This window comes from Papio anubis, chromosome 1, assembly GCF_008728515.1.
Source record: "Papio anubis isolate 15944 chromosome 1, Panubis1.0, whole genome shotgun sequence".
Classification (NCBI taxonomy): Eukaryota; Metazoa; Chordata; class Mammalia; order Primates; family Cercopithecidae; genus Papio; species Papio anubis.
The window spans coordinates 110,013,406-110,085,494 of record NC_044976.1 but is presented as its reverse complement, the minus strand read 5'-3'; the positions used below and the strand labels follow the sequence as shown (position 1 = coordinate 110,085,494).

Below are 72,089 nucleotides of genomic sequence, written 5' to 3'. Positions count from 1 at the left end.
CAGTCTGTTCCCCCTCTGGTCAACCTTCTCTTGGCAGCAGCACCAAATTTCCATCCCATAGGAGTGTCTGTGGAAGGGATTTAGCTCCCCTGCCCAGGACACAGCCACATCAAAGCTGTGCTCAGCAGGGGCCAGAGCGAGTGGAACCGGATGACTGGACCTCCACGTTGATGTCCCGGGGCCGGAATCGACAGCCTCTGGTGTTAGGGGACAACGTTTTTGCTGACCTGGTGGGCAATTGGCTAGACTTGCCAGAACTGGAGAAGGGTGGGGAGAAGGGTGAGACTGGGGGGGCACGTGAACCCAAAGGAGAGAAAGGCCAGCCCCAGGAGCTGGGCCGCAGGTTTGCCCTGACAGCAAACATCTTTAAGAAGTTCTTGCGTAGTGTGCGGCCTGACCGTGACCGGCTGCTGAAGGAGAAACCAGGCTGGGTGACACCCATGGTCCCTGAGCCCCGAACCGGCCGCTTACAGAAAGTCAAGAAGCGGAGCCTTTCCAAGGGCTCTGGACATTTCCCCTTCCCAGGCACCGGGGAGCACAGGCGAGGGGAGAATCCCCCCACAAGCTGCCCCAAGGCCCTGGAGCCCTCACCCTCAGGCTTTGATATTAACACAGCTGTTTGGGTCTGAATCCTAGAGACAGAAAGTTGACTGAACCTGAAAGGGCCAGGTCCCAGTGCTGGGCCCCTGGGGAGGAGGGAGGGTGGGCGGTATGGCTCCCGAAAGCCCAACTCCAAGTTCCTTTCCCCCAGAAAGCAGGGAGAAGCCAGAGCTCTTGGCTCTGGGCTGAAGGGAATGTGGTTGGGAGAGGCTGTCTTGCGGGCTGGCTGGTGGAGCAGGTAAAAGTAGCTGGAGAGCGAGCTGTGTGTGTGTGTGTGTGTGTGTGTGTGTGTGTGTGTGTGTGTCTGTCTGGCATGCACACACTCACTTTGGGGCTGGAGGTGACAGTAGGTGAGGGCAGGGGAGGAGATCAGAAAATCCCTCTGACATCTCCACTGCCCCCGAAGACCTCCGTTGAACATTCTGTATGGAAAAGAGCCCTGAAGCATCAGGTTTCCCAGATAGGCCCCCGAATAAAGACCTGTCTATGGCTCTCCCAACCTTCTGTCGGCTTCTTTGGCAAGACATTGCTCTAGGCACAGGGACTGAACCCCAGGCCTCCTGGGACTGGAGCAGCAGTGAGGCAAAACCTGACCAGTCATCCCTTCCTGCCTTGGAGGTTTCAGTCCATACCTGGACCCTGAGAAAATTAGCTAAATGAGTACAGTGTGTAAGGAACAGCCGGGGAAGCCCTAGACACTCCCCCATGCACACGGGAGGAAGGATGTAGACATAGCATTGGACCGTTTGAATGCCTTTTCATCTCCATGGTCCCATTTGAAAGTGAGTGAGGCAGGCAGGCATGATCCCATTTTCCAGATAAGGAAACAAGCCTAGATACGCTACCTGTCCAGGAACAACTGCAGCCAGGAGGCAGAAGAGCCTAGGCCTGACTGCAGAGTAGAAGCTGGACCCTGGAGTTACACACTCCTCCCCAACTGTTCGTAGCGCCCTGCAGGCCAGGCGCAGTGGCTCACGCCTGTACTCCCAGCACTTTGGGAGGCCGAGGCAGGCGGATTACCTGAGGTCAGGAGTTCAAGATCAGCCTGGCCAACATGGTGAAACCCCGTCTTTACTTTAAAAAATATAAAAATTAGCCAGGCGTGGTGGCACACGCCTGTAAACCCAGCTACTCGGGAGGCTGAGGCAGGAGAATTGCTTGAGCCCGGGAGAGGGAGGTTGCAATGAGCCAAGATCGTGCCACTGCACTCCAGCCTGGCTAACAGAGCAAAACTGTCTAAACAACAACAACAACAGCAAAAACAGTTCTTAGCACCCCGCACCCCATAGCCCCTGTCTCCTGCACTTAACTCCCACCTGGGTCAAAGAACAGTCAATTCACCAGTGAGGTAAAGGTGAACCCAGAAGAAACAGCCACTTGATTATAAAATTCCTAGCTCCATTCCGTGGCCACCTCCTCACTAGACGCAGCAGCCCCAGGCCTCCTGTTCCCTCCTCACCCAGAGGCAGCCGGACGGAGCGGGGAAGGGCAAGGTGGCAGCTCAGCTCCAGTTTTTCTAAAGCCGCTCTGGGCACGTGGCCCAGGAGGGCCGCCTAGGACCACCCTGGGAAGCCACTGTCCCACTCCAGCAGGGAACACTCACTGGCTGGGAAAAGACAATGTGGATCTTCTCTTGGGCTGAGCAAGCCAGGAGGGCATACCCTCCCACTGCCCCCCTCTGCCTCCCGCCAATTGTCCCACAGCCTGATGGGGTGTGACAGCTGCAATTAGGGGCAGGATGCCTTCCCACCCTCAAAGCATTAATAGCCAGTTGGAGAGGCAAAATAGTAAGAAAAGCCTCTTCTGCTTGCTTCCTAGATCCCTGGGGAGAGTGGAGAGAGGGGCAGAGCTCAAGATGGGGTTATGGGGGCGCAGCCGCGGTGGTTAGGGTCACCCTCAAATCCTACGCAAATGGTAAGATGTTTCATTTTTGGTGGGGGAGCTACAGGAGGGGGAAGGCGCTCATGCTTTTTGGGTTTTGTTGAGCACTTACTATCTATCTGTCAGGCAGTGTGCACATCTCTCAAACTTAGAATGACCCTAGAAGGCACTGTTCTCCAGACACATCTATGGAGGTTATTAGGGGTCATGTAAACTGCCCAGATTAGGCTGCTAGCAAAGGAAAGGACAGAGATTTAAACAGAGAGTTGGGTTATCTGGCTCCAAAACCCCTGTCCTTTTCTTGCTAATTCTCTACCTGGAGTTTGCCAACTGAGCAAGCCCATTCTGGTGGAGCCAGCCCTTGCAAATCCTTTGTGTCTTCCCAGAGAATACTAACATTTCAGTTTTGAGTGAGGGAACGTTTGCTGTGGCTGCCTTTGGAGGTGGAGATGGTGGAGGTGGTGGTGGTAGTGTGTGTGTGTGTGTGCGCGCGCACACACACAAAGTGCATGTGAAGATTCCACCTACTGAATCATGAGAGGAGGAGGTCATGGGCTGCTGGCTGGTGGAGAAGCCAACTAGCATATTATTCAAGATGCCACCAGCTCCAAGTCTGGAATGAGTCTATGGGAAACCAAGGTACTTCTTGGACATTCGTCTACAATTCACCTGTTTCGTGGACTGGTCACAGTGGTTTGGATAAATTGAACAAAACTTTATGAACACCTCCCAACACCAGGCGTTGTTATAGAAAGCTAAGAACAGAGCAATGAAAAGGACCCAACTCCTGCTCTCAAACGGATGCAGTGGAAAATAAGCAGACTTTGAACCATTGGTTAGTCAGAAGAGACTCGGGGGACTGAAAACTTATTTCAACTTGGGCCAGAACAAAAAATTCGGAAGCAACACTTGCTGTCAACTTGATTTACAGGTGCCAGCACCTTCCCCTCTGTTATTTCCTTCTCACTACACACTGAAAGCGGTTGCTCTTGTTTTACATGGACAGGCTCAGAGAAGTTAAGCAGCTTGTCCAGGGTCACATAGTGGTGGAACTGGGATTGAATCTGTTCCAACTGACTTGCAATCTTGTGCTTTTCAGACGATCCCACTAATTGTCCATATCTGTTCCAAAGCCAAATCAAGAGGAACAAGAGCAAAATCTGTCCTCCCATATTATCCATGGTCCTGCATGAATCATAAATGGCATGCTGATTGTCCAATGGAGGAGACTTACTTTTCCCTTCCCCCTGGACACCTGCCACGGCAATGACAGAGGCTGTATTTTACTGTAGTGGAGGGAAGAGGTGAATGTGAATGCCTAGGGCCTAAGTATACAGGAAGGTGTACGGAGAGGGAAGCAGTGTGTATGTGGAGGAGATAGTGGAAGTAAGCAGAGAGAAATCAGACAGCTTAATTCTTCCTTTGGGGGGGCACTTTGTGGTTAATTAGGACATGCAAATGAGCTAGAAGCTCATTTAATACCCTCCCTGACATGTAGCCCCACCCCGCACCTGGCCCACTTCCCCGGCAGGTACAAGGGCCACCTGATTGGCCCAGGTATCTGTGGAGGGTTCCACCTGCTTCTTTGTGGCCCAGGGAACAGAAAAGAGTCCCTGCTGGGCATGGCTAGTGGGGCCTGCCTGGTCTCCCTCCTCCCTTTCTCTTCCCAACCTTTCAGACCTGGGACCTCTCTTTTCCGTCCCCCTCAGACACTTCCCCTGTGCCCCACCCCTTAGGGTGATCTCTGAACCCAAACTTGTCCCAAGGAAGGTTGCTGTGTCCTCTCCACATCCCCACCTCCTCCCTGGGGCCTTGGGACTTTCCCAAGTCACACCATCATTTCCTTTGTGCCCTGGACAAGAGCAAGACACAGCCTGTCCCCACCTTCTCCAGAGCAGCCAGAACCCACCTCAGGTGCCTTCCCCATGCAGTGCAGTTAAGGCACTTCTGCCAGCACCATGGTATGAGCACTAGACTTGGAGTTAAGATTGGAGAGCCCTCTCTGTCACTGCGGAAGCTTGAGCATGTTGCTTGACCTCTCTGAACCTCATGTTTCTCATCTGTGAAAGGTGATAATGTGGGGCTGCTGTGAGATTTAAAGGACATAATGCACCTAGGGTCCAAGCACTGCATGGACCAAAGTGGAAGCTCAGCAGATACTGGACTACCCATCCCCTTAGTAGAGGCACTAACCATGTCACCCAAGGCAAAAGTGCTTTTAAAAAAAAAATGCTTTCTCTGAGCGTTGGTCTCCTCTGTCAAAATATTTATATTGATTTAATATCCCACAGGATTGTAGCAAGGATCGGAGAAGACAATAGGTGACATGTTTTTGTACACTGTAAAAATACTACCCACCCAGATGGGCTATTTGCTAAATGGCAAATTTACAGTGTTCCCCAAACGATGACATGTACTGGGGAGGCGGGGGGTGTGGAGGTGGGGAAGGGCTGAGCTGGAGAAAAGGTGCTTGAGGACCCGACGGCCTAAGGACCTGCTCTAGGAAACATTCCCACCCACTACACCCTAGCTGCCCCTCACAGTCAACCCTTAAGGACCTCAAATTCTTGGCAAGGGGTAAAGAGTTGAAGGTGCCAAGTCCTAGTGGTTTTGAGAAGCCTCTGGTCTGCTCTTTCTGCTCTCTAAAGCCCTAGTTGCCAGAGTCCCCTACAGCCCCCACATCGCTCCCTTCCTCCTGCCCTCCAGCCACCCTGGAAACTAATGGCCTAAAGGTGCTGTGGCTGTCCTCCTAAAATCCATTCCCTCCTGATGAGATGGAGGAATCTGTGAAGCCCGCCTTCATGAAAGGTCTCAGGGCTCAGGCTGGTGCTGCCAGAGAAAGGGTGACTGAGCCAGAAAGGCCTAGGGGTAAGAAGCTCAAACTGCAGTCATCCCCTTAGCACGATTATTAGGATGTCCCTTGCCTTCCTTCTGCCTCCTCCACCCAACCCCTAAAATAAACAGTATGATGAAGCCTCTCTTCCAGATTCCCTCTGGATTTGACAGAGGACTTACTTCCTGGCTCTCTACCCTTCAGTGAGTCCTGACATATCACTCTGTCCACCCCCTCTAAGCCCCAGATCTACATACCACAGCTCTGGAGCACACATGTACATGCACGGGCACCACAATGAAGTCGGCCTTGCCAATGTCCCCGAAACAAAGTCCCTGCCTTCTTACACTCTTCTCTCCCACTGGAGTCCTCCTCGTCCCCGCCACCAAACACACACACCGTCCCCTGAAAGTGCCTCTGTGTTCCTGGTCAGAGAGGACACTGAAGAGCAGTGTGTCCCTGAACACAGTTTGGGGCAATACTCATTTGACAAGGGAACCATAACAATCACCGCATGCTTTCCCTTTTCCTTGCATCTTTGTCTGAGGAGAAAGAGCAGAATTCTATGCCTGGCTTCAGGCCACAGCTGCGCACAGTTCCTGGCTTCTACTCACAGAACCTATTCACCTATATGCCCCTCTGGGCCTGTGCCTCAAGATACTGGCCCTTTACAGGGACATACCAGAAACACTGCCAAAAACCAGCTCCTGTGAACTCTACACCCCCACTCTCTCTGGTTCTACCCACCACGACCTGGCTCTGGGCTGTCTGCCTTGCCCCTTTTTGAGTCTTCTCCACTCTGAATGTGATAACCCCAGCTTCCTTCAACTGGCCAGGGAAGGGCGGCTCAGGAGCCCATCTGAGGCTGCCTGGGGGCTGCTAGTTTGCAGGAGAAGCTGTCCTCATCCAAAGGAAGAATCAAGTTTTGTTTTCCTGTGGTTCCCTTGCTTTCCCCCTGCCTCGCCTTGAGCTTTCACTTGGGCCCCTTCCCATGCTTCTACTTGAGCCCCGTCTGCCCCACCGCCGCCTCCTGCTCAGGGTCTGAAGGACAGACGATTGAATGCGGGATCTGTCTGCGAGCTCCTGTCACTTCATCCTGTTTCCTGTCTTCCCTGGTGTCTAGCCCAGTCCTGCCCAATTAGATCCCACCCACTTTACCCTCCAAGGTGATGGGCTGAGTGTGCCAAGCTTGGGTTCTTTTCATGCCACTCGGTCTTTGCATATGCTGTTTCCTGAGGAATCCACTTCCCCCACTGCCAGTACCTATTTTGTAAGTTACTTCTGTGCATGTTTGTCTTCCCCTCTACGTTGCTGTACCTCCTGGGTGGCAAATACTCATTATTCATTTCTGTACCTCTAGTACTGAGCACAGGGTTCCCATGTGACCTCCACTTCTCAAACTGAGCCCTGGGCTGAGCCCATCCCCTGCTTCAGGGAAGACCAGCAGTCAAGGCCTCCTTAGCTGCCTCCTAAAGCCTGTTTTTCACTCTTGTCCTCAGCCCATTCTCCCGAAGAGGGGGAGCTGTGGTCACTTTCAAGAGAGCAGGAAAACTCTCTGTCCCCAGCACCCTCTCCAAGCTGTTGGGCAGTCCCCTTTGTCCCTGGCCTGGTGCTCTGGCTTCTCCACCCTAGCTTCCCAGGCCAATTCTATTTTAATGTAGGCCGTCTGGTGAGCCTTCATCCTCACCCCTCCCACTCAGCTCTCTGATCCCATTGTCATGCTATTATTGGCTATCCAGAACTCAGGCCCTTCAGATGATCACAGCCACTTCCCACATCTACTCAATCCCAAGTGGGTCCCAATTTCCATTCCAGAGGAAGTCACCTTTACCCTATCCTCCATGTTTTTTCCCTTTCTTCCTCGATCCCTTGCCAGTCGTCTTCCTGGCCGGGTTCATCTCCTTGTCCTTTTAGCAACATCATCTGGTCCCAGATTTACCCTACCCAAAGATTTTTTCTAACTTGCTATGCTGGTGGCCCCACTGGGGACATTGAGTCTGCTACATTCTCCTCCCATCATTGTGATTATGGAGGGAGGGTCAGGGCAGGGCAATGGGGAAGGAAGTTGAGAGCTGGGTGTTCAGCGCCTTCCATGCCTCCGGCTCCACTACTGGCCACACTCCAGGCATTGTCTCCCTACCAGGGATTGAGCTGCCAGTAAGGCAGCAGGAGTATGGTCATTTGTGTAGAAGAGGTAGGAAAGCGGGGGGTGGGGGATGGGCAGATAGGCATTAAAAAAGCAGCAACAGAAGTTCTTCCAAATGGAGTAACGGCAACTGAAATCCCTGCATAGCCTCAGCTCCCTGAGCAGAGGTGCCAAAGCTAGTATCATCCCCCAGATCACCTCCCTGTCCTGGCCCAGGGCCTCCACTTGCACTCCCACACCATACAACTGGCCTAGGGAGCTGAGTTATCATAGTAAGCAATGGGCCAGATTGACTTAAGCAGGTGTTAGAATTCTTGCTCTGAAGTTCCAAGCATCTGTTAAGTCAATTCATATTCCAGAAAATAAAATTCGTATCCCAGTTAGGCTTCATGTCAGTGATTTCAAGGGCCCAAATAATTCCAAAGCTTCTGACCTAGGCTTCAGGACCCTGCTGGGAGTATAAGGATCAAATATCTTCTGTAAATTTCTCCATGTACATGTATCCCCTCTCCAAGGAAGACAGGTAGGTCCCAATGCCTAGTACACTATTCCAAGTCCTACTTTCCATTGAGAAGGCTGCATGCTTAGAGTTCCCTTGATCCTGGTGGCTGCGTCAAACTCCCCAACCTGTGCAACTGGAGACATTAGTGATGCTAAGGGTTACAGAAGTGTGGCCTGTGCCCTTCCTCTCACCCACAAGAGGTCTGATGATGGGATCCTGGTGGGAACATTGGCAGCTAACAGATGGGGGTGGATTAAGGAAGAGTCCCCACTAAGCCTTCTCAATACGATATGGTAGATCACTAGGATGGGATAGAGGGGCTGCTGTTTCATGCTGTTCCTGAAGAGTAGAGAGGAAAACAGGGAGGATACCAACAGTCTGCCTGCCCAGTAGGAGCCAGGTCCTCTGCTAAAGAGTCTGAGAAGAGCAGAATCATGTCAGGTGAAGCAGAGGAATACAGGGGCAAGAAAAAGAGATTTTTCTCCTCAATTTTCTTTAACATCTTTGAGGGCCAAACAATTAATGCTGGTTCCCTTCTAAGTGGAACATTTGTCTGGGAGTCATGGCCTTAGAGGTCATCTTCATTAGAGAAAGGGGGGAAATGAAGTGAGAAATGAAGAGTGAGAGAACCATCGGAATTCATACACAGTAACCCTTACAACTGTGATTTTCATCCTACTCAGGTCTGAAATTTCTCCATCCCTGCCCTCACCAAGCCTCACTGAGGTGGTTCCTATGCCCTAGATATTTAATTCAACCTACTAGTTAACTTCTTGTTTCAAGGCCAGCCATGACATGGCCCCAATGTATTCTTCCAGCCTAATTCCTTCCACATTTCCCAACGCCAGATGGAACTAGATAACTTCTTGTTCATTTCTGTTTTCTGCACTTGCTTTTTTCCTGAAATCTGCCTGTAATATTCTTCCTTACTCTCACCTGTTGAAAATCTCACCCTTTCTTAAAGGCCTACTTCAAACGCCCTCTGAGGAATTTCTCCCAGAACAGAAAACATCTGTCCCATCTCATACTACTTTCCTTGAGACCTTCTCTATACCTACATACCATTTTCCCTCCTGCAACTATGCCCACCTACACTCCTGAGTCAGCGTCTTTACTTTGATACTAGACTCCACCCATTTAGCTTACTGTTTTCCTTCTCAATGGGTCATCCCCCTTAGCACAGAAATAAGCACTGTTTCACCCATCTTAATAGGGCAATCCATGGTTGATGTCTCCAATGTTTTTCTTCCCTTTTCCTGTGTCTACTCCAGACACTGTCCCCAACCATTCCACTGACAGTCCATCAAAGTCACCAGTGCCCTCCATGTCTTTCTCTGCTAATTCCTCTTCATCTCTCAACCTCTTGATAGAATTCCTCAGGGACCTCTTTTCTATCCACACTCAACCCTAGTGATCCTATATAGCTTCATGTTTTAAAATACTGAATGTTCTCTCCAGACTGCTTCTGCTGAATTCGACTCGTATCCAACTGCCTATTATAAATCTCTAGAACATGACACACTTCTTACACATAGTAGGTTCAAATGGAACTCCTGCCCATTCGTCATTCTCCTTCCAATCTGCTCCTGTCATAATCTTCACTTGATTATTGGCCCAAATCTTAGATTCTTCCTTGTCTCCTATTATACTCTTATGTGTCAGTAAATCCTGTTGGCTCCACTTGCAAAATACACCTAGAATATAGCCACTCCACTGCTATCCCTATGGTCCAAATCACCGTTCCTCACATGATTCCGTCTTCTAAGTGGTATCAGGCTTCATGTTTGTCCTCATACAGGCTATTCTCAGCTCAACAGAGCACTCCTGATGGCATATTATAGTTGATCACATTATACCCTTTGCTGAAATCCTTTCCATGAACTCAACACAGAGTAAATGCTGTGGGAAATTTCCCCCTACTCAATCCCATTACCTATCTTTTACTACTCTTCTCCCACTTGCTCACTCTGCTCCATCCATACTGACCTCCGTGCTAGTCTTCAACACACCAGGCACATGTCCACCTCATGGCATTGGCACAGATCCTTTCCCCAAGGAATGGAAAATCCTTCTTTCCCGCAGGCAGTTGCATGGGCTGCTCACTTTGAACACTTAAATATCAACTTCAATGAGCTATTAAACTACTACCACCACATTCCCTCTGCCTAGTACTCTTGCTCCTTTACACCACTTAATTCTTCAAAGCACTTATCATTACACAACAGTTGTCTTTGACCCTTTTCTAAAGATAAAAACTCCATGAGGAAAGGGATCCAAGTCTGTACTGTTCACTGTTGTTTCCCCAGCATGCAGATCAGCACTTGCCATACAGCAGAAGTGCAATGAATATTTGTTGGTAGGGCCCATAAGATCATGTCTTGTTCTGATTTGCACGTCCTACAACATTTAGCACAAAAATCTGAACATGGTTAAGCTTTAAAAAAATTCATTGAAAACAACAGCTCAAAATAAGAGTCACACCACTGTTTAAAATGGGAAGGTTTATTAAGGTTTTTCCTCAAGAGGAACAGCCAATCTCTTGCTTCTTGAGAGAAGCAATTAGTGGGAAATGTATGTCACACCTTGGGCCCAGAACCACAGGAGGCTGCTTCGCAGCATGCCCAAAGAACATACATCCCCCAATTCCCGTTTAAAGCTCATTAATGTCTACAAAACAGAACCCATGTTGCCTTCCCAGAAAACAGAACTAGGAACCCAGTCAAAGCCTCCAGCTGTTCTCAACAAGAATATTTAAGCAAGACAGGGCAATAAATGGACTCCACATTCAACAAACCCAAGATGAAATTGCAGTAAAATCCATGATCAAAGTAATGTCTGGACTACATTTTCAAGAATAACTTACAGTTTTTACATTTTGGGGAACATAAATACTAAAAGCTGGGTGGTTAGACTGCCTCAAAGCTCACATTCATTTCCCTCTCGGCAAGATGAGCTCTTTCCAGACCCTGGACAAGAATCCAAACCACTCTGCCCTTTTAAGCCTGGAGCTGATTCAAGAGGGGATATTTTAACACATATTTAGCACCTTAAATAAGTACAAAATCCAAATTCTTAAAAAGCTTATTTTACAAATTATTTTCCTCCTCCAAATACCTGACAATTTCTTTACACTTTGGTTTCAACACACATACAATTTATAAGAGTATATTTTATGTTTTCTAGCATTCTGCTGTGATTGCTTACAAAGGAAAACACCAAGGTATTCCTTATTTCTCTTTCTGTCCCTCAGTCCCTAAGACAAAACTGAGGCACATAAACTGACAAATACATGTGTATCTACGACGGTAAGGGGGCAAAATATTTTAAACTGGCCATGTCCAGGAAATGTAGAATGTCTTATTACTATTCTTCTATGGAGAAAAATGTTCCAAGCCTGTTTTAATAAAGTTGGTAATAAAGATCAGTATTTTCTCTAAGTATTAACTTTCCAAGTATATTATAACCTCAAAGAAGAGGATTACTTCAGTGAGGAGTAAATGGTGGCCATTTATGATGGCAAATCAAGGTGCCAAACACAGATTAGTTCATAATTGTAGGGAGAAGAGAGTAACACACACATCCATATTTCACCAAAAGTTCTTAATTACCCATGTAGCCACAGTTCGGAAAACTATGGTGTTATTCATATCTTTGATGAACTGTAGTATGTTCCCTGCCCAATTAGATTGTAAACTCTTGAGAGAGTGTCTCTATGCCTCTTTGTGAACCACGCAGTGTTTATGTACTAGGACTTAGTTACTTCAATGCTTATGAAAGTATTAACTGGGCCAGGCGCGGTGGCTCACGCCTGTCATCCCAACACTTTGGGAGGCTGAAGGGGGGGCGGATCACGAAGTCAGGAGTTCAAGGCTGGCCAATATGATGAAACCCTGTCTCTACCAAAAATACAAAAATTAGCTGGGCGTGGTGGTGGGCGCCTGTAATCCCAGCTACTTGGAAGACTGAGGCTGGAGTATAGTTTGAACCCAGGAGGCAGAGGTTGCAATGAGCCGAGACTGAGCCATTGCACTCTAGCCTGGGCAACAAGGCAAGACTCTGTCTCAAAAAAAAAAAAAAAAAAAAAAGTATTAACCAATATTGATGCTCCCCCTGGTGGAGGGTAAGATTACAGCTGGATTGTGTATTTACTGTTAATTTCTAAAAGACAGTTCAGGGATACCAAGCAAACTATGAACTATGGCATCAAGCCTCCTTAATTCTGTGTCACTCATATAACCAAAGTCATTATACTTTAAATAGTCACACATACTAATATGAAATCAGTTTCTAGATATTTATCATTTGACGTTCATACAATATCCTAGAAACTCTTTTTTCAGCTATAAAAATACATTTATTTTCAGATACCCTTCCCTTTGGAACCAAGACTAAGGAGTTCACATTAGGACAATAAAAAAACATACCTATTTCACTTTCTAACAGGATACCTTTTCATCTTGCTCAGCAACCACAGACTTCCTTGCATATCTGACTTCAGCTGGTTCTGCTCTGAATACCACTGTGTGCTAGAAAGGCATTTTTCTTGAAAGTTCCACCTTTAACCCAAGTAGATTGTATAAGATGTGACAAAGGAATCTAATTATCATCTTTCTCCACCACATTCTAAAATAGAAGATACTGAGTTTATGCTACTAGTCAAGCAGACTGAGACTTGGAGTCTTATCAAATGACTTCTATTTAATCTGTTAAATACACAATAGATGTGACAAGGTAGTATTTAGAAAGTTTTACTGGCTGATGAGATGTCTGTCTATGATCTTAAGTTTAAAGAAATGTTTGAGGGGTGTTTTAAAGCAGAATGACTTTAGAGGACCTTAAAATAAAAGATGCCACCCTGGCCTGACAACTGGCCCTAATGCTTCATTAAAGTTCACTCTAGTTTTGGCCCCTCAATCCCAGACATATGCATAATTGGATGAGTAGAAGGGAAATGTTAGGTAACTAAGTGTATTCAAAACTAAAAACAAAAACAAAAACAAGTTTTCAGTTTTTTAAAAACAAAACATTTTCTCAGGTTGGTCAGAGCTTAACACTTGAAACCTGATTTTAAAATTTCAATTTAGTAAGTGACAGGCTGACCACATGCCTGGAAAATCTCAGCAAGACATGAACACTTCTTCATACCTAGTTGCAAAGAGACAGTATCTAGAGATCCCTGAGCAATTACTTAGACTTTCTAGGACTGGTCTCCTCCTTAATATTTGAGGACAAGGCACAGGGTTTCCTAAGCTTGTTTCTTTCCTTTTCCAGAACTTAATAGGCTAACAAGCTTTTTGTTCTATGTCTCTTTATAGAGATTACATAAGCAGTATCACCCTGGGTCCATGTCTTACTTAAGCCCTGTCTTTTGTAAAGACAAAAATAACTGGGAAGGAAAAGAAAAAGCACCGCTATACACGAAGCTAAAATTTTAACTTAGCAATTTCTTCCATATTACTACTACCATACTATTTCATAAGTAGTTTAAGCAAAAGTAACACATTCCTTTTATGTGTTTTAACTTTCCCTCATTTTTCTCAAATTATTCAATCTATTATAAAGCAAGTTTGAAATTTTTCACATAACACTTCATTGGTGGACTCACACCCAACAAATTAACAATGCAAAAGGATTCCCTTGATGAAATTACAAGCTGTGGAAGATCTGAAATAGTAAAAGTTAAACCCTGATACAGTATTAAACTTATCTTTTTATATATAAAAATAATATACAGTGGGATTTTTATTCAATAAGATACAATCTTTAAGATCAAGAGAGAATATACAAAACTATTCTATGTTATCTGATGTATTTTACTGTATAGTAGGAATAAATATATTTAGAACAGAAAGTGCGACGTCTGTTCCTAGAGAAATCACCAGTTACTTAGTATAGTTTAAAGCCAGTGTTCTGCAGATACTAGGCAGAAAGGAGCTACTGTCGCATTTAAAACAATGTGGTCATTATAAAATAAAGGCCTTAAATCTATAAACAATAACAAAAACACACAAACCAAATGAAAATGTACTAAAATTTAATCATCCATAAAAGCTGTAATTTAATCTGACAGTAAAACACAAGAAGCAATATTAGAGTTGGTTTAGTATATTATATATTTTAGCTTTGAAAGCCATAGAAATCAGTTATCCCAGTTTTTTTTCCTATAAAAGACCCATTTTTTCCAAAGCATTATGCACAATTTTAATTAGAATATAATGACAGATGATATTCCATAATTTTTTAAATATAAAATGAAGTCAATGACTCAAAAAAGTTATCTGCTGCAATGAGTTTGAGGGGACATTTCATAATCAATATCATTACAGATATAAAGTATAATGGTTCAACTTTTTAGTGCTTGATAGGGAGGAATCATGATAAAAAGGTCAATATGAAATCATTTGATTATAGTAGCAATATCTAACATTTGAAATGCATCCATGCTCTTTTGTATAATCATATTAGAGTCAAGTATATTTTCACATCTGTTATAACTGCTATTGCAAAGGAGAAATACTATTGTCTTATTTTCCAAGAGATATACACAGAGCAATTTTTTTCTCCAGGGAACTTGTGCAAACCAATATAAGATCTAAATTCTTCACATAATATATAAAACAGGAGAAGCCTCTTCAGATTTTTTTTTTTTTTTGAAGTCTGGAATGCTGGCACTTTCCAATTAGGCAACAGTTCTTCATTCCTGTAATCTAAGACATGGGATATACAGATATACATATATGTATGGTTAATCTCTTGATGTCAGAAAATGGTACTAAACAAGCAGGTATCCAATAAACTAAAGCGATTTCAGCTGATTTTACCTGGAGAACTAAATTATGCTAAACAGCTACAGTAACAGTGCTATTGTAAATTCCCTTTAAAAATGTTTTAAAAAATCAAAAATAGAAGTTCACAAGAGAGGAGTCCATAACTGATCAACTTGAATTATCCTCAGTTATACTTAGTTATACTCAATTATATTTAGTGTTTCCCATTACATCTGACAATCCTGTCTGTACAGAGGAAAACAATGATATTTTTTCTATCTCATTACCGTCTTATTTTTAGTTTCCTTTTTTACTAAAGGACACCTGCCTCCATAAACTTTCCATAAGACATTCTTTATTCAAGCATTTTATGATTAAATATTAGAATTACCATTTTTAATACAGGTCAAGGCAAGGGATGATACAGAAAGAGCTAATCCCCATAGTTTAAATCAAAGTTAAACTATGGGCAGAAGGGCACAAGAATCAAAGTTAGTCTTATTGTCAACAGACAAGAATTAGGTAAAAGGACGAATCCGGATGATGACTATCTCTCAGATGTCTTTAAAACTGGGACATATAAAAAAGAGATTAACATGATTCAATACAATTTTGCCTAAAGGCTATGGACTAGATAAGCTGCCCTCAGGGTTCATGTACTCTTACTAAAAACGTTTATAATTTCTATTTAAATCTATCCTGTATCTCAGTACTTTTAAAAGTACAGGAACAACATGGCACTTCAAGTCTATAATCACAGTAAAATGGATGTAAAGTAGTCTGATTGCTAAGTCACGTATTATTTGGTATTATCAAACATCCACAGAGATCTTGGATGACTTATTAAGTCAACTTTATCACACATCACAGTCTAAGAATTTATGCAAGCAGGACTAAAGTCTTATTCTAGATCTAGGTCAAGATTTATCTTCTCTAAGGTAAAACTCACAAGGGACTGTCACATTGTTGGGTGTGTATAAATGAATTTTAAAAATCATAATAGGCCAGGAGATGGCACCTTTTCCTTTAACAAAAGCTAAAAGGATATTTTGTGAGAACTGAAAATTAAACTAGGGCCAGCCATAGTAATGAGCTGTCAATGAGTCAGTCAACTATAAGAGAGTTAAGTAACATAGTATTTAAGAACTGGAACTGGAATCTTCATTTTCTCTATCTTTGTACCCTTACCTAAACAAACACATACACCAGTAATCTTAATAATCATTTTCAGAGAACTGATAATTTAAAGTTACTGAATCAAGGCCAGGCACTGTGGATCGGATCACCTGAGGTCAGGAGTTTGAGACCAGCCTGGCCAATGTGGTAAAACCCCGTCTCTACTAAAACTATAAAAATTAGCTGGGCATGGTGAAGTCCCAGCTACTCAGGAGGTTGAGGCAGGAGAATCGCTTGAACCCAGGAGGCGGAGGTTGCAGTGAGCAGAGATTGCGCCACTGCACTCCAGCCTGGGTGACAGGGCGAGACTCTGTCTCAAAAAAAGAAAAAAAGTTATTGAATTAAGATTTCACGAAAAGCCTAAAGCAAACATTAGCCAGATACTGTCTTTCCTAAATCTGACTACTGGAGATAATCCCCAGGTCCTTTTCTCCTTTCTGCCCATTTTTCCTGTGAATCTTCATTTAAAAAGGGAGCTATAATTACTCAGGTGTTTTTCCCTTAAGAGAGAGATTCATATCTCTAAGGAAGCACATATTAGTTAATAGGGAGCTCTTAACGGATAATCTACTAAATGGACCGAAGAGACTTACAAGAGTTACTGTAACCAACTCTCCAGTGGGACCAGTTTACTCCGACTGGAGACCAAGTTTAGTAATAATCATGTAATAAGCATCAAATTACGTAATACATCCATTCCATGAAAATAATCTTTTATGGTATTATTTATAGAACTGATGAAGTAGAAACGTTCAGGGGATTTAAATACAAATACAAATTAAAGAAAACAGTCCCCACAGATCCTGGTCTCTCACTTGATAGTCAGCTTAAATGCTGTCATAAATTTCTTTCCAATGGGGTCATTTAGTGGAAACTAAAATGGTAAAGTCAACTAATACTTAGAAGCCTAAATAGAAAACCTTTATTTGAAAGAAGCTGACGCATACCAGAGAGGGAAATGGCTACCAAAATTACACTGATATACCCCCACATATCCCCTGGAATGGGTCAAGTTTAAAAGACTGACAATATCAATTTTGGGGATGATGTAGAACTCAAAAACCGTTGGAGTGTGTGTAAACTGGTACAACCACTTTGAAAACCTTTTTAGCAGTATCTACTATAGCCGTCCATATGTATAGCTTATGATCTGGCCATTCCATTCCTAGATATATACCCAACAGAAATGCATGTACATGTGCACAAAGACATATAGGAATGTGCACAGAATTATTCATACTAATTCCCTCAAAGAAAGAACTTAAATGAACACCAACAGCAGAATACAGAAACACACTTCCAGTACTGTCATGCAATAAAAATAAACTATTGCTACATTTAACATAAATAATTCTCAAAAACATATTTTGGAGTGTAAGAAGCCAGACATAGAAAAATACACTATGTTTTTGTTTATGTAAAGTTCAAAAAGAGGCAAAACTAATCCATGGAGTTAGAAATCAGGGCAGAGTTTTAATTTAATTTGGAGGAGGGAGACTCCTGTTGTTGTATATGGGTGTGTTCACTTTGGGATAATTCACCAAATGTGCACTTACATCTTTTTATTTCAGAGCAACTACTGTTTCACTTCAATTCAGAATGAATTTGGGAGTCATCTAGGAAGGCGTTGTATTCATTCAACCACTATTTTTTAATACCCAACTCTGTATCAGGCACTGGGGACACAGTGGCAAGGAAAAACAGACATGGTCCTTGCTGCCAGAGAGCTTAGAATCTAAAAGCGACAGGGCAAGTTATCCAAAAGATGACTGTACCTACAAGTTATATATCACATTTACAAGTTACAGACACTTAGGAATACCATAACAGATGAAATGGAAAGTAGCTAAAGTCTGGAAAACACCAAAATAAGAAGACGAGAAAGGCACTTCTGCTTTTAGCATCTTACCTGGCTCAGAGCTGCTGCTGACTATGGGCCTAGAGCAGCAGACATGATTTCTTTTTAGGCTTCTTCTTTTCCACTGGTGTTTTCCTATTTATCTGTCTGACCAGGTCATAAAATATCTAAGTAAAAACAAGAAAAAAAGTACTTACTCGACCAACTTTTGAGACTTTGTTCCACAAAACAACTCTGGTAGGTACTATTCTGGTCTTAGATATGTATTCTGCTTCTTTCTTTGAAAGTCAGATTTGTTAGAAGGCTCTGACTTTCAATCAGGGTAAAAAGCAGGACTTACCTATTTATAATGAAGGAAATGCCCTTGCTCCTAGATATTCGACATCAAATCAAGAAAAAGAACTGGTAGTAAAAAATAGTGAAAACTCCAAACCTACAGAAAAGTTGCAAAAATAGTACCAACAACTTCGTATATTCTTCCCAGATTCACCAATTCGTAACATTTTGCCACTTTTACTTCACACACACACACACACACTTTCTGAATCATCTGAGAGTAGACCTTAACTATTAAGTCCTTAATAGTTAAATTGTTCCTAAGAACAAGGATATTCTCTTACATAAACACATTATAGTTATTACACTTAAGACATTTAAGGATTGACATATTATTTTGTATAACTACACAGCAAATTCCAATTTTGTGTCAATTGCCCCAATAATGTACTTTATAGTAACTTTCCCCTCCAAGGACAAGATCCATTCAGGATCACACACTGCATTTTATTTCCTCTCACTTTAGTTTTTAAAAATCTGGAAGAGTTCCTTGGCCTTTGCCTTTCAGGACATTGTCATTTCTGAAAAATAAAGGCTAGTAACTTCCCTCAATTTGGGCTTATCTGAGATTTTCTCGTGATTAGATTCAGGTTATACATTTCTGTCTAAAATAGGACAGAAGAGATACTGTCCCCCTTTCAAGATATCACATGCAGAGGCACATGATTTTTGTCTTTTTTTATGTTAATTTTGGTTAAAGCAAAAAATATTCAGAAAAAGTCTGCTAATCCTTGATTTGAAGTAACAAATATTTGTGGGTTTTAGTTTGTTTGTTTTGTTTTGAGACAGAGTCTTACTCTGTCACCCAGGCTGGAGTGCTGTGGCACAATCTCGGCTCACTGCAACCTCCACTTCCCAGGCTCAAGCGATCCTTCCATCTCAGCCTCCTGAACAGCTGGGAACTACAGGCGTGCGCCACCACACCCAGCTAATTTTTCTTTTTCGTAGAGACAAGGGTTTTGCAATGTTGCCCAGACTGGTCTCAAACATCTGAGGTCAAGTGATCTGGCTGTCTCGGCCTCCCAAAGTGCCAGGATTTTAGATGTGAGCCACTGTGCCCAGCCCAAATAATATTTGTTAATAAATCCTGTGGATTCATTTTTGGATGAAAAGTGCAGTGTCAAAGACAAAAATACAATGCTACTTATCTCATAAAAGCAGATTATTTTAACTCTGATGCGAAAGTATTAAAACATGAAATAGATAAGCTTTGCTATGAAATACAACACTTACTAATGATTTGGAATAAAAACAAATATCATAGAAGTCCCTTATTGATACTAACCTGGAATAAATAGTTCTTTGCAGAAATATATTAAAAAATGGACTGGCTTTAAGGAGCATCTCAGGGACAACTGGCAAAATCTGAATATATACCAAACACAGACTGTGTCATCAATTTTTAGGATTCTAATCATTGTGCTGTGGTTGTGTAAGACAATGTCTTTGATCTGAGGATACATACACTAAAATATTTAGGGGTAAAGAAGTGTAATTTCTGTAAACAAGTGGCAAAATTTTAATAATGGGTGAATCTGATGAAGGGTGAACAAATTCTTTTTTATTGTTCTTATATCTTTTGAGTACATTTTAAGAGTAAAATATTTTTAAATTATCAATCTACATGTATTTTAAGATAGATGGTAAATAATTATATTTCTTTAAAATGATAATTGCCTATTTACTTTTTTAAATGGTCCAGACTACAAGACTAAATTAACTGTTAAAAAGAAAAAAAACCTGAATGATTTATCCAAAAGCTATAAAAGTGACTCATTTAAATTCTTTTCTTTCTGCTCCATTCTTCCCACTCCCATCCTCTTCAAATCATTTAACTGTTATCTTATTTCTAAAAGAAGTCTGAAAACAGAATTTATAAACAAAATTGTAGTTTCTGTTTTACAACTCCAAAGTCCAAGTTGTTTCAAAACTCTGAAAACTTCAAGAACTCAATGTGCTTAAGCCACAAATGAGCTTTTATTAGTTCCCTACACTCAATGCATAAGCTATAAGATAAAAAATTAATAAAAGTAAACTAAAACAGTAAGTTAATAAAAATTACAAGTAGTTTCTATTTCAGTTTCTTCATACTAGCCAGTTTCTGGTTTCTGGTACTATACAGAAAGGTAACTAATGTTTGTAGTATTATTCTAAATTATTTCTTTGGAAAACATTGCCTACCTCACAGCAGCAGATGGTTCAGTGATGAGGGCAAGTTCGAACTATAATATTTGGTTAGAAATGCTGAAAGGCCCCAGCCTAGGTTCTTCCTCATCTCTCTGAACTATAGAAAAATCTAAAGGGAACACAGAATAGAGTTTCTCAATCCCTCTCCCATTCCTAAATTGGGATGTCTTGATTCCAATTACTATTCCAGCCTCAGCAAAGAACAATTAATTCTTGATTAAGACTACTGTGATTCTGGTATAGCCATATACTACTTTAAAACATTGCAAAGTGGTGTGAATAAGAGTTATTTTTATATGTGTATGTATGTGTATATATATATATGAATGAATGAATTAGGGGGCTCTTCAGCCAAGTAGTATGTCCTTGTGTCTGTTTTCAAATTTAAGGCCAAGAGGTGAATTTTTGAAAGTATCTCTCTATAATTCAGGCATTCAAAAATCACAAAAAAATTTACAAGGCAAAAGTTGTGTGAGGAACTATTAACTATCAAAGAAATCCTGTAGCTGGATTATCAGGTTATAATGAGAAAAATATTAAAAGAAACTAAAATTATCTGCTCCATTCTCCCCACTCAAGAATTGAACATAAAGTTTGTATGTTTTCCAAAAAGTAAAGATTCTTGAGATGGCTAATGCATTTCATTTTATGGTTTTTCTGTTTGTTTTTATAAACCCTTGTTTATAAACTCTCTGCTTTAACAAGACTGCTATGAAAAAGTATCTCTGCTGCATTGGAAACTAATCCAGAGGAAGTTTAATAGCGTGCAGGAAGGTTTAACAGCATGTAGGTTCTCACAAACATGTAGTGCACTGTCCTCTGGCTCCCAAAGGGAGAAGTCCTATGCACTGGACCCAGGCCCAACCCAGCCCCACCGGAGCCTGGAGCCTGACAAACTTGGTTGGTGGGTCCCACGGAGGTAAGGACAAGGACAGCAAGGAACCACATCCCTTAAGGCCAATTATCTTGTAGATAGTGACCTCACATCACTGTTCTGCTAGCCAAACACATTCACCACTTCTAACACATTCTTTATCAAAATCACTTTTTTTCTTTAATTATTGCTGAAAGACTTGTTCCCCCAGTAGGATGCAAACTTCTTCAGGGCAGGAATAGTGTCTGTCTGACTATTACCTGGGGGCCTGACACAGGGCCAGACACATAATAGTCAATAAATATTTGCTGAGTAAATACAATTTATAAATTTCCTGTTTCTATGTACTTGTTAAAAATTGTTTCACATAAAAAAGCAAGCTTGGGCATTCTTGATTATCTGTAAAATACAGAAGCCGACGCAAGCTTAATTTTTTTTTTTACCTGCCAGGTGTTTAAAGTAACCTGGTCATTTTTAAAAGTCAGATAATAGTCTCTAAGCATAATATTAGTCAAGAAAAAGTGGCCAGCAGAACCACAGGTCAGAGAGAACAGCAAGCAAAAACAGAGGATTCATAACTTAACCCACTCTCACTCTCACTCTCACCTATGTAGTTAAGTGATCTGAATTCTGACTGATTACCTGTAATGCTACAAATGGCAAATGCAAGGGCAGGAAAGACACCCACTCTGTTTTGTTTTTATTTTTTTTAAAAGGCTTATGGTAAAGTTAACAAAAGCAAGGGAACTTTTTAAGGTTGATTGGTGGGGACAGTTGGAAATTGCACTAAATTTTTAGGGGCCCAGTAAACTAGCAAACTGTTGGCCCTTTACACCCAGGCATGCAGCTTATTTGCTAAGTATTCTTGTCCACAGCTATGTTTTCAAGATAGTGGAGTGCTTAACTCAGTGACCCCACCCCCATGCCCCGCACAAAAGCCTTGTGCATCAGCTGTATCAGGCCTAAAGGACTGAGTGAATTCCAGGTACATGTCCATACTCACACAGATTACCCACTTATGAGTCATGCACCAAAGGTGAGGTAAGACTCAGAACATTATTCTGTGATATCCATGAAAACATATTATTTTCCAACTTGACTTTACAACCTATTTTATGCATTTGGATAAATAATTATTACAATATAAGGGTGATGTAATAATTTTTACACACCACTTTATCGCATATCACTTAGAGGCTTAGCAGGATTTTATACACATTCTTTCATTTTAGCTTCCTCTTTTACAATAAGGTAAATTTAAGTATCCTCATACAGCCATCAAAGTGACCTTATGTAAGCTAAAAAATATAGTTTCTAGGAATTAGTGTTTCCTATAAAATGACAGAATCAAGATTGCTTAAAAGATAAAAAATGCTTCTTAAAAGTTTGGCTGTTAACTTAAAGCAAACTAAAAAGGCACTTGTTTGTGCTGCCCAGCAATTGTAGGTTACCTCATTAACATTGATCTTTGACTTTGCAGAAGATTCTAAAAAGGCACAGTTACACCACTGTCTTGCTAAATTCTGGCCCTGTTCTTTGCCAACTACTCGCTCATCTTCCAGGTCACATTTATTGCCAACCAAAATCATTGGAACCTGTGGGAAGAAAAAAACATAAAATGAACAATAACATACTTATTACTTAGCCTTTTAAAAAAATAAATAAGCAATTATCTGCCACCAACTAAAATGCATTAGTTGGGACTGCAAGCTTCATCAAGTACTAACAAAAAGTGTATGTTGAGGGGAAGAGGTGAAGGAAGGAGGAAGAGACCAAAAAAATAAAAAATAAAAAAAATGGAAGAGATCCCACTACATAGATACACTAAATTATTTTAAGACTATAATGCTGTCCAGGTGCAATGGTTCATGCCTGTAATCCCAGGGAGGCTGAGGCAGGAGAATTTCTTAAGCTCAGGAGCCTGAGACAAGCCTGGGTAACATAGTGAGACCTGGTCTCTACTAAAAAATTCAAAAACAATCAGCCAGGCAGGATGGCACACACCTGTAGTCCCAACTACTCAGGGGGTTGAGGTGGGAAGATCACTTGAGCCCAGGAGGTAGACTGTAATGTGTGAATTATGCCAAAGAAATTTTAGAAATAAAAATATACCACTATGGATCTTAATAATGTTCTTTGAACACTGTTTCTGACACAACTACCATCTTTCAAAGCTCAACTTAGTTCCTACTTCTATGAAGTATTCTTTGGCTCCTCTTTTTCCCCTACTGCACTTTTTAACCTGTAGCACAATGAGTACTTTATTACACATGTTCTCATTTTCTAAACATCTCACCACATAATTTCGAGGTTAATTTTGAAAGTTAAATTTTTTTTTTTTGGTCACAGGGGCTCTTTCAGGCATGTGGCAGGTAGCTTCCAAATCCTCTACTGATAGAGAAAACAGGCACTTTTTTATTTGGCCACAGCGAGATGGCATAACACCTAACAGAGAAAAAAAATACTTACATCTTCCGTGTCCTTAACCCGTAAAATCTGTTCCCTCAGGTCCTGTAAGTCATTAAACGTGGACTGAGCTGTAATAGAATATACTAGTGCAAAACCTTGGCCATTCTTCATATACAAATCCCTCATCGCTGTAAATTGCTCCTATGATTAAAAAATATGCAATTATAAATATATGAATTTTTTGAATGTATACTGGAACAATTCAAAACAGCATACGTACAAGTGAGCAACTACATTTTTTATTACTTGCTATCCTAACAGAAAACAAAACTTAACATAGTTTCCAGCAACTCTGAGGTGACTAGAAACAATGACAGTAAACTGTAGAATTAAAAAGGAATTCTTAACCACTTTAATTTGCTTTTGTGTGATTTAGAACTGTATATAATTTTTTAGAAACAGATCTTAATTTTGATCCTAAATAATTTTATTTGCAAATTTATGACACAACTACTGCCTAGGTGCTAACAATCTGAGGTATAAGCCCAATACTGAACTATGACTTAATCATCCAGCATCAATATCTCTACTGGCAGATTTTATCATCTTTCTTTTACTATTCCCATGGCATAGCAAGATTTTTATCATCTTGACAGTCAATAAACTCTTTTTATAAGCACTTGTTAATGGTCAGGGGCAATGACTCACATCTGTAATCCCAACACTCTGGAAGGCCAAGGCAGGTGGATCAATCACCCCAGGTCAGGAGTTAGAGACTAGCCTGGCCAACATGGTGAAACCCCGCCTCTACTAAAAATACAAAACTAGCTGGGCGTAGTGGTGCACGCCTATAGTCCCAGCTACTCAGTAGGCTGAGGCAGGAGAATCACTTGAACCCAGGAGGCAGAGGTTGCAGTGAGCCAAGATCATAACACTGCACTCAAGCCTGGGCAACAAGAGTGAAACTCTGTCTCGGGGAAAAAAAAAAAAAGAGCTTGTTCATGTATTTTCATTTTCCACTTTGTGAGAATAGTGCAATGACATATACCTTTCAGTTAAATTTACTAATTGTTAACATTTAGTCACTGAGCTTTAGTCATGCCAAATTAAAATTATTTAATTTTAAACTTCCTTTTATCTGGTGACAATCATTACTGCATTTGTAACTACAGAGGTTAATACAAGACAAAATCTTATTTTAGAAAAGTTTTAGTGTTTTATATATATTATTTTAAAAGCACATATGGTAGAATATTAAAAATGTATACATCTTAGGTCTTTATATTAAGTAACTACACATTTTGGATCTTTTTACCTTTGGATGCATTAAACAGAAAAGACAAATCCACAAGGTTTCTTAAGCTTGTTGCTGCCTTGGCTTCCTTGCTCCCCATGACCATTACACCTCTATTTTGTCTACTACATCTAAAATAGTTCTGGTTGTTCTACCCTGGCTGACATACTCTTTCTTGTATTCCAGGGAGTTAGCTATGCTACCACTCAACCATTTCTCCAGCTTCAAATTCGTCTATGGTCTGCCACAGGAATATGGCTGAGCTTCCTATACTGCTGCCAGTGTATTTTCTGGGAAAGATGTAAAAACTGGGAGTTTCCTGGATTTTTCACTGATAAGGTTTGCAACAGGCAACCTAAGTTCTGAAAATCCAATTTAAGAAAAGTCCTTACAGAACTGCTGTGGTTGGTGTCCCCTCCTATTGAGAATGCCAACCTCCTTCTTAAGGACAGTCTACAAGTTTCATCCATTCACAACAAATATCTACTAACAATGTTGTAGCCCTACCTTTTAAGGTAAAGCCAATAGGGTTCTCCGAGAGTTTGGATGTACACAGAATATAACAAAAAATACAGTCAAAGATGACTCCATGGTTTCAGGCATAACCAACTAAAAGGGTACTATTTACTGAGATGGGAAAGAATGGAAAGACCCAGGTCAGGGAAAGGCTATCAGGAGTTCAGTTTGGACATGTTATGTTTGAGATGCTTATTAGACATACAAAAAGAGATACCAAGAGGCAGTTAGATATAAGAACTTAAGTTCAGAAAAGAAATGAGAGATAGGGATATTGTTTGGATGTTTGTCACCTCCAAACCTTATGCTGAAATGTAATCCGCAACGTTGGAGGTGAGGCCTGTGGGAGGTGTTTGGGTCATGGAGGCAAATCCCTCATGAATGGCTTAGTGCTATCCTCACGATTGTGAGTTCCCATGAGATCTGGTTGTTTGAAAGTGTGTGGCATCTCCCGCTCTCTCTTTGCTCTTGCCATATAAAACACCTACTCCCCTTTGCCTTTCACTATGACTGTAAGATTCCTGAGGTGTTTACCAGAAGCAGATGCTGAAGCTATGCTTGTATAGCCTGCAGAACCATGAGCCAATTAAACCTCTTTTCTTCATAAATTATCCAGCCTCAGGTATTTCTTTACAACAATGCAAACGGCCTAATACAGACAGAGTTATAAAGTTAGTATTTATTAGGATACAGATTGTATTTAAAACCAAGCAACTGAAGATCTCCAAAGCAGTGTTGTTAGAAAAGAGAAGTGCAAGTATTGAACCCTGAGGTCCTCCAACATTAAGAGGTGGGGAAGATAAAGAGGAATTAGGAAAGGAGACGTAGGAGTAACCAATGAGACGGAGAAAATCCGAAAAGTATTGTTTCTTGGAAGCCAAATGAATAAAGGTTTTACATTAGAAAGCAGTGATAAACTGAGTCAAAGGCTGCTGAAAAGTCAAGGGAGTTGAGGATATATTCAAGAGAATTATAAATGATGGACGGACCGTGGACCTGAAGCTATATGCAGAGGGGGCTGAAGATATAAGGGATAATAAAAAGATGTTAGGATAAATGGATTACAGGTTGTAATGAAGTTGAAGGGCACTAAAGGAAATGAGATGTCTTGGGTGCAGTGGCTCACACCTGTTATCCCAGCACTTTGGGAGGCCAAAGACAGGAGGATCCCTTGAGTCCAGGAGTTCAAGACCAGCTTGGACAACATAGTGAGACCCTGTCTCTACAAAAAACAAACAAACAAACAAACAAAAACACCTAGGTGTGGTGGTGTGCGCCTGCAGTAGCACCAGCTCCTCAGGAGGTGATGGTGGGAAGATTTCTTGACCCTGGGAGATTGAAGCAGAAGTGATCTGTGTTCAGACCACTGCACTCCAGCCTGGGTGACAGAGAGAGACCCTGTTTCAAAACAAAAAACAAAACAAAACAAAACAAAAAGAGGAAGTGAGATGGATAAAGAAAAAAGTAGTGAGTAGTGGAGGATAAGAAGCTTGGAAATTAGATTAGGGAGGTATTATATATTGGTAATCACACAGTCTAGGGTAAAACCATGGTATGAATGCCTTAAAGGTAGGATGGGCATCAAGGAACTGATAGGCCAAGCCAGGGTAGTAAATTATCTATGTGTGAGAGAGCAAAAATCTTCAAAGGGTAAGGAGTGATTCTGAGACAAGATTAAGTAGCTGTTTGCAAGGTTTTATGCAAGGCACCAGGGACACAAACAAGCAAATAGGCCTTATAACACAGCATGTTGAGTGCTATGATGGGAGACAGACACGATATTGGATAGCACAAAGTAAAGATCTCTGTGATAGAGAACTTCCGTCTTACAATTTGGACAGAGAAAAAAGAATGCCCATACACTGTGGATGTGATTAAAAAAAAAAAAAAAAAAAGTAGAAAGTATTCTTTTTAGCTATTGGGGTTTCTGGAAACAAAGGGGAATTTTGCTGATTCAGAAGCTAAAAACATTAGGGAGTAGGAGGGTGGGAGAGGGAGAGACAGCTTGATTCAGCTGATACAAGATGTAGTTTCAGAAGGTCTTTACCAGAAGCTTGCTGTGAGGACAAAGGTCCCTGTTAAAAGTTAAGATCAATTTTAAGCATGGAAAAATATAGTATAATTAGTACTATATTGTTGTATAATATCACTCCAATTTGCTTACATGCTTTTTTGGACTATCTGAAATGTTTCCATCATTTATAAAAATTACGGTAGAAAATTTTGTGCTGAATTTTAAACAACTTATCACATTTAAGAATGCCAGTCAGGTGCCATGGCTCACACCTATAATCCCAGCACTTTCAGAAACAGAGCCAGGAAGAACACTTGAGGCCAGGAGTTTGACATTAGCCTGGGCAACACAGAGAGACTACTTCTAAAAAAAAAATTTTTTTTTATTAGCCGGGGGTGGTGGTACGTGCCTGTAGTTCTAGCTACCTAGGAGGCTGCGGCAGGAATATTGCTTGAACCCAGGAGACTGCAGTGAGCTATGATTGCACCACTACACCCTCGCCTAGGCGATAGAGCAAGACCCTGTCTCTTAAGAAAAACAAAAGACGAACCCATCCATTTTAAAGGTAGGAATTGCCTAATGTGTCAAGTCTATGTGTATGGAGAAAAATAAACAAATAAAAGCAAAGATTGCTTCATGTATGTATTTTGTGTGGCAGTATAACTGGAAACCATCAGTTATTAATAAAAAATTATAAAGGTGATGGTATTACTGAAGATAAGAAGAATAAAAGCAAATACACAATTCCATACTGTGTAACAGACATTATGCCGAATGATTTATAATTATTATCTCATTTGCTTATCACAAACACCTTATGATATACTAATATCATTATACTCATTTAAAGATTAGAAAAAGGAGGCTCATAGTAATCCTAAATCTTCTGAGGAAGATTTTTGCCTTCCTCAGAAAACATGTATCTGTCACCAACCCCTAGAGATGTCAAAATGCTAGTGAAAAGAAAAAATTATAAAAATTAATGACTATGGTGCCAAAAGACAAGGTCTTATTTAAACCCACAGAAATACAAATATTAGCTAAAACTCTAAATTTAAAATACATTTAAAAAAATCATTGATAGCATAATCCTTACCTCAATGTAGGAAGAAACCCAACACACAGATTATTACAGCTGAACTTTGTGATACGTAAGCATTAACTACATTACAGTTGATTTTATATTACTTAAGAATCCCTATGTTCAGAGAATTTCTTCTTAATCAGAATGATTACTTTTACTCAGAATTATTTGGATGACAAAACCTACTCAGATGACAAAACCTGCTCACAAATTAAAATCTATCAAAAAAAGAGAAAACATCCTTACTGTCCCTGCAGTATCCAGGATTTCGAGCATACACTGTTGGCAATCGACTTCAACTTGCTGTGGGGGCAAAAAAAGAAAAAGTTAAAAAGTAACATCAAAATCTCATTCTGTTTTCTTCTCCTGTCTTCCATCAAAGTTATCTATTAACAAATACAAAACCTTTCTCCAGCAGTATGCTGTATGGCTGGGGGTAAACTTGGTACCACAATAAAGAACAGCGGTCTCAAGTACAGGCTATTCATATTACAGAAGCCAAGATGGTTAATGCTGAGTTTAGATATTTTCTGACCTCTGTAATGATTCTTATTTGTTCTTAATAAAGGCAAAAGTCGTATTTTGGAATTTAAGGAAAACTTCAACAAACAAGTATAGTTCTAACAGAAAAAAAGTATATATGCCTATTTATATTATCTCCAAAGAAAACAAAGTACAAAAATATTAAATGGCTCAAAATGCACACAAGATTTTGGGGTAAAAAAAAAATCTTGCCAACTTACCATGTTCAAGTTGTTAAAATTTTACTAAAACATGCAGAAAATTAATACATAGTAAATTTGAGTTTAAGACATAAAAGAAACACAGGAGTACTCAAATAAACAGCAATGAGCTAAAACAGTCCTCAAGACTAAGGCACTTTTCTAGAAAAGCTCTATGTGAAAGGTGAAATTTTATACACTGAGTTCTATTTACCCACTGATCTTATAAAAGAAGAGAAGGTTGGTCTAAAGAAAGTATCAACTATCAACTGTGTGGAAAACTATTTCAATAAAGAAGGGATTAAGAAAAGTTAGTCCTTTAGAATTTTAGGTACAGATCTTGCTTTGCAGTTAAAGCTTTAACTAGCAACTTACTTTGGGGAAATTTCAGTAGAGCAACACTGTCTTCTAAAAATAAATGTGCTAACCTAAAGACTATTTTAAACTCTGCTTCTGTGTCAGATCAGACATTGATGAGGGGCACCACTGGTCAGACCACAAACTCATCCCCCCCACCACTTATGGGACAAGTGTGATAATCTGCAAAATGTGTAACTGGGAACGCTCAATGAATAATCAATTAGGACTACAGTTTCTCAATGTATCAAGAGCATAATTTTGTTTCCAATTTGAAGACAATGAAACTGCTCTGCTAGTAGTGCTTCATGAACTAACATTAATTCAACAAAAGTTACAGCACTCTTAAAGGTAAATTCTAAAAACATCTTCAAAAGCAATCCTTTCCTATTAAAGTTTAATCTTTTAAAAAAATATCCTTGGCTACTAGCCTTTTATAACCCCCATCCCACCCAATATATTTGACAAATAAAATACTGAAAATTTTCCACAACTCTAGCTGGTCTTCTACAGAATATTTTTTGTCAAGACCAAGTATCTAATTTTTTTTCCCTTTTAAATAGTCTTTATTTATTATAGCAGTTTTAGGTTCACAGCAAAACTGAGAGGAAGGTGCAGAGATTTCCCACATACTCCCTGCCACCACAAATGCATAGCCTCACCCCACTATCAACATCCTGCACCAGAGTGGTACATCTGTTACAACTGATAAACCCACATGAACACATCATTATCACCAAGAGTCCACAGTTTACATTAGGATTTTCTTTTGGCATTGTACATTCTGTGGGTTTTGACAAATGTATGGCATGTAATCCAATTATAGTATTACACAGACTCTAATTTGTTTGTAGTCTAAAGATGAAATACCTTTAAACTTATAAAACTAAACAAAAATAAAAATGTTTAGTCACTGGATAACTTCAAGCATAAAGGTGGTCTTAACTTTTGGTAACAAAAGAGTAAGTTGAAAACACACCTACTATTTATATGTAATTTTTTCATATGTGGCAATATTCCCCACCTGGAAAATGTCCACATTAAGGAACAAGTCACTAATTAGTAACAGAACATAGAGCTTTGAATATCGAAGTAGTATTCTGTAAGAAATATTCTGTCTTGATGAAACTTTTAAAAACATATGCACAACATTTGCATCATTTCTCAAAACTATTTTCAAAAAGCAAATGTACAGATCAAATTTTAACATCATAAGGAACTACTTGTAAACGTGTGTACCAGTTTCACATTTTACCTTTCTGTAGGAATCTTCTATCGTTGGGTCATATTTTTCAACAAAAATTCCCTGAACAAACTGAACTGTCTGGGGAAAAAAAATAAGAGAAATATTAAAAAATTAAAGAAAAAACTCCTTTGAATGTTACTTAACCTCACAAGTTATAATGATTAATTGAAATTATGTGAAAATTCTGGGTAAACACATAAATGTAAAGTATATCATTATCTTTCAATATAAGGATACAACCATAATTAAGAGTACATTTATTATGAAAGGAGGTAGTCATGTTAAAAGCTGTCATCAATACTGACGATAATACACTGTTAATTACATTAAGTTTTAAAATACAAGGATACAAATAACATATCTGAACTAATTAAAAGATGAAAAATTATCAGTATTTAACTCCTACTGCCCCTTTGTATATCTATAGTAACTTTTATCCCATGCCCTCTGCCCTTAATGAAGTGACAAAGATTCTAATTTTTTTTTAAAACACAGGGTCTTTGCTATGTTGCCTGGGCTGGCCTTGAACTCCTGAACTCAAGAGATCCTCCCGCCTCAGTCTCCTAGGTAGCTGGGACCTCAAGCAGCATCTGGCTTAAATTTTTTAAAGCCTTTCTAAATTGTGGTGGAAAAGAGAAAGGGAAATTTAAACTTACTGAATGTTTATTATGTTCCAGACATTAAGCTAGCCACTTTTAATTTATAACCACATTCAAATTTCACTTTCATCCCAGAAATAGTTATTCTTCCTATTTGCCAGCTGAGATTCAAACACACATCTTCCTGATTCTAAAGCCTTACTTTTTCCATTGGAAAATACTGCCCATTCGTCTTTTTCAGATATTACCTACTTTTATCTTAAAGGCATCTAAAAACACATACTAGAAAATATGTATTTATCATTCAGTAAGTGAAAAAAGTACAGAAGATGGTTTTAAGATATTGTCTAGATAACTTTAAAACAGGGTCTGGTACATTGTTGCCTAAAAAGCAAGGGTAAGAATGTGGACTAAGGTCATCTACACTTAAATTACTCAGAGGAATATTTGATATACTATTTTAGCTTGAGCTAAAGAGATTAACTCAAATATAGTAAACAAACTTCTTTCTCCTACTAAGCTTCTATTATTCAAAGGCAACTCAAGATAAAATCACAACAAAAACTTTAATAATCACTTTTATCAAGGATTTAATCACCTCATCTTCTAAGTATGACACATAATTTAAACATAAAAAACAGTCTATGCTGGATGCAGTGGCTCATGCTGTACTCCTAGCACTTTAGGAGGCCAAGGCAGGAGGAATGCTTGAGCTCAGGAACTTGAGACCAACCTGGGCAACGTAGTGAGACTTTGTCTCTACAAAAAAAATTTAAAAATTAGCCAGGGGTGGTGGCATGCACCTGTAGTCCCAGCTACTTGGGTGGCTAAGGTGGGAGGATTCCTTGAGCCTAGGAGGTTGAAGTTGTAGTGAGCCATGATCATGCCACCGCACTCCAGGGAAAGATGCTGATTCAAAAAAAAAAAAAAAAAAAATACTTTGGGAGGCCGAGGTAGGCAGATCACGAGGTCAGGAGATTAAGACCATGCTGAAACCCCGTCTCTACTAAAAAATACAAAAGGCCGGGCGCGGTGGCTCAAGCCTGTAATCCCAGCACTTTGGGAGGCCGAGACGGGCGGATCACGAGGTCAGGAGATCGAGACCATCCTGGCTAACACGGTGAAACCCTGTCTCTATTAAAAAATACAAAAAAAACTAGCCGGGCGAGGTGGCGGGCGCCTGTAGTCCCAGCTACTCCAGAGGCTGAGGCAGGAGAATGGCGTAAATTCAGGAGGCGGAGCTTGCAGTGAGCTGAGATCCGGCCACTGCACTCCAGCCTGGGCGACAGAGCGAGACTCCGTCTCAAAAAAAAAAAAAAAAAAAAAAAAAAAATTAGCTGGGCGCAGTGGTGAGAGCCTGTAATCCCAGCTACTCGGGAGGCAGGAGAATGGCGTCAACCCGGGAGGCGGAGCCTGCAGTGAGCCGCGATCTCGCCACTGCACTCCCGCCTGGGCGTAAAAAAGAAAAAAAGGCAGTCTAATATGGCTTCCTAATATGCTTTAGGCTAGAACAGAGGTTCTCAAAATACGGTCCAAGGCAGAGGCTCCCTAAGGCCAAACTATCTTCCTAACAATACTAAGATGTACTCTTCTTCTTCTCTCATAAGTTTACAGTGGAATCTTCCAAAGTAGAACATTTGCTATTCCAAGAGACTGGATACAGAAGCAGGCATAAGAGCCCATGTGCCTTCTATAAGCCAGACATTAATAAGACTTGCACAAATGCAAAACAATCCAACACTTCTCATTTCTTTCTTACTAAAAGTAATGTTTTACTACTCCTCTGAATCTTATCCTCTGTCTTAATTTTCAGGGACATCTCATTCATTGATTCACATAGATTATAATTTTATTCCTCAGGTTTTTGTACTGGATCATCTCCTCTTTTCCTCTCTTGTATCCTCATTTTCCTCTCCAGTGGAGAGGAATTGCCCCAGCATACAAATATGCTTTACTATCTCCAATTCTAAAACAAAAACAAAAACCTCCCTTAACCCCAATATCTCTCCAGCTTCTGCCCCCATTCTCTATCTCCTCTTATAATCAAGCTTCTTCAAATGTCTATATTCCATTTCCTCAGCTCTCATTTACTCTTCAACCCACCCCACTATGGTTATGGCAACATGACCTGACTAAAGCTGCTTTCTTTACCATGTCCCACTACCTCTATGCTCTCTGATCATCTCTTTCCTCTTTTTTACTTGACTTTTGAGCAATCAAGTAAAGACACCTTCTATATGCTAGATCCTCCAATCCTACCCACTTCCTAAAGGTTGAGAGGTACTCAGAGCTCAGTACTGGGCTCTGCTCTTCTCTCTCTAGTATCTCCCTAGACCTCTTTCACTCCTGTGGATTTTTTTCCAAAATTATTTCTGAAAAGGTGATTCATGGACATAGCACTAAATTCAAAAGGCATAAAAGGCTATGCAGTGAACTAAGCGTATCTACCACCCTTGTTCCCAGCTATCCAGTCCCACTCCCAAGAAAGTAACTGATATTACCCATAGCTTATTTAACCTTGCAGAGATACTCTATGATTTTACAGCTATCTGCCCTCAGCCTACACTTTTTTTAATCTAAAACACAAATTATAGTCTACACTGTTTAGTACCTTTTTTCTCCGTAATAATACATCTTGGATATCATTACATATAGGTATATATAGAGCTATTGCATTCTTTCTAATGGCTGTATTCTACTCTGAAAATGTATTAAAATTTACTTAACTAGCCCCTTAATGGAACACATTTAGGTTGTTTCCAGACTCTGGTCACTTGGTCACTGTAAAGAATGTTGCAATGTTCCCTGACCACGCCATTTTGCACATGTGAACTTATATGTGGGCTACATTTTTAGAAAAGGAATCTTTGAATTGAAAGTTATATGCCATTAAAAATGACAGATATTCTCAAACATTCTCGACAGAGGCACTAATTTACACACCTAACAGTAATGTAACTCTCATGAAATTAAATATCATCACCATATTGATGGCACCCAAAGTCATATCACCGGTCTCTCTCTTTTATTACTTCAACATGTCACAAACATAAAATCTGGCTTGACTCTTTGATTTGGACTCTCACTGCTCATTCTCCACTGTTTCCCTTCTTTTTTAAATCCATCCATAATAGTAGCTCAAACTAGAAACCTGGGAGCCATCCTTGACAGCTCCTTCTCTCCTAGTCATCGTATCAATCTAGCACCAACTTACGTCAGTTCTACCACTTACTCAATCCTCAAACATCTACTTCTCTCTTCTTCACTGCCATGGTTTTAATCCAAGCTTCCATAAACAATGATCTGGTATACTGTATTAACTCCCAATTTGTCTCCCACATCCACTCTGCCTTTCTTCTAAATTAATCCGTATTTTTTTTTTCAGAGTATCTCTCTCACAAGTATAACCAAGGAGTTCTTTGTTTAATTGTGTATTTATCACATCTCCTCCACTACAATGCAAGCTCCACGAGAAACTATGACTATTTTTGTTCACTCCTGTGACCCTAGAATCTGACATTGTAGAAGCTTAGTAACTATTTACTAAATAAAAACAGCATGAACACAAAAAATGACCTTCATTCCATGTAAGTCTAGAGTGGAAGCAGGTGAGGAATTATCCCAATAGAATCTGTAATAATCAGTTTCCCCCACTACAATGTAAATTCCTTAAAAATGAGAACAATCTTACTCCTCTCTGAATCATAAACACTGGTGCTTGCCATGTAAGACAGTCAATAAATATTTGATAAATGTAAGAATAAATGAGCCAACGTTATAAAAGTATATATCTGTGGTTATTAAATGATTTCCCGTCCTTTGTGGGGCAGATACCAGATATATAATAATGCCACCTTTTCTCTTTGGTGTCTAGAAGTCTGAAAGCAAGGAAATATCAAAATTCTTCTTGTATTATACTAATCAGTTACAGTTAGGTGGCTAACTTACCAGAGCAGACTTCCCAACGCCTCCTGAACCAAGGACCACTAGCTTGTACTCACGCATGATGTGATCTGTTTAAATACTGACGATCTGAAAAACAAACAAACAAACAAAAAAATCAAAGATTAAGAAACATACTAACAGCCTAATAATGTACAATTGCTACATCAAATATAGGAGTTCGTTTTGTTTTTTCCTTGTAAGACTATCAAAGGGACAACAGAAGCTACATGGCAAAAATCCATATAGATTAAAGTTTATAGGATTACTTTCAGACATTTTAATTCACTGAAGATCATCTTTGACTAGGCATCAATTATGTTCATATTACTTCTAAGAATCTTTGATTAAAAACAAGATGATTAAATCCAACAGTTGATAATCTTATGACTACAATGATAAACCCAATTCTTTGCAAAGCTATCATTTAAACAACTTATGTACTTTTTAAAAATATTCACTCATGAGCTTTAATATAATGTACAGGCTATTTTACTTAAAATATTCTACAGTAATTCTACACTATTTTGTTCATTATTGTATTATAGCTCAACCATTTAAAGTGTCATCTTGAAAATAATTAAAGATGTGAACAGGAGATCAGATGAAATTGCTAAACACTATAGGCAGTTATTAGCAATACACGACATAAGGCCCAAATGGCCAGAGAAAATAAAAGGAACATAAACTTTATTTTTTATCTCCATGGTTATCTTAAAAGGTATAAAGACAGGAAATAATTTTCAATGGCCATGGTGGAATAACTAGAAACAGACTTTTCAACTCACAATAACAGCCAGAACAGTGAACAAAAAAATATAAAACTCTTTTTAGATATTGGATAACAAGCAGTGTAGGACTGTGATTTCTGAGATGCAAAAGAAATGAAGTGAGACCTAACCTGCCCTGGCTTTCTGCCTAGAGGCACTTTTCAGACTATGGTGAAGGGAGAAAGAACTCAAGCAGAGCTTAGAAGTGTGCCAGAGAAGTGGAAGCTAAGCATAAAGAATTCCAGAAATCTGCATAAGGATTCACTTGAGTCTAGCTAAGCACTAAGCCCAGCACACAGACTAACTTCAAAAAGTAAGGCAAAGAATAAATAGAGATTTACAGGTGGAACAATTCCCAGAGTCATATGGTTCTGACTAGAAGTCTTCCTTGTTGAAAAACTAGGAATTCACTAGAAACCTCAAAAGACTCTTATCTTAGTAGCAGAGCTAAATAAGCTCTAGAGTAAATGATATTCTAGATGCTTCCTAACAAAGCTTAAAACAAGGCTCAAAAGGATGGAGTTGGTCCATGTGTAACTCAACCACTTGTCTAAACAAAGTCCAAGATTCTTTAAAAGAAGCAGAAAAAAAAAATTCCACCACTCAATCATATAAAATTAACAATGTCCAGTATCCAATAAAAAATTAATAGAAATGTGGAGAAAGAAAATGTGACCTGAAACCAGAGTGACATAAATCAGCTGAAACCATCCCAGAAACAAGATGATGAAATTAGCCAATGAGGACTCTAAAACAATTATAAATATGCTCAAAAATTTAAAGAAAAAAAAATGAGGAAGAAAATGGTACACATAATTAGAACCAAAAAGAACTTAGAGTATTCAGGCTGGGCGCAGCGGCTCATGCCTGTAATCCCAGCACTTTGGGAGGCCGAGGCGGGTGGATCACGAGGTCAGGAGATCAAGACCACCCCGGCTAACACAGTGAAACCCCGTCTCTACTAAAAATACAAAATATTAGCCAGGCGTGGTGGCAGGCATCTGCAGTCCCAGCTACTCAGGAGGCTGAGGCAGGAGAATGGCATGAACCCAGGAGGTGGAGCCTGCAGTGAGCCAAGATCGTGCCACTGCACTCCAGCCTGGGCGACAGAGCGAGACTCCGTCTCAAAAAAAAAGAACTTACAGTATTCAAAAACAGTATGTGAAACAGGAATATCACTGGAGGGTATTAACAATATATTAAATACCACAGAAGGAAAGTACAGGGGATCTGAAGACACAGTAATAGAAAATACCCAAATTTAAACGCAGCTAAAATGTGATGAGAATAAGGGGAAAGAAGAGAAGGGGAAAGGGAGACAGGAGAGAGGGAACAAAGAAGCAAGGGTAGAAGGACTAGGGGTGTAATAAGAAAGAAAAGAAAAAGACAAGAACTACAGGGCAATATCAAGCCATCAAGCAGTATAATATATATGTAACTGGAATGGCGAGCAGGGGTAGCATTTGAAGAAATAATGACATTTTCAAAATTTGATAAAACTGATATATCTGGCCAGGTGCAGTGGCTTATGCCTGTAATCCCAGCACTTTCGGAGGCCAAGATAGGCAGATCACTTGAGGCCAAGAGTTAGAGACCAGCCTGGATAATATGGTGAAACTTCATCTCTACCAAAAATACAAAAAATTAGCTGAGTGTGGTAGCATGTGCCTGTGGTCCCAGCTACTTGGGAGGTTGAGGTAGGAGGACCCCTTGAACTCAGAAGGCAGACGTTGCAGTGAGCTGCGATTGTCCCACTGCACTCCAGCCTGAGTGACAGAGACCCTGTCTCAAAAAAAAAAAAAAAAAAAAAAGACACATCTACACATCCAAGTAACTCAATGAGCCCGCCTCCTGAAGGAGTATAAACACAAAGAAAACCAAAATGAGGCAGAATAATCAAATTCCCGAAAAGCTGTCAAAAACAGAAAATCTTACAAGGAGCCAGAAGAAAAAAATTTACATAGAAACAAAGTTAAAATATACAGACTTCAGCCAGGCACGATGGCTCATGCCTGTAATCCCAGCACTTTGGGAGCCGAGGTGGGCGGATAGTCTGAGCTCAGGAGTTTGCGACCAGCCTGGGCAACACGGTGCAACCCCGTCTCTACTAAAATACAAAAAATTAGCTGGGCGTGGTGGCATGAGCCTGTAGTCCCAGCTACTCGGGAGGCGGAGGCAGGAGAATCGCTTGAACCCAGGAGGCAGTGGTTACAGTGAGCCGAGAGATTGAGCCACAGCACTGCAGCCTGGGCAACAGAGTGAGACTCCATCTCAAAAAAAAAAAAAAAAAAAAATACACACACACACAGACTTCTTGTGAAGCTATGCAAGACAAGAAAATGGAACTATAAAACAAAGAAAAATCCGGTCAACCTAGAAAAATAAATACAATGAATATATGTTGAAGAAATGGAAGTAAAAGATTTTTCCCAGACTTCATCCTCCTGGTGGGGGCGGGAAAAAAAAAAGCTGGAGGCATAAAAAGTTCACCAGCATACATTTAAATCATGAAGAATTTTTTTTTTTGGGGGGGGGGGGGACAGGGTCTCACTCTGTTGCCCAGGCTGGAGTACAAGGAGTACAGTGGTACGACTGTAGCTCACTGCAGCCTCAAATTCCTAGGCTCAGGCAATCTTCCCACCTCAGCCTCCTGAGCAGCTGGCACTACAGGAGTGCACCACCACACCTGGCTAACGTTTCTAACTTTTTTTGTAGACAAAGGGTCTCACTATGTTACCTAGGCTGGTCTCAAACTCCTGGGCTCAAAGGCTCCTCCCACCTTGGCCTCCCAAAGTGCTGGGATTACAGGTATGAGCCATCACACCCAGCCACAAGAGTAATTTCACCACTTAGAGCAAAAATGATAATAATCACTGGGTTTACATGTAGAAGTAAAATATATTACAACAGTAGAAGAGAGAAAAAGAGAATACTGAAGGTCCTTAGATTATATCTGAAGTAATACAGCACGTTTTGAAGTAAATTGTCATATGTTAAAGAAGTATATTGTAAGTCCCTGAGCAACCACTAAAAACAAACAAACAAAATTCAACTCAGGCCGGGCGTGGTGGCTCACGCCTATAATCCCAGCACTTTGGGAGGCTGAGGTGGGTGGATCACCTGAGGTCAGGAGTCCCAGACAAGCCTGGCCAACATGGCAAACCCCATCTCTACTAAAAATATAAAAAGTAGCCGGGCATGGTGGCAGGCGCCTGTAATCCCAGCTATGTGGGAGGCTGCGGCAGGAGAACTGCTTGAACCCGGGAGACGGAGGTTGCAGTGAGCTGAGATTATGCCACTGCACTCCAGTCTGGACAACAGAGCGAGATTCCATGTAAAAAAAAAAAAAATTTCAACTCAATCAGAAAGAATGTATGAAAAATGCAAACAAATAAGCAAAAAATAGCGAAGAAAAAATTGGGATAAATACAAAAGGCAAGATGGCAGAATTGAAAGGAAATCACATCATTACATTAAATGCAAATTGTCTACACATTCCAATTCAAAGGCAATATAAAAAAGTAAGACCTAACTATATGTTGCTTCAAGAAACATCTTTAAATATGGATACAGGAAAAAACATCTATTGGTAACAAAGTCACAATTACTGCTAATATTACTGCTGTGTTTTGTTGCCTGCATTCAAAATAGAAATACTAAATTTCATTCAGAGATTAGTGGAAAAAAAAGATACAAATATTTTTTCTTTCTATGAGAGTATTGGGAACCCTGGATTAAGAATCCCTACCTACTCTAAACAGTTACCATTTTAGGTTACTTTAGTTCAGTTCTCAAACTTTTTGGTTTCAAGTCTTCTTTATAAACTCTTTTATTTTTTTCTTGAGACAGGGTCTCACTCTTTGCTCAGGCTGGAATGCAGCGGCACAATCACAACTCACTGCAGTCTCCACCTCCCTTGCTCAAGTAAGTGATCCTTCCGCCTCAGCCTCCTGAGTAGCTGGGACTACAGACATGCACCACCCCAACTGGGTAATTTTCTTTTTTCTTTTTCTCTCTTTTGCAGGGACGGGATCTCACTATGTTGCGCAGGCTAGTCTCAAACGATTCAGATTCCCAAAAGTGAGAATCACTTGTGCCCAGGAGTTTGAGACTAGCCTGGGCAACATAATCGAAGAGGCCATCAAGTAAGGCTCAAGATGCTTCGGCCTCCCAAAGTGCTGAAATTATAGGTGTGAACCACCATGCCCAGCCAACACTTTTACATTCTTTTTTTTTTTTTCCAACAATATCAATAATCACTTTATTTTGTTATACTTTAAATTCTGGAATACCTGTGCAGAAAGTGCAGGTTTGTTACATAGGTATACGTGTGCCATGGTGGTTTGCTGCACTCATCAACCCGTCATCTACATTAGGTATTTCTCCTAATGCCATGCCTCCCCTTACCCCCACCCCCCGATAGGTCCTGGCATGTGACCTTCCCATCCCTGTGTCCATGTGTTCTCACTGTTCAACTCTCACTTATGAGTGAGAACATGCAGTGTTTGGTTTTCTGTTCCTGTGTTAGTTTGCTGAGAATGATGGTTTCCAGCTTCATCCATTGCCCTGCAAAGGACATGAACTCATTCTTTTTCATGGCTGCATAGTATTCCATCGTGTATATATGCCACATTTTCTTTATCCAGTCTATCATTGATGGGCATTTGGGGTTGGTTCCAAGTCTTTTCTATTGTGAATAGTGCTGCAATAAACATACAGGTGCGTGTGTCCTAATAGTAGAATGATTTATAATCCTTTGGGCATATACCCGGTAATGGGATTGCTGGGTTAAATGGTATTTCTGGTTCTAGATCCTTGAGGAATCACCACACTGTCTTCCACAATGGTTGAACTAATTTACACTCCTACCAAAAATGTAAAAGTGTTCCTATTTCTCCACATCCTCTCCAACATCTGTTGTTTCCTGACTTTTTAATGATCACTATTCTAACTGGCGTGAGATGGTATTTCATTGTGGTTTTGATTTGCATTTCTCTAACGACCAGTGATGATGAGCTTTTTTTCATATGTTTGCTGGCTGCATAAATATCTTCTTTTGAGAAGCGTCTGTTCATATCCTTTGCCCACTTTTTGATGAGGTTGGTTTTTTTCTTGTAAATTTGTTTAAGTTCCTTGTAGATTCTGGATATTAGCCCTCTGTCGGATGGGTTGCAAAAATTTTCTCCCATTCTGTAGGTTACCTGTTCACTCTGCTGATAGTTTCTTTTGCTGTGCAGCTCCTCTTTGGTTTCATTAGATCCCATTTATGGGATTTTGGCTTTCGTTGCCATAGATTTTGGTGTTTTAGTCATGAAGACTGCCCATGCCTATGTCCTGAATAGTATTGCCTAGGTTTTCTTCTCGGGTTTTTATGGTTGTAGGTCTCACGTTTAAGTCTTTAATCCATCTTAAATTTTGCATAAGGTGTAATAAAGGAGTCCAGTTTCAGTTTTCTGCATATGACTAGCCAGTTTTCCCAACATCATTTATTAAATAAGGAATCCTTTCTCCATTGTTTGTTTTTGTCAGGTTTGTCAAAGATCAAATGGTTGTAGATGTGTGGTGTTATTTCTGAGGCCTCTGTTCTGTTCCATTGCTCTATATATCTGTTTTGGTACCAGTACCATGCTGGTTTGGTTGCTGTAGCCCCATAGTATAGTTTGAAGTCAGTGTGATACCTCCAGCTTTGTTCTTTTTGCTTAGCACTGTCTTGGCTATATGGGCTGTTTTTTGGTTCCGTATGAAATTTGAAGCAGTTTTTTTCTAATTCTGTGAAGAAACTCAATGGTAGCTTGATGGGGATAGCGTTGAATCTATAAATTACTTTGGGATACTGATTCTTCCTATCCATGAGCATGGAATGTCTTTCCATTTGTTTGTGTCCTCTCTTATTTCCTTGTGCAGTGGTTTGTAGTTCTCCTTGAAAAGGTCCTTCACATGCCTTCTAAGTTGTATTCCTAGGTATTTTATTCTCTTGGTAGCAACTGTGAATGGGAGTTCACTCATGATTTTGCTGTTTGTCTATTATTGGTGTATAGGAATGCTTGTGATTTCTGCACATTGATTTTGTATCCTGAGACTTTGCTGAAGTTGCTTATCAGCTTAAGGAGTTTTTGGGCTAAGACAACAGAGTTTTCTAAATATACAATCATCTCATCTGCAGAGACAATTTGACTTCCTCTCTTCCTATCTGAATACCCTTTATTTCTTTGTCTTGCCTGATTGCCCTTGCCAGAACTTCCAATACTATGTTGAACAGGAGTGGTGAGAGGGCATCCTTGTTTTGTGCCAATTTTCAAAGGGAATGCTTCCAGTTTTTGCCCATTCAGTATGATATTGGCTGTGGGTGTGTCATAAATAGCTCTTATTATTTTGGGATATGTTCCATCAGCACTTAGTTTATTGAGTGTTTTTAGCATGAAGGGGTGGATTTTATCAAAGGTCTTTTCTGCATCTATTGAGATAATAATGTGTTTTTTGTCATTGGTTCTGTTTATGTAATGGATTACATTTACTGATTTGCATATGTTGAACCAGCCTTGCATCCCAGGGATAAAGCCGACTTGATTGTGGTGAATAAGGTTTTTGATATGCTGCTGGATTTGGTTTGCCAATATTTTACTGAGGATTTTCGCATCAATGTTCATCAGGGATATTGGCCTGAAATTTTCTTTTTTTGTTGTGTCTCTGCCAGGCTTTGGTATCAGGATGATGCTGGCCTCATAAAATGAGTTAGGGAGGAGCTGCTCTTTTTCTGTTGTTTGGAATAGTTTCAGAAGGAATGGTACCAGCTCCTCTTTGTATCTCTGGTAGAATTCAGCTGTGAATCCACCTGGTCCTGGACTTCTTTTGGCTGGTAAGCTATTAATTACTGCCTCAATTTCAGAACTTGTTATTGGTCTATTCAGGGATTTGACTTCTTCCTGGTTTAGTCTTGGGAGGGTGTATGTGTCCAGGAATTTATCCATTTCTTCTAGATTTTCTAGTCTATTTGCATAGAGGTGTTTATATTCTCTGGTGGTAGTTTGTACTATTGTGCGATCAGTGGTGATATCCCCTTTATCACTTTCTATTGTGTCTATTTGATTCTTCTCTTTTTCCTTCTTTATTAGTCTGGCTAGCAATGTATTTTGTCAATCTTCAAAAAAACCAGCTCCTGGATTCACTGATTTTTTGAAGGGTTTTTTGTGTCTCTATCTCCTTCAGTTCTGCTCTGATCTTAGTTATTTCTTGTCTTCTGCTAGCTTTTGAATTTGTTTGCTCTTGCTTCTCTAGTTCTTTTAATTGTGATGTTAGGGTGTTGATATTAGACCTTTCCTGCTTTCTCCTGTGGGCATGTAGTGCTATAAATTTCCCTCTAAACACTGCTTTAGCTGTGTCTCTGTCCCAGAGATTCTGGTACATTGTGTCTTTGTTCTCATTGATTTTAAAGAACTTATTTATTTCTGCCTTAATTTTGTTATTTACCCAGTAGTCATTCAGGAGTAGGTTGTTCAGTTTCCATGTAGTTGTGCCGTTTTGAGTGAGTTTCTTAATCCTGAGTTCTAATTTGATTGCACTGTGGTCTGAGAGACTGTTATGATTTCCATTCCTTTACATTTGCTGAGGAGTGTTTTGCTTCCAAGTATGTGGTCAATTTTAGAATAAGTGCTATGTGGTGCTGAGAAGAACATATATTCTGTTGATTTAGGGTGGAGGGTTCTGTAGATGTCTATTAGGTCTGCTTGGTCCAGAGCTGGGTTCAAGTTCAGAATATCCTTGTTAATTTTCTGTCTCATTGATCTGTCTAATATTGACAGTGGGGTGTTAAAGTCTCCCACTATTATTGTGTGGGAGTCTAAGTCTCTTTGTAGGTCTCTAAGAACTTGCTTTACGAATCTGGGTGCTCCTGTATTGGGTCCATATATATATTTAGGATAGTTAGCTCTTCTTGTTGCATAGATCCCTTTACCACTATGTAATGCCATTGTCTTTTTTTTTTTTTTTTTAATCTTTGTTGGTTTAAAGTATGTTTTATCAGAGACTAGGATTGCAACGCCTGGTTTTTTTTTTTTCTTGCTTTCCATTTGCTTGGTAAATATTCCTCCATCCCTTTATCTTGGGCCTATGTGTGTCTCTGCACATGAGATGGGTCTCCTGAATACAGCACACTGATGGGTCTTGACTCTTTATCCAATTTGCCAGTCTGTGGTTTTTTAACTGGGGCATTTAGCCCATTCACATTTAAGGTTAATATTGTTATGTGTGAATTTGATCTGGTTATTTTGCACATTAGTTGATGCAGTTTCTTCATGGTGTCATTGGTCTTTATATTTTGGTATGGTTTTTGCAGTGGCTGGTACCGGTTTTTGCTTTCCATATTTAGTGCTTCCTTTAGGGCCTCTTGTAAGGCAGGCCTGGTGGTGACAAAATCCCTCACCCTTTGCTTGTCTGTAAAGGATTTTATTTCTCCTTTACTTATGAAGCTTAGTTTGGCTGGATATGAAATTCTGGGTTGAAAATTCTTTTTTAAGAATGCTGAATATAGGCCCCCACTCTCTTCTGGCTTGTAGGGTTTCTGCTGAGAGATCTGCTGTTATTCTGATGGGCTTCCCTTTGTGGGTAACCTGATCTTTCTCTCTGGCTGCCCTTAACGTTTTTTCCTTGGTTTCAACCTTGTTGAATCTGACGATTATGTGTTTTAGGGTTGCTCTTCTCGAGGAGTATCTTTTGGCATTCTCTGTATTTCCTGAATTTGAATATTGGCCTGCCTTGCTAGGTTGGGGAAGTTCTCCTGGATAATATCCTGAAGAGCATTTTCCAACTTGGTTCCATTCTTCCCGTCACTTTCAGGTACACCAATCAATTGTTGGTTTGGCCTTTTCACATAGTCTCATATTTCTTGGAGGCTTTGTACGTTCCTTTTCATTCTGTTTTCTCTAATCTTGTCTTCATGCTTTATTTCATTAAGTTAATCTTCAATCTCTGATATCCTTTCTTCCACTTGATCGATTCAGCTATTGATATTTGTGTATGCTATATTAAGTTCTTGTGCTGTGTTTTTCAACTCCATCAGGTCATTTATGTTCTTCTCTAAACTGATTATTCTGTAAACTTTTATCAAGGTTCTTAGCTTCCCTGCATTGGGTTAGAATATGCACTTTAGCTCGGAAGAGTTTGTTATTACCCACCTTCTGAGGCCTACTTCCATGAATTCATCAAACTCATTCTCCATCCAATTTTGTTCCCTTGCTGGGGAGCAGTTGTGATCCTTTGGAGGAGAAGAGGCATGCTGGTTTTTGGAATTTTCAGCATTTTTTTCCCCCTCGAGACAGAGTTTCACTCTGTCACCCAGGCTGGAGTGCAATGGTACAATCTCGGCTCACTGCAACCTCCGCCTCCCCAGATTTCACCAATCAGCGCTCTGTGTCTAGCTAAAGGATTATAAATGTACCAATCAGCACTCTAGTAAAAACGCACCAACCAGCGCTCTGTGTCTAAAGGATTGTAAATGCACCAATCAGCACTCTGTAAAATGGACCAATCAGAAGGACATGAGTGGGGACAAATAAAGGAATAAAAGCTGGCCATCCCAGCCAGCAGTCGCAACCTGCTTGGGTCCCCTTCCACACTGTGGAAGCTTTGTTCTTTCGCTCTTCACAATAAATCTTGCTGCTGCTCACTCTTTGGGTCCATGTCACCTTTAAGAGCTGTTAACACTCGCTGCAAAGGTCCGTGGCTTCATTAGTAAAGTCAGCGAGACCAAGAACCCACCGGAAGGAACCAACCCTGGACACACTGGGAGGTTTCTCTGGTCAGGAGGCACGGTTATCAGGGATCCACTTAAGGAGGCAGTCTGTCCCTCAGCAGAGCTTGAGTGCTGTGCTGGGAGATCTGCTGCTCTCTTCAGAGCTGGCAGGCAGGAACGTTTAAGTCTGCTGAAGCTGCGCCGTTTAAGTCTGCTAAAGCTGTGCCCACAGCTGCCAATTCCCCCAGGTGCTCTGTACTAGGGAGATAGGAGTTTTATCTATAAAGCCACTGACTGGGGCTGCTACCTTTCTTTCAGACGCCCTGCCCAGACAGGAATAATCTAGAGAGGCAGTCTGGCTACAGTGGCTTTGTCATGCTGCAGTCTGACCTTTTGGGAGGCTTTGTTTACACCGTGAGGGGAAAACTGCTTATTGAAGCCTCAGTAATGGCAGACGCCCCACCTTCCACCAAGCTGGAGTGTCCCAGGTCAACTTCAGACTGCTGTGCAGAGAATTTCCAGCTAGTGGATCTTAGCTTGTTGGACTCCATGGGGTTGGGACCTGCTAAACAAAATGGCTCCCTGGCTTCAAGACCCTTTCCAGGGGAGTGAACAGTTCTGTCTTGCTGGGGTTCCAGGTGCCACTGGGGTACAAAAAAAAAAAGAAAGAAAGAAAGAAAAAGAAAAACCTCCTACAGCTAGCTCTGTGTCTGCTCAAATGGCCGCCCAGTTTTGTGCTTGAAACCCAGGACCCTGGTGGTGTAGGGACCCAAGGGAATCTCCCGGTCTGCGGGTCATAAAAACTGTGGGAAAAGCATAGTATCTGCACTGAACAGCACCATCCCTCACAGCACAGTCGCTCATGGCTTCCCGTGGCTAGGGGAGGGAGTTTGCTGACCCCTTGCACTTCCCGGGTAAGGTAACACCCCACCCTGCTTCTGCTTGCCCCATGGGCTGCACCCCCTGTCTAACCAGTCCCAATGAGATGAACTGGTACCTCAGTTGGAAATGCAGAAATCACCTGCCTTCTGCACTGGTCTCACTGGGAGCTGCAGACAGGAGCTGTTCCTATTTGGCCATCTTGCCCGGAACCCCCAACTTCTACATTCTTAAGAGCTTTCATTTATATGGGTTCTCAGGAAAAGATGCTGGATTTTTTTTTCCCAAAATATTCTTACTGCATCTACCGATGCTATATGGTTTTTTCTTTTTATTGTATCAATATGTCTACTCTTACCACTTCTGTTGACATTGTACTAAGCTAGGTATAGTAACTATGCAAAAGGAAGAAGTAAAATTGTTTTTATGCACAGTTGACAATCCTGTATGTAGGAGATCTTAAGGAATATACAAAAATGCTATCAGACTAACAAGTGAATTTAGCGAAGCTGCAGGATAAAATGTTGATACAAACAAAACAAAACGTGAACAGTCATGTGCTGCATAATGACATTTCAGTCAACAGACTATTACATACAGGTGGTGGTCTTATAGATTATAACAACATATTTTTACTGTACCTTTTCTATGTTTAGACACACAAATACTTATCATTGTGTTACAACTGCCTACAGTATTCTGTACAGTAATATGATGTACAGGTTTGTAGCCTACAAGCAGTAGGCTATACAGTAGGCTATACAACACAGCCTAGGTGTGTGGTATGCTATATTATACATCCAGATTTGTGTAAGTACACTCTACGGTGTTCACACAATTATTAAATTGACTAACAAGGGATTTCTCCCCATTATGAAGCAACATGTGACTATATTTCTACACACTGGCAAAGAACTGAAAATTGAAATTTAAAAAAAAAAATGCCATTTACAAAAACATCCAGTAAGAAACTACTTAGAGATACATTTAGCAAAATATCTGCAAGACTTATATACCAAAACTACAAAACATGGCTGAAATTAAAGACTTAATAGAGAACTATGCCATATACTAAGATTTGCCCATATTATTATTAAGATGTCATTCTCTTCATGTTGATCTGCAGATTCAATGCAAACTCAATCAGCAGTTTTTGTAGAAACTGACAAGATAACTTTAAAACTTATATGAAAATGCAAATAATTCAGAAAAGCTAACATGGTTTTAAAAAAGGACAAAGTCTTATATTATCTGATTTCTAGACTTACTATATAACTGTAGTAATACATATTGTGTGATATCAGCATAACAACAAACATACCAATCAGTGAAACCAAATTAAGTCCAGAAGTAGAGACACACCTACATGTTAATTCATTTTTAATAAAGGTATACTGTGACACCCCATCCTGCAAGACGGCTCTCAATCAATGATTCTGGCCTCCTGGTACTCATACCTTGTATCGCTCCCTCTCACTATACATACCCTTGAATAAGTTCCCTCCCATGATGAATCAAGATTGGCCATGTGACCAATACGATATGGCAGAAGTGAAAATATGTGACTTCCAAGTCTAGATCCTAAAAGGCACTGCAGGTTGTGATGTGGTCTCCTGGATCACTTGCTCTGAGAGAAGCCAGTCACCATGTCGGGTGAACACCAGTTCTTCAGAGAGGCACACCTGAAGAGGAGCTGAGGACTCTTACCAAGAGTCAGCACCAACTTGCCAATTATGTTAGTGAGCCACCTTTGAAGTTTATCTTGATTTTAGTCAGTCTTAATACAAATAATTGCAGCCTTGCGAAATATCATGAGCTAGAACCCTCCAACCAAACCACTCTCAAATCCCTGATCCACAGAAACTGTGACAGAAAAAAAAAAAAATGATTATTGTTGTTTTAAGCCAATAAAATTTGGGTCAACTGGCTATAGAAAAATAGATCATTAATACAGGGGCAAAAGTAATTCAATGCGTAAAAGATAGTATTGTCAACAAGCCAAGCTGAGAAACAATGTTAACTTCAACTTTTGTCTTTGTAATAGCCAAAAATCTAGAGACAACCCAAGTATCCATCAAACGGTGAATAAATTGTGATATATCCAACTGCCGGAATACTTCTCAGTAATTAATGTAAGGAATGAACTACTTGCAACATGGATGAATCTCAAAAACATGTTCAGCAAAATAAGACAGACACAAAGAATAATATTCTGTAATTCTACTTATATAAAAATCTAGAAAAGGCTGGGCACGGTGGCTCACGTCTGTAATCTCAGCACTTTGGGAGGCCACGGTGGGCAGATCACCTGAGGTCAGGAGTTCGAGACCAGTCTGGCCAATATGGTGAAACTTCGTCTCTACTAAAACTACAAAAATTAGCTGGGCGTGGTGGCATGCGCCTGTAATCTGAGCTACTCAGGAGGCTGAGGCAGGAGAATTGTTTGAACCTGGGAGGCAGGGGGTACAGTGAGTTGAGATCGTACCACCGTACTCCAGTCTGCGCAGCAGAGACTCAGTCTCTTCAAAAAAAAAAATCTAGAAAAGATAAAGTTATAGTGACAGAAAGCTGTTTGGAGCCAGTGGTGTGGCACAGGGGCAATAGCTACAAAGGAGCATGAGGATACTTTTTGGGGTGATGAGAGTGATCTGTATCTTGATTGTGGTAAAGTTGCATAGGCATATTTATTTACCAAAACTTACTGAATATCTAAAATAGATACATTTTATTACATGTAAATCACAGCTTAAAAAGTTAATTTATTTCAATGGCAGAAAGAGAGAAATTTCTCAGAATAGCAGTTACATACTGATATGGTTTGGCTCTGTGTCCCCACCCAAATCTCACCTTGAATTATTTATTTAGGAAATTTCTCAGAATATCAGTTACATACCAATATGCTTGGGCTCTGTGTCCCCACCCAAATCTCACCCTGAATTATTTATGTATTTATTTTTTATTTTTGAGACAGAGTCTCTCTCTGTCACCCAGGCTGGAGTACAGTGGTGCAATCTCGGCTCACTGCAACCTCCGCCTCCCAGGTTCAAGTGATTCTCCTGCCTGTCTCCCGAGTAGCTGGGAATACAGGCGCCCACTACCATGCCTGGCTAATTTCTGTATTTTTAGTAGAGATGGGGTTTCACCATGTTGGCCAGGCTGGTCTCGATCTCCTGACCTCATGATCCGCCCATCCTCGGCCTCCCAGAGTGCTGAGACCACAGGCATGAGTCACCGCACCCAGCCTCACCTTAAATTTAATAATCCCCACGTGCCAAGGGCAGGGCTAGGTGGGGATAACTGAATCATGCGGGCAGTTGCTCCTATACTGTTCTCATGGTAGTGAATAAGTCTCACCAGATCTGATGGTTTGATAAGGGGAAACCTGTTTTACTTGATTCTCATTCTCTCTTTGCCTACTGCCATCCATGTAAGATGGGACTTGCTCTTCTTTGTCTTCTGCCATGATTGTGAGGCTTCCGCAGCCACATGGAACTCAAAGTCCAATTAAATCTCTTTCTTTGTATATTGCCCAGTCTCAGGTATGTCTTTATCAGCAGCGTGAAAATGAACTAATACACATACATAGTGAGGACATTATAAAGGAGACATAATGGCAAATATTGTTATTCTGAATCAAGCATTTGCAAAGTATTTTCTAGGTAGCAGTTCTGTACTAGGTGTCAAGGAAATAAAAATGAAAAGTATGTGTTTTCTATCCTCAAGGAACTTATAAAGGAGAAAGAAACAAATAACTACAAAACAATGGGAATAAAGCTGGTGCAAGACAAAATTAATGGGCTGGGGAAGGATGGACGAACACAGGAGACTCCAGGACAGTTGTTTTAATTTTGACTAGCTCATTTGAAGAGCTCAGTAAAAAACTGAATAGGAATATTCCAGCTATAATGCTTAGAAGGACATTCCAAGCAAAGGAAACAGCTTAAGCAAATACACTAAAGAATTAAATACACATCCTCTCCAGTACCTGTTGTTTCCTCACTTTTTAATGACTGCCATTCTAACTGGTGTGAGATGGTATTTCATTGTGGTTTTGATTTGCATTTCTCTGATGGCCAGTGATGACGAGCATTTTTTCATGTGTCTGCTGGCTGTATGCATGTCTTCTTTTGAGAAATGTCTGTTCATATCCTTTGCCCACTTTTTGATGGGGTTGTTTTTTTCTTGTAAATTTGTTTGAGTTCTTTGAACACTTTTACACTGTTGGTGGGATTGTAAACTAGTTCAACCATTATGGAAAACAGTATGGCGATTCCTCAAGGATCTAGAACTAGAAGTACCATATGACCCAGCCATCCCACTACTGGGTATATACCCAAAGGATTATAAATCATGCTGCTATAAAGACACATGCACACGTACGTTCACTGCGGCACTATTCACAATAGCAAAGACTTGGAATCAACCCAAATGTCCATCAGTGACAGACTGGATTAAGAAAATGTGGCACATATACACCATGGAATACTATGCAGCCATAAAAAAGGATGAGTTTGTGTCCTTTGTAGGGACATGGATGCAGCTGGAAACCATCATTCTCAGCAAACTATCGCAAGAACAGAAAACCAAACACCGCATGTTCTCACTCATAGGTGGGAACTGAACAATGAGATCATTTGGACTCGGGAAGGGGAACATCACACACCGGGGCCTATTATGGGGAGGGGGAAAGGGGGAGGGATTGCATTGGGAGTTATACCTGATGTAAATGACAAGTTGATGGGTGCTGATGAGTTGATGGGTGCAGCACACCAACATGGCACAAGTATACATATGTAACAAACCTTCACGTTATGCACATGTACCCTAGAACTTAAATTAAAAAAAAAAAAAAATTAAATACAAAAGATCTAGGGATACTACATAGCTCGGCATTTGTCATGTTAAAGAGCTTATATTTTATCTAGTAAGTAATGGGGAGAAGACAAAGTGATTTAAAAAAAATTAATATGATGAGATTTGTATTCTGGAAAAACAACTGGCAGGATGCAAAATGGACTGAAGAAAGGAGACTAGAGGCAGGAAGAATAGCTAGGAAGCTACTGCAATAGCTCCAGTGCGAGATGACACGGGCCTGTACCGGAGCACTAGGGCTGAAGAGGGGCAATACTTTTCTGAGGATAAAACTGACAGGACTCCATAACTGATAAGAAGCTACTAAGAGGAATGAAGAAGACTCAGTGATAACTCCTAGGTATCTAGCTTGAGCAAGTAAGTGGTTGATAGCCTACCTCCAATTAAGACAGGAAACACAAAAGGAGGTTTAAAAAGAAAGATATTACTTTCTTCCAAAAATTAACTGTGAGATTCCTATGGGAAGAACAGGTAAGGATATCTGATAGATATTTTAAAAGCCAACTCTGGAGGTTCTGTAGAAACCAATGGACTAGAAGTACAGATTTGGGAGTCAATGCTGGTCAAGATGGTAGCATTGAAGCCATAGCAGTGGATGAGGTCAATCAATGAGAAAGAGAAGCAAGGTAAGAACTGGGTGAGCCTTTAAAAATAACCACATTTTTGAAAATATAGAGTGAGGTGGGAGAGGTTTGTGTTGGGCACTAGGCATCTTATACCTCTATCTGGATTAGGTGATTCCATTCCATGGGGAAAAAAAAAATGGTTTCATTTCCATAAAAAGAAAAATACTGACAGCTAAACACAAGAGCATATATTTCACATAAAAGGATGCCCACATCCCTAGCCCCTTTCCAGGCCTCTTAAGTCTGGGGATCGCTGTCATTTTAACAAGATGTGAATTCACCGTCTCTCTAATCCAAAAATGCATCTTTCAAGACAGAATCCTAATATAACAAGGATCATTTATATTCCCCAAATGCCTCCAGCTTTTCTAGGGCAACAGAAACTGGGGAAAGAACTCAGAGATGGTCATATTATTTTGGGTATTCTGCAACAACAAAATATTTGGCCACTGTTCCTCAACTAAAATGGCAAGACATTCAAGTTCCAAAGCCATTTTTCACAGAGTATGTATAGAAAATTTTATCTACACCTAACAAATGCCATGGGTCATGAATGTATACACACAGGCACACTCACAAATATAATAATCAAATAGCTCACACAAGAAAGCATACACACAAATGAATTCCCAATAAGAATGTAAGTTAATTTTTCTTTCTAAGGGGAATTAGTTCTAACTCATTACTGCCAAGTTAGAAAACCTCTATGTTCTTCCAAGCAAATCCCATGCCTTTTTATGGAAATCTCTTGTGCCCTGCACTCCCAACACAGCACCAGAAAATTTCTTACTCTGGTTAAGATTCCCTGACAAATATGGAAGATAGGAATAAACATTACACTATGTTTAAATTTTAAGTCAATTTTGAGTCCCTAACATTATGGTCCAAGTTATAACCTAACTCTTCATTTTTCCTTCAGGAAGCCTACTTCTAATATTTACAAAAATAAAATGACTTGATTGTCTTTGTGAAGCAAACTGATCCCAACTTTGTTGTTTTCTGCAATTTTTAACATAAATGAATGCATTATAGACAAAAGTTTCTCCTGTAGAAATGAACTTATGAAACAAAATTCATTAAAGGAAATTTAGTGATTAGAAATTTTGGAGAAAAATTTTTTACATTAACGAACAGTGAAGATAGTTTCTTAAGCAGTATATTGTTGTTTATCTTTAAATATTTACAGGGATCATAAATATTTAAAACTGACAACTCACCACAACATGCTGGTGGGGAGGGGAGTGAATATGGAAATCATGGTAAGATTTAACTTTCCAAAACAAAGGACAATGCTCTTCAGAGTACATCATAAGAAAAACTGAACTTTTTGGTAATATGAAATCACATAAATATACCAATACACAAACCAGAGAGAGCTGAACAAAAGAACAGACAGATGGAATGTATGAAAGAAAGAGGTAAAGAGGACAGACCCAGAGGTTTCACCAGCTATCTGATGCAAGTGTAGAAAGAACACCAGACCCAAAGTAACAATAGAATAACATTTCCAGAGATAAACTTAGAAAAGTTAGGAATCATCAGATTCAAATACCCAATGAATGCCAAACACTGTGGGAAGAGGAAAGAAAAAAGATTCTTGTACCTGAACATATTGTAGTTAAAATTCCAAACTACTGGCCGGGCGCGGTGGCTCAAGCCTGTAATCCCAGCACTTTGGGAGGCCGAGACGGGTGGATCACGAGGTCAGGAGATCAAGACCATCCTGGCGAACACGGTGAAACCCCGTCTCTACTAAAAAATACAAAAAACTAGCCGGGCGAGATGGCGGGCGCCTGTAGTCCCAGCAACTTGGGAGGCTGACGCAGGAGAATGGCGTGAACCCGGGAGGCGGAGCTTGCAGTGAGCTGAGATCTGGCCACTGCACTCCAGCCTGGGCGGCAGAGCGAGACTCCGACTCAAAAAAAAAAAAAAAAAAAAAAAAAAAATTCCAAACTACTAAACATGAAGACAAAATCCTAAAAAGCTTGTAGAAAGAAAAAACATATTCCCCTCCTCTTGAATATAGGCAGGGTTAGCAACGAACAAAATCCAGCCAACATGGTGCTATCTGAATTCTTAAGCTAGGTTAGAAAAAGTATCAGAGCTTCCTCCTGAATTTTTTCTCTTTGGGGATACGTATCTATGGAGTCCTAAGTGTTAGGCTGCCGTGCAGTCACCACTTTGGAGAGACCACAGAGAAAGACATGGTTGCCGGAGTCCCAGCTGTTTCTGTCTTCCTACATCTGTGACTAATAAAGGCTTCAAGATGATCCCAGACAGCAACCATCTTACTGCAACATTATGAGAGACTTAGATTCACCCAGCTGAGCTACTCCCCAATTTCATACCCAAGACATTTTGAATTTCTTGCAGTGTACTAAAAAACAATCTCAAAGAAACAAAGAAAGATCAACAAACTGAAAATAAATGGAAAGATGTCAGACAATCCATGTATATAAATATGTTAATATTAATTTACATTAACAGCACTCAATAGAAAAATAAAATTTAAATATAAATCAAAGCACACAAAGCAAAACTTGACAGAATGGGAATCGTGAATAGAATTTAACAGAGCTTACTCAGTAAATGATAGAAAGGAAAGACAAAACCAGGAAGGAGATATAGAAGATTTGAGCAGATAAAGAATCAACTTAACCTAACAGACATATAGAACACCACACCCAACAACTGCAAACTATACATCCTTTTCCAGTGTACATGGATAATTTACTAGAATAGACCATGCTGAGCCATAAATCAAGTCTCAAGAAATTTCAATGAACTGAAATCATACAGAGTGTAATTTCTAACCAACATGAAATTAAACTAGAAATCAGCATAAAAATACAACACATTATCCCCAAATGTTTGTAAATTAAACAGAATTCTAAATAACCCATGGGGGAAGAAAGAAATCAAGATGGAAATTAAACAATTTCAATTAAATAATAATTAAAATGTAACATATAAAAAATTACTGGAGCTGGCAGGGCATGGTGGCTCACTCCTGTAATCCCAGCACTTTTGGAGGCCAAGACAGGTGGATCACTTCAGGTCAGGAGTTCAAGACTAGCCTGGCCAACATGGTGAACCCTGTCTCCACTGAAAATACAGAAATTAGCCAGGTGTGGTAGCATGCGCCTGTAATCCCAGCCATCTGGGAGGATGAGACACAAGACTCACTTGAACCAGGGAGGCGGAGGTTGCAGTGAGCCGAGCCGAGATCACGCCACTGCACTACAACCTAGGGGAAGGACGGACGGACGGACGGACGGACGGACGGAAGGAAGGAAGGAAGGAAGGAAGGAAGGAAGGAAGGGAAAATAGTATACTTGACTTACATGAGGCAAATTTTTTATGAAGAGCTGATTTTGTGTTTTCTTGTTTTAAATGCTGAAGTCAGTATTTAAAAACAACAGAATTCCTGAAATACAGTAACTTTCATTTGTGGAAATCTACTCTAAAAACATATCTAGATATGGACATCTAGCCCTTTGAATTCTATCCTCACACAACAGTATGTTTCAGCTGGGCGTGGTGGCTCTCACCTTTGAGGCTGAAGGGTCGCTTGAGTCCAGGAGTTCTATGGTGCAGGGAACTGTGACTGCACCACTGTACTCCAGCCAGCCTGGGTGACAGAGTAAGACCCTGACTCTTAAAAAGAAAAAAAAAAAAACAGACAAATTCATTTCTGGGTAATCTAATTGTTCAGAAACTTCTTTACACGACTGTTTCTTGGTATTGGCTACTTACTGGGTGGTTTCAGCTCTGCTCGCCCATGTAAACAAAAGAAAGAGAATTCCTCTTCTATTATACACTCCTTTAAGTATCTGAAGATAGTTATTTTCCTCACTTCTTTTTCCATAAACAGTCTCCTTTTTCAAATAATAAAGTTTCAAACTCTATTATCATTCTAGTCTCCTCTGCAAAAGCTTCAGTTCTCTCTCTTAAAAGCAATGCAGGCCGGGCGCGGTGGCTCAAGCCTGTAATCCCAGCACTTTGGGAGGCCAAGACGGGCGGATCACGAGGTCAGGAGATCGAGACCATCCTGGCTAACACAGTGAAACCCCGTCTCTACTAAAAATACAAAACTTGGCCGGGCGAGGGTGGCCGAGAGCCTGTAGTCCCCAGCTACTTTCGGGAGGCTGAGGCAGGAGATAAAGTGAACCGGAGGCCGGAGGCTTGCAGTGAGCTGAGATCCGACCCACTGCACTCCAGCCTGGGTGACAGAGCGAGACTCCGTCTCAAAAAAAAAAAAAAAAAAGTAATGCATACTTAATTAGCACAATTAGAAGATATTACTAAAGGAAGCATAAGAAAAAAGAGCAGTCTGAAAATCTCAATGCAGGCTACTTTAAACTTCTACCTGCCTGTTTCTTTGGGTGTTTCCCTTAATATTTCCAAATAAAATTCATACTGGAATCTCTTCATTTTTGCATTTGGATATTGCTATCATATAGATGAGAATTTTAGCTCTCTTAACACACAGCAAAGTAGTATATTAAGATTACATTTCTTTTATCATATAATTTGTGTTTATTCTGGAATTATCAACATAATTTCCCACCCTGTCAAATCGGCCAGATAATCTATCGATTTCATTCCCTTCTCTCCCCACCCTCCAAAAAATTCTTTTTGGATCTTCTATAATCTGTATCAGTTGCTCCCTAGGTCTGTAAATATTTGTCAACCTAGGACTTTCTTATGTACTAGTTTAGAACTATAATATTTACAAAAGTGCTACCACTATTTGCTACCAGTCCTCCAGAAAACAAGGGGCTTGCCCTGGTACATCCATGTCTTGCCTCAGTACACTATTTAGTTCACTGAACAGTATGAATATATAATATAAAGCTCATGAGAATTTTAAGAGAAAGAAACACTGAATTATGGATCATTCTCAGTACTGTGCCATCACTTTTTGGTACAAGCACCAAAAACTTACTAGTAATACTTTTTTAAAAAACACTTTTAAAAATACAAGGTTTCCACAATTTCTCAGGTTTACGCATTTCCCCTCTTCTTCCTTAGGCATTAAAAGGGAACACATATTCTACTGTTTTAAAGAAATGTATCCATATCTACACATCCCCAAATAAATCTTTACCACAATCTTTAGTAAAGTATGACTGATTCATTGCACCTTTGTAATTCTCCAAATATTCAAGTAAAGGATTAAAATATTTAATCCAACCATCTCACATATTCAAGAGTAAAATTTTTGGCAAGTTTGACAAGTGGTCTTGATAGGCTTGATATACTATTATGACAACAGATACAATAATCTACCATTTGAAATTATTCCCTGAACAAAAATGTGTTAGTGTATGCACTTTTCTCTCTTTGTAAAAATCTGCCACATTTTTAGTTATATCTCCTTTTTCATTTGTATTGTTTATCTCTGCCCTTCCTCTTCTACTTTTGGTCAATTTTACCAGGTTTGTTACTTTTACTAGTCTTTTTCCAAAAAAACCAACTTTGGCTGTGTTGATGTTTCATTGTAGACCTCTTTTCTATTTCTTTAATTTCTGCTTTTATGTTTATTATTAATTTCCTTTCTTTAGTTTATTCTAATGCTTTTCCAACTTACGTTGGATACCTGCCTCAATAATTGCAGCCATTTTTGTTTTTGTTTTTGTTTTTTTTTTTGAAACAGAGTCTCAACTCTGTCACCTAGGCTGGAGTGCAGTGGCATGATCTTGGCTCACTGTAAACTCTGCCTCCTGAGCTCAAGCAATCCTCCCACTTCAGCCTCTAGAGTAGCTGGGACTACAGGTGCATGCCACCACGTCCGGCTACATTTTTTGTATTTTTGATAGAGACAGGGTTTTTGCCATCTTGCCCAGGCGGGTCTCGAACTCCTGGTCTCAAGCTATCCACCCACCTCGGCCTCCCAAGGTGCTGGGATTACTGGAATGCTTAAATGAGCCTGGGCCCATTTTTCTTTCCTAATTAATATCTCAGATCCTCCATTAGGGGTCACTTTCCTTCTACCTAAAGTATATCTTTTGGAATGTTTCTTACTGCTGTACAAGTGGTGAGAACAAAAAAAAAACTCCCAGTTTTATTTATCTGAAAACTTTGCTTCACTCTTCAAAGATATTTTAGCTTTAATAGTTATTTACTCTGAGTACACTGTAGTTACTATTCTACTGTCTTCTGATTTCTACTTTCCTTTCAATAAGTCAGCTGCTAGCCTAATTGCAGAGCTTTTGAAAGTGATCTGTCTTGTCCTTCTGGTTATTTTTGAGATCTCTGATCATCCGCAAATTTAACTATGAAGACTTTAGGTTTAGATTTCTATTTACTCTGCTTAGGATTTATTTGACTTCTTGAATTTGTATCTTTTTGCAGTTTTGAAAATTCTAATTGAAATCTCCTTAAATACTGTATCTACTTGGCTTTTCCTCATATCTGAAATTCTAGTTATTAGACCTTTTCATGCTCTTCTTGGAATAGTCAAGACGTAGACAAGGCTGCTGTTAATAAGAGACTCAAAAGTGGCTTAACCAAATTCAGGGTTATTTTCCTTTCACAGGACAGTCTAGTTTGGCAGCTAGGCAGTCTGAGACAGCCAAGCTCTTATGTCTTATTGCTCCATCATCCTTAAGAGTATTGCCGTCTTCTACAGAGGGAAAAGCATCTCATCGCCACGTTTACATTCCAGTTCACAGAAAGGAAGAAAGAGAAAGAAAATGGCATATCCCCTTTCCTCTTACAGGCATGACCTAGAAGTTACACGTATTTCAATTTGCATCCCAAATTACCAAAGCCTTGTCACATAGTCAAACCTTACTATCAGGAAGGCAATGAAATGGAAGTTTTAGCTAGGCAACAGAGCATCCAACTAATATATCCACTACTTATTAGACACAGAATGGTATCAGGGAAAACTCGCAATTTAGGCTATGGTTGTCCAATTTTCTTTTCTTTTTACAAATTTTCCATTTCTGTCTCTTTTATTTGGTTAACTTTGGTTTCATTCTGTTGCCCAGGCTGGAGTGCAGTGGCACAGTTCACTGCAGCCTTGACCTCCTAGACTCAAGGGATCCTCATACCTCAACCTCCCAAGTAGCTGGGACTACAGGCACAAACCACCATGCCCAGCTAATTTTTGTATTTTTTTGTAGAGATGGGATTTCACCACGTTGCCCAGGCTGGTCTCGAATTCCTTGGGCTTAAGTGATCCACCTGCTTGGCCTCCCAAAGTGCTGGGATTACAGATGTGCGTCACTGTGCCTAGTCCACATATTTCATTTCTGAAAGTTCTCCCCTCACCCACAAAAAAGCTATTTGTAACTTCTCGTAATCTCATTATCTTTCTCAGTATAGTAAAATGGTTAAAAGCCTGACTTTAGGACCCATACTGCCTGGCTAGAATCCTGGTTCTACCACTTTACTAACCTTGGTCAAGTTATATCCCCATTCTGTGCTTCATTCCTTCACCTGTAAAATGGGGATGATAATAATCCCTACTTTAGAGTTTTGTGAGGATTAATTAACACGTAAAGTACTGGAACAGTTCAAGGTTCCAACTGACAGCTACAAAATGTTAGCTATCATAATCCCACCATTCTTATATTTTTAATCTTTACCTTGCTAAACACACTGATTTTAAATTCCTGTCTAATAATTCCAAAATATGAAGTGAATGGGAGTCCAATTCAGTTGTCTGTTATCTTGGCTAGTCCATATTTTCAGTGTCTTTTTCTTTTAGAGTTCTGTGATATTTTATTGTGATGTGCATTTGCTTCTGCCAAGTGCCTGGGGTTACTAGTGACCAGAATTACTTTGAATCACAGTCAAATTTTAAGATATTTTTGGGCTAACCCAAAAACTGCGATTTAGATATGGAAACATAAAGGCTAGGGTGCAACTATAAAATGTCAAAGAATAACAACCCCCAAACTTGCACCACCACTTCAACTTAGTGCCAACATTTGCGACAGTCTAGTTTCCTTGGAGTTGGCAGGAAGAGGCGTGGGGAGGGGTGCACAGACACTCGGTGGGATGCCTCCTCATAGACTGAGCTTAGTCTCCTATCCTCTTATGTCTGCAAAGGCAATGAAACCATAAGCCCAGGTTTGCTAGTTCAGTAGGTGCCATCAAGCCAAAAATAGGCTCTGAGTGCTGGTTCTAGCTTTCACTTACTTTTTAGCCTTTGAGCATGTCTCATAAATGTCAGTTCCTTGATATTGTTCCTTTAGGTTTACAGTTGTAAAAGGGACCTTCATTTAAAAAATCTTACATGGCCAATATGCACATCTTCACAAGTGAGAAGTCATAAACCTACATTTTTTTTTTTTTTTTGAGATGGAGTCTTGCTCTTTTTGCCCAGGCTGGAGTGCGATGGTGCGATCTTGGCTCACTGCAACCTCCGCCTCCCAGGTTCAAGAAATTCTCCCGCCTCAGCCTCCCAAGAACTGGAATTATAGGTGCAGGCCACCATGCCCAGCTAATTTGTATTTTTAGTAGAGACAGAGTTTCGCCATGTTAGCCAGGCTGGTCTCGAACTGACGTCAAGTGATCCGGCCGCCTCGGCCTCCCAAAGTGCTAGGATTACAGGAGTGAGCCACTGCGCCCAGCCATGACCCTATACGTGATGAAAACATTTCTTTATAATATTCTCAACATAAAATTATGAATATTAGTTTGTTATCAAGAATATAATCTATAATAGTGTGATAATTTAATCACAGAATACTACTTTGTATTTTCTATCACCATTTTTTTAAAGAATAGAGAAACAGGAGAGGAGGGTAGGAGTGTCAGAATCACCTGGGCAAAGAACCACTACCCTCCAGGCAAAGAATCTGTCAGTTCCTTTTCTTTTCCACTACATGACTCTAGTCTAAGCAACCTCCTGGGACTACTGAAATAGCCTCTTAACTGGTCCATTGTTGCTCACTTGGGTTCCTCTACATTGCAGCCAGAATGGTCTTTTCAAAACAGAAAATTGAATGATTTCATTTTGCTCATAGGGTAAAGATTAAACTCCAAGTCCTCAAAGCTCCTAATGATTTGGCCTGTATCCACTTCGTCTTGCTCCATATCCCTATTTACTCTCTATGACAGTCACACTGGCCATCTTTCAGTTTCTTAAACCTGATATGCTCCCTTCTGCCACAGGGCTTTTGCAGAAGCTATTCCCTTTGCCTGCAATGACTTCTTCCTTCTCCACTTAGTTAATAATGCCTGCTCTTTTCCTTGGACCTGAGCACAAGTATTAATTCCATAAGATATCCTTCCCTGACCCCTTTGAGTCAAAACTTTATATACTCTTACAGTATTGGACATTTTTCCTAAGCAATACTGATCACAGATGCAAATCAATGCTTTCTGTAAATCTCTGTGATTTACCTAAATTAGACTGTTGAATATCATACAAATTATTTGCCACATGTAATAATCTCAGAATTACTGTTAAAACCTAATTTACATTCTATTTTTAGAATATCTGCAATGTGATCTGAGTTCTTACATTCAATGACTACCATATTGTTATACACAAGGAGTTTTTAATCTAATTCTTTATTAAAAAAACAGTCTAAGACAGATTGTTTCAATGATTCCAGATTTTACGTATGGAAACTAATAAATACATGCACATATGGAAACTAATAAACACATGCACATGTTGCATGGCTGAGTGTTGCCACATAGAACTGTACAAATAATCCCTAAATGACAGTTTTTGCAGTATTAGTATAAATACTTAATTTGAGAAGAGAGTCATGATTCTGAATTTTTTTCTGAAAGATAACTAAGTAAACATTTTTGTGAAATTCAAATATAATAGCTTTGTTTACCCTACTGTGAATTTTCATGTCATGAGGCAAACAACACTTGTACTGTTTTGAAGACTTCAACAAAAGATTATACAAAATTACATCTTTCCTGTATGCTTTGTCTCAATGCATTAAAAAAAAATTCTCCCTTTGTTGATTCAGTTTAAACTGTCAGTCATCAAGGTTACATAGGTCATCAGATCGAGCCATCTTCTCTCTTCAGAGAAACAAGTATTTTAGAAACAAATGAAAATACTTTCAAGACAAACCCAAAGGTTACTAAAATTGTTACTTTAAACCATTTTAAATCTCCAAAGTAAAATATATTCTTCATATTAAAATGATTTAAAAGAAAGAGATGGTCTCTTTTGGCTATAACTTTTCCTCCTAAATGTTTAATACTGGGAATGCCTCTAATTACCAGAATAAGGGGGGAATATCACGGTATCCAAAAATATCCTATACTCTGTGCCTTTAGAAACTACATGTGCTCTTGGATCCATGAGCTGTCAAAAAAACAGTGAATGCGTATCCTGTTTTAGCAACATAGCAAATGATCAAAAGCACATCACCAGTAAATGTTTGACTAAGGGAAATGAAAATGAAAGACTGCTTTTTACATGTATTACCATCTACTTAAATGAATATTCTTCAGTAACTATTAATCATTGCAGACAAAACATTTGTAAACCATGCAGAAAAATTTTAAGGCCATGACTAATACTTTCTAGGTTGACCAAAATACATTATTTTCCTTAAAAGATACATTTGGCCAGGTGTACTAAATTATGCCAAGTATAGTTAAGTATACCAATTCTGGAATCTTGATAGATACATTTCCATAAATAGAGGTATTTACTCTTAACTTTATTCCCTTAACAGCACTGCCACATAAACTATATATGACCAAAACTAAAGCATGCCAAAGCTAATGAAAGAGTATGAATTTGGAGTAATTGTAAGCAAAAATGCATAATTATAACTAAAGTTTCTGGTATCTTTGTTTTTTAGACTATTATCCAGCTAAAATGTTATAACCTTTTCTTGAAGGGAAAGTAAAAACATGTAACCAACTAAATTTTATATATCATTCTGTCACTTACAAAGCTCTTTCGAAACTTTTTATATTTTAGGTAATCAAAACCAAAACTATATGTCATTAACCTCACTATAAAGAAACATACAAGGCTTAACTTAGATTCAATGACTTAAGCATAAAGTAATTAGGAAGCTGTATTCAAACCTATGTCTCTAGATTTTAAATGTTGCTCTCTTTTGAATATATTATGCTGTTATATAACAACAACACAACAACAATAATGACAAACATTTACTGAGTGCTTACCATGTGCCAGGAAGTGCTGTAAGAAATCCTCACAATAAGCTTACGAGGCAGATACTAGAATATCCCCAAAGTCACATATCTAGGAAGAAAAGCCACGATTTAAACTCAGGCAATCTGCTTTCAGGGTTCACAATCTAACATGCTAAATTGCCTGTATTCATTCATGTACATAAACTTGTATATGCATAGAATACCTTTGGGAAGGAAGCTGAGGAATGATGGGACATGGAAAGAAAAGACATTTTTCTCTGTGTACTTTGTATGTATTTCTCGAAACCCAGGGAGAGGAAGGGGGTGTAGGTAGACAGAATGTTATAGACATGGAATTCCAGAAAAAAGGCAGAGATTCAAGAAACTCTGTGATCTGTGATGATCTAATGGAAAAACTATATTTTTAAAAAAGTCTAGGTGGCCTGAGCATTTACTGTGAAAGGCTGAGACAGGAAAGGACTTAGTACGTGTGTGTGTGTGTGTGTGTGTGTGTGTGTGTGTGTGTGTGTGTGTGTGTTTGGAGACGGAGTCTCACTTTGTCGCCCAGGCTGGAGTGCAGTGGCGCAATCTCAGCTTATGGCAACCTCCGCCTCCTTGGTTCAAGCGATTCTTCAGCATTAGCCTCCCAAGTAGCTGGGACTACAGGTATGTGCCACCACGCCCAGCTAATTTTTTTGTATTTGTAGTAGACAGAGTTTTACCATGCTGGTCAGGCTGGTATTGAACTCCTGACCTCAGGTGATCCGCCCTCCCTGGCCTCCCAAAGTGCTGGGATTACAGGCGTGAGCCACTGTGCCTGGCCCATATATGGTTTTAAATAGCAGGCTATAAAAGTTCCTCTATGACATCCTATGAACTTGAAACTTTCCTATCAGATGAGAAAAGCCACCTAAGGCTTTTGAACAAGAGTTTGAAGAGAAAAATGAAAGCTCTATGAGTACTCTGTAGATTGCAACAGAGGAATGAAAAACTAGAGAAGGAAGATCAGTTAGGAGGGCAAGGAAGCAAACTTTTTTTTAAAGTGCCTTTTTCTTAGCCTTTAGCAATCTTCAAGGCAGACATTTTCTTCCCTTCAAAATGCAGATAAATTACAGATGCCATTCCTACTGCCCAGAACAATAGTTGGGAAACAGTAGATGCTCAATAAATATTTATTGAATGAAAGAAAAAAAGGGCTGAGCCTGGATTCAAAGCTAGGTTTTATCTAACATTAATGCCTAAGACTTTTTCCACTATATTCGTAATTCAATTAATCCAAGCAATCTTTAAAATCTGGTGAGATCCTTTAGGTAGGGAGCTAATCTTAAAGTAAGGGACATAGTTCTGCAATGTTGCTGTGAACACCAAATTAGATAATGCATATGTAGCACTTAGGAGAGTGCCTGGCAACTGTCCACTTAAAAAAGATACTACTATCACTACTTTATTAACGTAACTAGAGTGTTATTGGTATTCTGAGAAGAATTTTGGAAAGGTAATGTAAGACAAGAATGGAAAGCACTGTCAGATTAGGAACCCCAAATCAGGAGGCAGTATAATCAAATTTATTGATTCTTAACTTTATTGGATTCCTTAATCTAGTAAGTCCAGTTCTTTGAAAAGAATATATACACTGGGGGAAGTGAGGGATGTTGGAGACCAGGGAACCCAAACAAACAACCTCTGATCAAAAACAAAGAGCCTTGGCCAGGCACAGAGGCTCACGCCTGTAATCCCAGCACTTTGGGAGGCCAAGGAGGGTGAATCATGAGGGTCAGGAGATCGCGACCATCCTGGCTGACATGGTGAAACTCCGTCTCTACTAAAAATACAAAAATTAGCTGGGCGTGGTGGCTCTTGCCTGTAATCCCAGCTACTCAGGAGGCTGAGGCAGAAGAATCGCTAGAACCAGGGAGTCAGAGGTTGCAGTGAGCCGAGATCATGCCATTGGGTCCAGCCTGGCACCAGCACGAGATTCCGTCTCAAAACAACAACAACAACAAAAACCAAAGAGCCTTTTGAAGGAATATCTGGGTCCAAAATCAGGATCTATAAGTTATGTTAGCCTGGACAAGTCATTTATCCTCATTAATATTCAACTTCTTTATTTACACAACAAAGCTGGACTAAGATACCTCACTGGTTTCTGATAAGTAAACAATATATTTAATAATATATTTTAGGTAGGAAGCTTAATGCTTTTTTCCTTCCCAAACTAAAGTGAAAAGAGAGAATCAATGTTTTAGTTTATTATAAACACTGCCACATTAGAAAACTACTATTAGAATCCCTGTTTATTAAATCTGTTTGCTCATACAAGAGCTTCAAATCTCTTTAAGGATGGCCAGAGTGTTAATGAGTTTCCTATTCCTGTAAGTGCTATAGTTCTACACAAATTTTTGTTCCCAGAGCTATTAGTTTTGTGAGGAGAAATAACACTTATATAGACACCTCTGTCTTGAAAACAGTCGATTGAGGAACAATCTTAGTCCTGATCAAGTTAATTTTTTCAGATGAGAGAAGGTTGGGAAAAACAAGGAAATCAGTTAAAGTCTTGCCTTCATGAGAGATGAATTAATTCGAACAGGATCTAGAAATGACCATTAAATAATAATTAGCTTAATTAGGAACCTTTGATTTCGTGCCAAATGCTAAGACATACACAAAAAGAGATACATAACTATTTGACTAACAGAATTTCTAGGATTTATTCTGAAGAATTACGTTGGGAAAGCCATTCTACTTTCTTACCATGGAACCAAAAAGAGATCCTCTAAATTGGAAATTGTTTTTCTTTTTCCCCTGAGACGGAGTCTCATTCTGTCGCCCAGGCTGGAGTGCAATAGTGCAATCTCGGCTCACTGAAAGCTCCGCCTTCCGGGTTCAAGTGATTCTCCTGTCTTAGCCTCCTGAGTAGCTGGGATTACAGGCATGTGTCAACACGCCCGGCTAATTTTTTGTATTTTTAGTAGAGACAAGGTTTCACTATGTTGGTCAGGCTGGTCTCAAACTCCTGACCTTGCGATCCCCCCGCCTTGGCCTCCCAAAGTGCTGGGATTACAGGCGTCAGCCACTGTGCCCAGCCCCTAAACTGGAAATCTTAACCTGGCAATCAGGAGTTATGAATCGCTGACCACAGATGTATATAAATAGATTTCTTCAGATAATCAGGTAGTTTCAAACATTCTTTTTGTATGTCCATCAACCATAACAGACTAAATAAGCTACCATCAGCTTACACCTGGATCACTACAATAGCCTCTCATCTGATCTCCCTACATCCAATATTCTCCCCCTCCAATATATTCAAAAGGAAGCTAAAATGAACTTTGTAAAATGACAAATTTAATCACTCAGTGACCTCCTCCAAATCCCTTCAGTTCAGATACTTCAGTGATTTCCCATTTCCCTTAAAGATAAAGACTAAAGATGTTAACATGGCTTACAAGGGTCTGCACAGTTGGGTCCCTAACTGTTATTTCACAACAGTGCTCCCTCTCATTCTCAACACTCCAGCCAACTGGCTCTCTTACATCTTCTCCAATGCGCCATGCACTCTCCTGCCAGAAACAAGTCAGCTGGTAAAGCGTTCCAGAAAACATAAAGCAATGGGGAGATTGTAGTCCATAAGGCATGTAGGTTTATAATCTAGAAAAGAATGATCTTTGAGCAACTAAAGATGATGGGCAGTTAGAGAACACAGTTGGGCAGACATCTGAGGGAAGCAGAAAAGCCTTGAGATGCCAGGTGACTTCAATAAGGAACAAGAAGGGCACTATAATTGGAGGACAATGAGGAAGTCATCAGGAGCTAAATACAGGTTTTTAGGCCATGGTAAGGACTTTAGCTTTTACTTGGTATGCATGGGGGGCCACTGGACAGTTTTGAGCAGAGGATGTCAACTTTCCACTGAAATTTTTAAAAGATCTCTCTGGTTATAAAAGAGAAGGTCAAGGGCAGAATCAGGAAGAACTAGAAGGCAACTGAAATAACACAAGAGATAGGAATGCTGACCAAAGGAGTAGCAGTGGAGGTAGTAAGAATTGGTTAACTTCCACATACGTTTTGAAGACAGGGCCAGAGACAAGTTGGGAGAAAAAAAAAAGGACTGCTAAAAAATAAACAGAGGATAGACACCAAACCACAGACCCAGGAAGTTCAGAGAACACTAACCAAGATAAATGCCAAAACATCTACACCTAGGTATTATTTCAGACTGCACAAAATCAAGGCAGAGAGAAAATGCTGAAAGCCAGAGGGGGGAAGAAACATCTTAACTATAGCAGAACACAGAAGTATTGCATCAGACTTTTCAGAAACCAGGAAAGCAAGAAGAGAGTGAAGTAAAATATTTAAAGTGTTCCCAGAAAAAACCACCAAGTTACAACTCTGTATCAAGTGACACTACCCTCCAAATGAAGGAGAAATGCAGACATTCTCAAAACAAAAATTAAGAGAATTTGTCACCAGCAGACATGACTTGCAAGAAATGTGAAAATTTCTTCAAAAAGAAGGAAAACTACTTAGATGGGAAACTTTACTTCCACTTTTCTTATCCTTTATCAATCTAAACAGATGCAGTTTGTTCAAAATAACTGCAACAAGGTATTAGGTGACCATAGCTTGGTATTATGCAGGTATCAAAATAACTGCAACAAGGTATTAGGTGACCATTCAAGTAAAATGAATGACAGCAATGTTATAAGGGACCAGTGTAAGTAACTGAGAATACTCTGTTTCAAGGTACTTGCACTACACATGAAGTGCTATGTTATATGAAAGTGAGCTTGGATTAGTTGTGAATGTATACTGCAAATTCAAGGGCAACTAGTAAAAAAAAAAGTAAAACCAAGTGTAATCAATACAGTAAGCGAGGAGAAAAAATGAAGTAACATAAAATGTTCAATTGAAACCAGAAAGCAAAAAAAGAAAGAACAAGGGAGGGCAATGAATAGAAAAGAGTAACAAATATGGTAGATACATATTAATCCAACAACAATTAAGGGACTGTCAGGATGGACTAAAAAAACAAGACCCAACTATATGTTGTCTATAAGAAACTCACTTTAAATATAAATACAGTAGACCCCCATTCATAGTTTTGCTTTTTGCAATTTCAGTGACCCACAGTCAACAGGTATCTGAAAAATATTACAGTATTGAGAGAGACTACATTCACATAACTTTTAATAAAGTATACTGTTAGAATTGTTCTATTATTAGGTATTACTGTCAGTCTCTTACTCTAATTTATAAATTAAACTTTATTATAGGTATGTACAGGAAAAAACATAGTACACATAAGGTTTGGTACTATATCTGCAGTTTCAGGCATCCACAGAGGATACTGAAATGTATCCTCCATGGGTAAGTGGGGACTACTGTACACAGATTAAAAGTAAAGAGATGAAGAAAAATATATCATACTAACACTAATAAAAAGAAAGTTAAGAGTAGCTATATTATTCTGAGACAAAGCAGGCTTAAGAGTAAGAGAAGTTATCAGGTATGAAGAAGAGTATTACATAACGATAAAGGCATCGATTCTCTAAGAAGACATAACAATTCTTAATGTGCATGCAACAACAGTGTCGAAATGCATGAGGCAAAAACGGATACCACAAGGAGAAACAGATGAATCCATTACTATGCCTGGAACCCTCAACACCCCTGTGAGTAACTGACAGATCCAGCAGGCAGAAAATCAGTAAGGTTGTAGGTGAACTAAACAACACCATCAATCAATTGGATCTAATCGACATTTACAGAATACAGCCAGGTACTGCATGACATTGTTTTAGTCCGCATTGTTTAGACCGCATATGTGATGGTGGTCCTGTAGGATTATAATGGAGTTGAAAAATTCCTATTGCCTAGTGACATCTTAATGATCCTGAACCAGTGTAGGCCTAGGTGAATATGTGTGTTTGTGTCTTAGTTTTTAACAAAAACGTTTTAAAAGTTAAAAAAAAGTAAAACATTTTAAAAATAGAAAAAAAATAAGGATATAAAGGAAATATTTTTGAACACATGGACAATGTGTCTGTGTTTTAAGCTAAGTGTTATTACAGGAGTCAAAAAGTTTATAAAGTAAAAAAGTTACAGTAAGCTAAGGTTGAATTGAATGATTTACTTTATTTATTTACTTACTTACTTACTTTAGAGACAGGGTCTCGCTCTGTTGCCCAGGCTGGACTGCAGTGGTATGATCATAGCTAGGAGATATGTTGTTAAATGATGTGTGACTGTATTTCTATATATTGGCAAACAAGTGGAAAATAAAAAAAAAAAAATCACTTGCAAAAGTATCTAAAAAGAAATAAGCTACTTAGAGATTAATTTAACAAATTGCCTAATGATATATTTCTCTGAACATATCCCTGTTAAGTGATGTATGACTGTACTTTATCCAACAATGAAAGAATATACACTATTTTCAAGTGCACACAAAACATTTACCAAGACAGACCATATTCTAAATTATAAAGTAAGTCTCAATAAATTTGAAGAAATTTAAATCACACAAAGTATGTTTTCTGACTACTACGGCATTAAATTAGAAACCAGTAACAGAAAGATCAAGAAAATCCCCAAATATTTAGAAACTAAACAACGTATTTCTAAATAATCCATAGTTCAAAGAAGAAATCAAAAGGGAAATTGGTATTTTGAACAGGATGAAAAAGAAAACATATTAAAATTTATAAAATAACCCAGAAATAAATCCCTCACATGTATGGTCAAATGATTTTGAAAATGAGGCCAAGACTATTCAATTGGGAAAGGATGGTCTTTTCAATAAATAGTGCTAGAAAAACTGGATACCCACATGTAAAAGAATGAGTTGGGCCCTCTTCATTGGGCCCACCATAAACAAAAATTGACTCAAAATGGATCAAAGACTAAATGTGAGAGAGCAAAACCATAATATTCTTGGAAGAAAACACAGGAGGAAAGATACATGACAATGGATTTGGCAATGATTGCTTGGATAAATACCAAAAGCACAGGCAACTACAGAAAAAAACAGATAAATTGGACTACAGGTTGAGTATCCCTCTGGGAACAGAAGGGCTTCAGATTTCAAATATTTTCCGATTTTGGAATATCTGTATATACACAATGAGCTCCATTGGGAATGGGACCCAAGTCTAAACACAAAATTCTATGTTTCATAAACACTTCATACACATAGCCTGAAAGTAATTTAATACAGTATGTTTAACAATTTTGTGCATGAAACAAAGTTTTGACTACTATTTTGACTACAACACACATGGGGAAAGATATCGAATGTTCCACTTCTGGTGTCATGTTAGCATTCAAAAGTTATGGATTTTGCATTTTGGGATTAGGGATGCTCAACCTTGGTGTGTTCTTTGATGCACAGAAGTTTGCAATTTTGACATATAGGTATCCCTAATCTATATGAAGTACCTATTGTAGTAAAAAATTCAGAGGCAGAAAGTAGAATGGTGGTTGTTGGGGGCTGAGAAGGGGCATGGGGAATTACTGTTTAATAGAATCAAGTTTCAGTTACATAAAACGAAGAGTTCTGGAAACGGATGTTGGTGAAGTCTGCACAACAATGTGAATGTACTTAATTTTACTGAATTGTATACTTAAAAATATTTACGATGGTATAAGTTATGTGTATTTTACCACAATATAAAAAAATACAACACAATTCTCCATATTGACTAAAAAAAAAAAAAAATCAGGGCAGAGAAGCCATCAAAGCAGGTCAAGAAAGAGCAACTAGTGAGGTGGTGGGGGCGGGGGGGGGAACCATGTATATAGTTTATTGGGATAAAGAGAAGAAAATATTTCAAAGAGGAGGAAGCGATCAACTGTCAAATGCTGACATGTAAAGGAAGATGAGAGTGAGAACCTGACCACTGGAGGTCACTGGAGACTTGATAAACCAATTTCAGTGTAATAACCCAGGACAAAAGCACGATGAGGTTCAGGAAAGACTGGGAGGTAAGAAATTGGGAGATGGCATTATAGACTATTTTTTTGAGGAGTTTGCTTGAAGGAGGAATAGAAAAATTGGGAGGTCACTACTACAAGGGGAAGGAGAATGTGGTTTCAACAGGGGTTTTGTCGTATTTATTTTTATAGTAGGTACTCAGTAAATCAAACATTTAAGAGCAACTCAGTAAGTATTTGTCCAGAATGAACTGTTCTCAAGACTAGGTTTACAACTTGACATCAGAGGTTAAAGTGTTGCAATTTTGAATCTTGTTTTTTATTACCCCCCTACCCCTACCCCCGCCGATATTACTGATATTACTTCATCTCTCTCCAAGGTCACTCAAGTTTTTCAAAACTATTTTAACAGATATTGCAATAAATGTACAGTCATTTAACTATCCTTCTTGCTGGGCATGTCCAAGTATTTTCTATTATTATAGACAATGCTGTAATGAATCTTTATATAATACACTTTTATCCAGTTGTCATTTTTTTCTTTGGTTTATATTCTCACATGGAACATTAATTAATCAAAGACTAGGAACATTTTTAAGGTTCTTCATGGAGATTAGTAGTTTTATCAACTGGCATTCCAATCAGGAATGTGTGGGTCCCATTTCCCCATATCCCTAACAGCACAGTTTCAACATAAATGTTCTTATTTTATAAATTGTATTATCAAAATTTTATTACTCTAAGCTTCTCTGATTAGTGAGGCTAATGTTTTCAAATATTTATCAGTCATGAGCCTCTTCTGTGAATGCCTATTCTTTTTCATTTATCTTTAAA

General features: G+C 39.5%; 2 protein-coding genes across 6 annotated transcripts in view; one reads left to right on the top strand and one right to left on the bottom strand.

Annotated features, from left to right (window-relative positions):
• INKA2 (inka box actin regulator 2) overlaps positions 1 to 1,099 on the top strand; it is a 12,900-nt gene extending 11,801 nt beyond the window's left edge. For both annotated transcript variants that reach the window (XM_009215329.3, XM_009215334.3), the window contains exon 2: positions 1 to 1,099. This exon is cut by the window's left edge and continues 208 nt beyond it. In XM_009215329.3, coding sequence (XP_009213593.1) covers positions 1 to 629 — 629 coding nt within the window. In that variant the 3' untranslated portion in view covers positions 630 to 1,099.
• Positions 1,100 to 13,979: 12,880 nt separating this feature from the next.
• On the bottom strand, positions 13,980 to 63,911 carry RAP1A (RAP1A, member of RAS oncogene family). Of its 4 annotated transcripts, none has more exons than XM_009215324.4 (8): positions 63,354 to 63,911; positions 35,350 to 35,433; positions 30,812 to 30,880; positions 28,724 to 28,780; positions 23,630 to 23,770; positions 22,612 to 22,755; positions 17,815 to 17,930; positions 13,980 to 14,669 (listed from the first exon to the last, which is right to left on the bottom strand). In XM_009215324.4, exons 2-7 carry the CDS (start codon positions 35,404 to 35,406, stop codon positions 17,844 to 17,846), a joined length of 555 nt encoding a protein of 184 aa, XP_009213588.1. In that variant the 5' UTR covers positions 35,407 to 35,433; positions 63,354 to 63,911; the 3' UTR covers positions 13,980 to 14,669; positions 17,815 to 17,843. The 4 variants fall into 4 exon arrangements, with proteins under 4 accessions (XP_009213588.1, XP_009213585.1, XP_021782210.1 ...); XM_009215321.4 differs by lacking the exon at positions 63,354 to 63,911 and adding an exon at positions 55,769 to 55,798; XM_021926518.2 differs by lacking the exon at positions 63,354 to 63,911 and having other exon boundaries at positions 35,403 to 35,433.
• Positions 63,912 to 72,089: the final 8,178 nt, after the last annotated feature.

What these genes read in the sequence shown, in the direction of transcription:
- RAP1A (XM_009215324.4), bottom strand. Translation starts at nt 35,406, where the DNA reads ATGCGTGAGTACAAGCTAGTGGTCCTTGGTTCAGGAGGCGTTGGGAAG. An exon ending in GCGTTGGGAAGTCTGCTCTG is followed by an intron (nt 30,881 to 35,349) that starts GTAAGTTAGCCA and finishes TTTTTTCCCCAG; the next exon opens with ACAGTTCAGTTTGTTCAGGG. An exon ending in TAGAAGATTCCTACAGAAAG is followed by an intron (nt 28,781 to 30,811) that starts GTAAAATGTGAA and finishes TTGCCCCCACAG; the next exon opens with CAAGTTGAAGTCGATTGCCA.